This window comes from Coptis chinensis, chromosome 3, assembly GCF_015680905.1.
Source record: "Coptis chinensis isolate HL-2020 chromosome 3, ASM1568090v1, whole genome shotgun sequence".
Lineage (NCBI taxonomy): Eukaryota > Viridiplantae > Streptophyta > Magnoliopsida > Ranunculales > Ranunculaceae > Coptis > Coptis chinensis.
In genome coordinates, this window is record NC_141458.1 from 2409214 (window position 1) to 2462686 (window position 53473).

Consider the following 53473-nt stretch of genomic DNA (forward strand, 5'->3'; position numbering starts at 1 on the left):
TAACAAATGAAAAATAAAACAAACCGACTAGCGAATAATCTCAAATGAGTATCAACATTCCATAAAAGTATACAATGAATATCAATTTCTCATTAATAAATGTCAAAAGACCAAACTTAAAAATCCCAATTAAGACAACTAAAAACATATGGTTTGCCGAGAACATCAAAACTAATCATAGACTAACGAATCACACCGATGCTTTCAATTCTTTTCTTCTTGGGTCTACCAGGACCAATCTTTGGACTACACGGATAAACCGCAGGAGAATAAGGCATGCGTCTTAGCATAGAACCATTCGGAACTGGCTTGATAGAATGTGAGTAGCATTGCCTGAACGCGATCACCGTATATCCTTCATCAATGTAGCCATAAAAGGAATCACCCTTACTACCAATACAGGCGATAACATGTATGCAAAGGAAATTATCGATACGCCAATAGTTACAAGTACATGTTCTATTCATCAAATCAATTGAATGAATAACATTGCGAGTGAAAGAAATATCAAAGCATGTATGCAAAGGTGTTAGAATTGGATCTAGATGGACTCGAACCATCACTCTCTCATTTAATGAGTGCTCTTCCATTTTTAGCTTATGGATCCTTTGTAAAACTACGGTTTGTCGGAAAAAAAAAAGAACAACAACAACTCACAGTCCAATGCTCAGAAGAATCACAAATACAAACAATGTCTCGGTATAATACCCCTTTGAAACTTGATGCAGCCTCGAAGGGAGGCAGCATGGTGTTATTCATGTCATTGCACAAAGTGGCATTAGACAAGGTAAAGATATCCTCATAACATCATATGATTTCTCTTCAAACTGTAGCGGCTTATTGTTTGTAGGAGAACCATTGTGTCTTCTATTAATCCAAGATAGCAACAAGCTTCACCCAATACCAAATACATGCATTGCATAGGGATAGTGAGATACCATTTATTCCAATAATCCTCCAAATCAATCCACATAAATCACAATTACTAAAGAAATTGAGATGAATAATTTTCCCACATTGACCTTATTTATCATATTGTTTACAAAGCCCAACCATAACTTTTTCTTCACATCAGAAACAAAAAAGCATTTGAGTGGAGACTGTCTATCAGATGAATTGGTTGACGAAGAATTTTCAGAAAGAAGCTTCACTCTTTCTCTCGAAATCTCTTGTTAACTACTATTGTCTAAAGAAGTAAATTCTTCATCATACACCATTTAAAGCTAATAACGATTCATGAAGCATATTAGCCACTTCCTTAAATCGAAAAGAAGTGTTCTAGAATTGAGTTCCAATGCTATTTCATATATAGGCTTAAGTGCAAGTCTGCATCAATAAGATTAGGTAGTATAACCATCTCTAATTGATCTTGTGTTCCAATAAGAGCTCTTGCATCTTTGACATTTCTATCTAGATCTGTTTCACATCAAAACAAACAAGAAAATTTTCATTTCTTTAAGTATTTGAAGCTTAACAAAGCCAAATGTACACTATACCTTAACAAAACCAAGCTTAAAACTCAAAAATGAAGAACACCAATTCTCATTTACACATTAAATCAAAAGCCCAACATCATAAAAATCTAACCTTTTTCTTGCTAAGCCACTAGTGATTCCTTTCTCCATTACCCAAACATGGATAACAAATTTATGTTATCCAAACATTTTCAATTGACGAAATCACATATCACGATCTCAAACTCAATAAAAGAGTGATTTTTCGAAAACAAGCTACAATAAGAACTAAATAGAGAAGAAAAGGGTAAATTTGGTATTAGAAGAAATTAAAGGAGGTGATCTAATTGGATCAATGACCTTATTCCATAATTTTAAAGTGCGGAAACTTTTAATTCACAACTAAAAAAAAGGGGTGGGCTTTAGCCGTAATTCAAAAAGTCAATGGGTTTTTACCCCAGTTTTATGTTAATTTAATGCAACCTAAAAAATACTTTCAAAGCTCTTGTATTTCGTCTTCTTCAATGCAACCTATTTTAATCACCGCTCGTCTTCTTCACAATTTGTTCTAACAATTGCCTACCACGAATACTGGTTCAGAGATACAGATCAATATTTGAGAGGCTGGCCAGATCAAGAGCTAAAGTGAGTGTTGTAGTCTTAGTAATTGCTCCAGTGTATATCTGTGTTTGAACCTATATTGAAATTCATTTTAGAACTAGTTAACTCACTTGGGTAACTAAGTGGAAGCATGAGAGATTGAGGCAGAACTCTTATTCATTCCCCTTTTTTTTAACAAACCTGAGAAGTAATGTTTATTGTAAGGTCTCCAAGTTAATGTGAAACTTTCATTGCCTCTTCAACATTTGGTAGCTTAGGAGGTACAACTTGGAGACTATTCATAAATTTGGATGTTATGTTTGCCTTATGTTTTAGTTTTTCTTGCCAAAAGTCAAGGATTGAGTAAAGCAACTATTAGATATTTCAGTAATTTAGGAAGTAGCATTTACCTTCTAAAAAATACCTTTATGCTTGCTAGATGGACAATGAATAATGAAAGTCTATAAAAAAGTTGATAAAAAGATGCAATATTTATTATGGTCACATGGATTATATGTGCACCCCCTGAGATATCCAGTATGTTAGTAGAGAACCAACTAACATGGACACGTTTGGAAATTTTTGAAGTAGTATTTTTACCTTACGTTGATATCGTCTTTGGAAAGTTATATTTTCTGTAAGCTTAGAGTTTGGATATTTTTGAAACAGAATTTTAATTTTTTGCTCGACCTCATTGCTTTCGTTGTTGCACAAGTAAAACAATGTTGCATGTGCAATTTGGTGCTCATGCAGACGCTCCCCGGCCTTGTCACACCTTAGAACCTAGTTACGTTCTGAGGAACAACTTATAGTGTGAATATGCATATGCCTTTTTACAGCCCTTTTAACTATATTATAGTGAACTAGTAAAGTGCTTTATCTACTTGAAAAATTGATACTTATAGTTCTATACTCTTATTGCCTTCTCTTTGTTGTTTTTTTTTACTGAGTTTCCTTAGTTCTGACTACTTTCCTATTTAGGTTTGCTGTGAAGCTATTGTACATGTGCCAATGTGGATTTTACGTTTACAACATTGCCAATTTACTTATTATTCATTTATTTGGGTATTTTGTAGAAATGCCTCGAACAAAAAATATGAAGAATGTAGCAAAAAGTGTTTTCACGGGTGCTAAGAAGTTGTTAGGTGGGAGGAGTAGTAGTTCGGGTGGCGGTAACCCGCCTGAGAAAAAGAGAGGAAGGGGAACAACCACCTTGGCATCAGTCCGTAGAGGGGATCAGAAAGCGGATGATCCCAGTAATGTAGTTGTAAGTGGTGTAGACTTAGGAAATCAAAAGAGAAAAAAGGGGACAGTTCCGAGTGATGTAGATGTAGATGTAGATTTAGATGTAGATTTAGATGTAGATGTAGATAACATAAATATGGATCGTGGGAAGAGTGTAGTTGTAAGTCATGGTGATGGTGAAGAAGATGATAGTGAAGAAGATGATGAAGAGGATGTTGATGATGCCGAAGAGGAGAATGACGAGGAGGAGGAGGATGACGAGGAAGTCCCTGTACATGTACCTCCAGTGAATATTGTAAGAAAGTCCAACAATGACTTGGAGTTCCAGAGAGGTGTTTATGGAGGTGGCCCTTGTGTGCCACATCTGTTGTATGACTATGCGGTGCATGTGGCTAACGATGTTTAGGAGGGGCAGGTAATATTATCATATAGTGTCTATTAGTATTTAAATTTTTTATTACGAAACCTTGTGCATACATTAATACTGAGTTTTTGTTGTTTTAGGCGGAGCGAGGGGTGTTGATCGAAGTGCCATTGGCACCTAAACAAGTTGGTATAATGGGATATCGTCAGAGAGTGTTCAGACTGTTCTAATTTTCACGTGGAGCTTCAAAGGACCAGCTTATGTGCTCTGGTTTTAGGTGTATACAGGCATCAGGATCCTGTGTTGGTCTCTGCGTTTGTGGAGAGGTGGCATCCAGAGACCAACATGTTTCATATGCCGTGAGGCGAGATGACAATCACGTTGGACGATGTTTCCCAACTCTTAGGAGTTCCGATCAGAAGCAAAGCAGTGACCAGGGATACTGATTTGACCCTGGAACAGACAAAAAGAATCCTCCACAAAGGTCTTGGCATACCCATGGACAAGATAGATGCGGAGATGAAAGCCAATAAGTTCACTTCCAAAGTTAGGATGGAGTTCTTGATGAAGCAGTTTGTTGGGAAGGTAACGGATGAAGATTTACGTGATGAAAATGGGGTTGTTGTGAAGAAGGCGTCAACCTAAAAAGAGTTGTAGTGTGCTGTGAGAGCTTATATGTTATTTTTCTTTGGATGTACCGCATTCACCGACACGTCTAGAACTGCAGTTCCCATTTGTTATCTGAGACTACTTTCAAAATTTACCGAGATCAGAGACTACGCGTGGGGTGCAGCCTTACTGGCTTACTTGTACAGGGGTTTTGGGACTGCCACAAGTGCCAAGGCAGGCTATTTCACTCTCCTAAAGGTATTAGTTTTTTTGTTTTTCTTTTCAATGTCAATTTTATCTATCTATTACAATGTTAACTGGGTGTCTATATTAATCTAGCCATGGATTTATGAGTACTTCCCGGTGTTCAGGCCATTCCCAAACTTGGACTATCAGTTGAGCATGTCGCGTGCTCATAGGTACTCAGTTACTCAGTCTTTTTATGCTAGCACAACAGTTGCATTGAAGCATACCCGAGCGGTGATTGATAATATGACTTATACTGATGTAAGCATTTTTGTTTGTAAATAGTTTTATTTATTAATTGATATTATTAGTATGTGGTTAATGATTAATTTCCTCGATCATATGCTATTTGACAGGTTGAATGGTATCCTTATGCTGAAGTCCGAGCTACACGCCCGGTGGATGAAATAGCATTTTTCGAAGGATTTATATGTTTTCTTGATGATGTCGAGCAATACAATGTTTCGAGGGTTGTGCGTCAGTTGGGTCATATGCAGTTTGTACCCTCAGATCCCCCAAGATCAAAGACCTCAATGCGAACTACTTCCGGACGCGGGTACGATGTGAAATTTAATATTGCGTCTTCCTACTGGAGTAAATGGCAGAATCACTTGATACAACTTGAATATCGAGGACCCATTCCGTCTTATCCATGAGAGTGCGTTAGTAGATACATGAGTTGGTACGAAAACAATAGTCATATTCGAATGATAAACCGTGATCATCCTAATCACTACTCCTTACAGAGTCTTCCATATCATAATCTGGTAAGTTAATACATTACAATGTTAGTTTTTGTTTTGTTTTGGTATTGTATAAATGTATATCTAATGTAGTTTTTTGTTTTAATTTTGACAGCACCCTATCGTCGATGAAATTTCTCGCTTGCTCGATAAAGGCCTGCAATTGGGTGGGACTGCGATTCTAGACGATGCACAGAACGAGTTCATGGAGGCATACAATTTGACCCGGTGCAAATTCATTGGCAGGCGATATCGTGAAGGAGCATAGGTGAAGAAGCAACCTATTCTTGAGCATTGATCTCAACTCTTGGAGTTCTATTAGTATAAGGTTGTTTAGGTTGCTTTTGTTGTAAAGAGTGGCGTTGTGATATCTGTACCCAACTTTATAAATACTTGATTTTGTCATATGTTATTTCAAAATATTATTTGATGTTATGTGATTCTCCATTTTATGTGTTTGGTTTTGAATTTGGAAGTGTTAGAATTGTTGGAATATGGAAGTTGAATTTGGAAGTGTTAGAATTGTTGGAATATGGAAGTTAAGAAAAAAAGAAATTGAGGTTCACCAAATTTCAGTCCCGAACGACTTGGCCACACCGATCAAGAGGCCAAAAAATAGAACTTCATATTTTTTTTCAAAGTTCAAATCCCAAACGACATAACCACACCGTTTGGGACTTGTGGCCAAGTCGTTTGGGACTTAGTCCAAACGACATGGCCATGTCGTTTGGGATTTGAACTTGGAAAAAAATATGAAGTTCTGTTTTTTGGCCTCTTGACCGGTGTGGGCACACCGTTTGGACTAAGTCCCAAACGACTTGGCCACACGGTTTGGGACTTAGTCCAAACGGTGTGCCCACACCGATCAAGACATTGTTTTAACAGAAGAGTCTCCATAACATGAATGCTACCCTGTACGCTACCAAGACATTGTTTCTCTTCATCTATGTTGGTACAGGGTTATGAGGCCATGGTGAGTCAAGTAAACATGCATAATAATCCCAATCAACCTCAAACAAGCCATACATCGAGTAGCCTTGGACAACTTTTGGTCATGTAGCCTCGAATGGGGCTATTTTAGAGGCATTAGAAGGGCAAGCCAAGCTACGTACACATAGTAGATATTAGCAACACTTTTTGCACTCAATTTTTATACTTTTTGCACTCATGAAGTGCTTCGAAGAGTGCCTAAGATTTTATACTTACTATTTTGAGATGTTGGAGGGAAGTTTTGTTCCCACTAGTAACGAGAGGTTGATGTTGGAGAGGGAGTGTTCAAGGAGCATAATTAGTGTATTAGCTTGTGATGGGGATAGTGGTGGTGAGGAGTCAGAGAGAAGGGAAAGAGGAACCCAATGGTCCGAGAAGCTAAAGGTGTCCTTTACACCATTCCTGTATAGTGATGATGTTGTTGATGATGTAAAAGCACTCTTGAAGAGGTATAGATCAAGATGGTCGCTATAGCCAGCTCAAGGGGAAGATGTCACACCGTTTGGACTAAGTTCCAAACGACTTGGCCACACCGTTTGGACTACGTCCCAAACAGTGTGGTCATGTCGTTTGGGACTTAGTCCAAACGGTGTGGCCACACCGGTCAAGAGGCCAAAAAATAGAACTTCATATTTTTTCCAAGTTCAAATCCCAAACGACATGGCCACACCATTTGGACTAAGTCCCAAACGACTTGGCCACACCGTTTAAGACTTAGTCCCAAACGGTGTGGCTAAGTCGTTTGGGACTTAGTCTAAACGATGTGGCCACACCGGTCAAGAGGCCAAAAAACAAAAACAGAACTTCATATTTTTTCCAAGTTCAAATCCCAAACGACATGGCCACACCATTTGGACTAAGTCCCAAACGACTTGGCCACACCGGTCAAGAGGCCAAATTAAAAACAGAACTTTGTATTTTTTCCAAGTTCAAATCCCAAAAGACATGGCCACACCATTGAACATCCAAACCATCCAAATCAAACAAACATTCATCCATACATCAAATTCGACCAAAGAATACCATCAAATTTAAGAAAAATGTATCAAAAACCAAATTATAATTCCAACCACATGAGCATTAATTACATAGACTTATTCCTAATCAACATCTATTATTGGTATTTCGGACCCATCATTAGTGTGCTCGTCTTCCAATACTAAATTAGGAATGTTCAATGCTGTAAATTGCGCTTGTCTTGCTTGTAATGCAGTATCCCAACTATCTGCAATTAAGTGTCAAGCTCTACGCCATCTTCGTATCGGTTTTGGAACCGGACAATCATCAACAAGTTCAACATGGACAAAATGACATCCCTGTAAGTAAGCGGTACCCAACACTTTTTTTACTCTCTCAGGATTTGCTTGGGTTCTCAGTGGCAAGATAAGATGGCAATACGTACTTTCTAAATATACGTACTTCCTAAATGTATGAGGACGACATTAAATCTCGAAGCAAATAAATATCCAACAAAGGGCATGGCCATCCACTTATTATAGGGTGCCCAACCACATGCATGAGAAATTGTAGGTTTCACAAAACTAACCTCACAGTGAGTGTACAATGTACATTATAGGGGGAGGTTATCATTAAGTTCTTGTAACAACTCATTTCTCATCCACGGCCACTCTTCCTGACTTCTTCCCAGTGCAATGCACATTGCTCTATACCCGCAATTGCCATCACCCGCAGGGTCATCCACTTTAACAATATATTTGTGCAGTTCTTCTGGAATATCCAAACCGTAATGTTTCGGCTCCCTCAGGATGCCAATGACTAACTTTTAAGGTGATTTTTAGAAAAGTTATTCTGTGGTGTGGTTGTTTTAGGTGGTAAAGGTGATTTTTGAGAAGAGTTATTCCGTGGTGTGGTTGTTTTAGGTGGTAAAGGTGATTTTTGAGATGAGTTCTTCCGTGGTGTGGTTTTTTTTTTGTGGCAAAGGTGGTTTCGGAGAAGACTTCTTTGCAGGTGGGTTTGGAGTAGCGTATTTCGATGGTGTGGGTGTTTTATGAGAAGGCTTGGAATTTGGCGTACATTCCGATTGTTGCGACGAGACCCACTCTTCATGCTCACGTTGGGAATGTTTAAAACCAGATGAATCTCACTTTGAAGAGTTCTCATCCTCAGTTGGAAGCTTTCTCTTGCAGCTACCCTTAGGCCGACCTTTGGTTTTCGCCTCCTCATAAGGTGGTTCTAGCCATGTACTTTCTAGCACAGCAATCTCCATAAGTTTCCTAACCATAACCTTCTGCTCTTCTTCAGAAGCCATTTCATACATTTTCATAAACATATCCATCGAAGGTCTACAATCGGGACCAACACCCACCGACACACTTGGAAAAGCAGACAGAGTTTTCCAAAAGGGATCGATAGCACTCAAAGATATGGAACATTCTTGCTTTTGAAGTTCAATGATTTCGTGAGCACATGGCAATCCATGATCGGTGCGCAAAAATAACACCCACAAAATGAACTTCGAGTCCTTAGCGGCCACGGCTTACACGGGTATCTAGTTCTTCATAAAGCAAGTCCAAACATTTTCTTGAGACCAGGTTTCTGAGTTCACGAAATAAAGGAATCCGGTGGTGGTGCTGGGTTACAATCAGACTCTTCTCAAACGTACCTCTAATCTCAAACATCTGAATCTCTAAAATCGGGTGGATCAAGTAAAACATACTTAGAAAATCATGTCTGTTTGTGTTCCCTAGAACACGTTTCACCTGAGCATGAGACATTTCGACTCTATTGGTCGTTGTACTCCCAAAGTGAATGTGTTGATCTGTCCAACAACATACGAATCGATCCTTGTAAGGCAACCAAATCTCTCGTAGATAACTAACAAAATTGGAGTACTCAACCCTATAGTGTGTTTCCAAAGCAGCAATTCTACGGTTGAAGATATCCTCAGTCTTCGATTTCACTACAGTGTTCCACAAGAACTGGCCTTTATCTACAAGTTGTGTGGTGGAAAAAAAATCATTGCATTTCTGAAGGACACACATAGAGATATGTCATCTACAGAGATGCTTGTGCGCGTCAGGAAACACAATATCAGCGGCACTCATTAAGGCCAAGTCCCTGTCAGACACGATCACAGATGACCTTTCTTCACCCAGCAAGCCGTTAAACTGACGCAAAGCCCACTCATAGTCTATCGTTGTTTCGGACTGAAGCAACACTTGACAGACCATGAAAGACTTCCAGGTTGAAGTTACCCCCACAAACTGTACAAAAGGCCACCAATACTTATTGGTTTTGTAGGCGGCGTCTATGATAAAAACTTTTGGAAAAGTCCTAGCCATTTTAACACCGTCCGGATGGGCCCATAACAATCCCGTTATCTCATCCGTATTAGTATCCTCTCTCACCTCCTCGAAATAATGGTTTTCTGCTAACAACTCACGCAATCTCTGCATTTGCGAGCGATCGTTCATATCCAATGTTCTCACCTTGTACCTGGCATTGTAGACTTGACATATGCTAGATAGGTTATCAGGAAACCTATGTTTGATAGACTTCAAAACTTCTTTAGGCTTAACTCCATTTTGAGTCATTTCTGACAAAAACTCGAATTGTGGAACGGTCAGTCGAGTAGCAATGCATGTCCTTCAAGGGTCTTCGCCAATGGATGGTTGTGAACACCATTAAGAACGGCAATTTTCCAACTATCGACAGTGCCGCGTTGGAAAAAATATCTTAACTTAAATGGACATCCACATTTCTTGGTTCCCGTATTTCTCTTATTAGCCTTCTCTACCTTTTTGTGTGAACGATACACGCCCGAACTCTCGCAAGCTAAATCCAGCCTTGATACTCGGTTCCCGTTAGCATTCTGCGACTTCCCAATTACCACAACCACATTACATTGTTTTCTCCGAATAGTTGCCCAACCAATTACGTCATTACGTGTATAAAATACCTAAAAATATGAAAGAAAACAACAATCAATAAACTAATATAATTTAATTTAGAAAATAAAAACAAGTGAAAACAATGCCTACTATGTACCTCTTCTGTAGTAAATATTTCTATTGTATCCATTGAAAGCGGTTGAACATCATCCACGTCATTCAAGTTTCCAGAGTTCTCAAAACACACTGAAGGATCCTAAATGAAGAACAGTTGTTAATTGATGTATTATGGACCCCGTAAAGACATAGCCACACTGTTTGGCTTAAGTACCAAATGCCACAAACACACCGTTTACCACTGTTTGTGTTTTTCTATGATCAAATCCTAAAACGACATGGCCACACCGTTTGGAATAAGTCCCAAACGGTGTGGGCACACCGATAAAGAGGCCAAAAAATAGAACTCTATGTTTTTCCAAGTTCAAATCCCAAACGACTTGGCCACACCATTTGGGACTTAGTCCAAACGGTGTGGCCACACCGGTCAAGAGGCCAAAAAATAGAACTTCATATTTTTTCAAAGTTCAAATCCCAAACGACATGGCCACACCGTTTGTTCTAAGTCCCAAACGGTGTGGCCAAGTCGTTTGTGACTTAGTCCAAACGGTGTGACCACACCGGTAAGTTTTTTTTTTCTAAGTCCAAATCCCAAACAATATGTCCACATCGTTTTGGACTCAGTCCAAACGGTGTGACCAAACCGTTTGGTGTGCAATACGAACGACCTAGCCGGGTCGTTTAACCCTCGGGTGTTCGAATTTTCTCTTTTAGTCCTATATATCACTGTACACATGCATAATTACTACATGCATAATTACGTTTAATTTAGATTTACCTTATTCTTATTAAATGCATCATCATCCATTCCTCTATTTTCTTCACTTTGAACTTGTTCTACATTTTCTTCTTGAATGGAGTTATTTGGAACTTGTTCTACATTTTCTTCTTGAATGGGATCACTTGGAACTTGTTCTACATTTTCTTCTTGAATGGGGTCACTTTGAACTTGTTCTACATTTTCTTCTTGAATGGGGTCATGATGCATTACATTTTCTTCTTCATCTTCATATTCCAAAATGGGGTTGGGCTCTTCCATTAGTGTTTAGTGTTAATGTTAGGATATAGTTTTCTTTAAAGTTTAAGGGTTTAAAGTTTTTGATGGTAGAAGAGAAGAGAATAGAAGAGAAGGGCTGAAAAGGTTGCAACAAGTCAAATTCACGTTGGTTTGGGAGGTGCCCAACACAAAACAACTTTTGGGGCCAATGGCACATTTGTAATAATTGTTTTTGTTTTTGGGGTCTGCCCAACACAATATGGGGTCCGGTAGTAATGAATACCGAGATTTATGCTTACAAAACGATCCAAATTACCAGATACCCTCGAAAATATGGAAGGCCGGTATGGAAGATTCAAACCAATGGGTCCAACCTCAGGTAAAGGCTCCTAAGTCCCAAGTCCAAAGCTAGTCCAATGCCCATACCTGGCCCATAACTTAACTATGCTTTAAAAAAATTGGTATTGCTCGAACCTAGTTGGTGCAATCAAGATTGAAATGTCTAAGTGTGACTACATAGACACAACTCATGTTTACAGAGAGTGCAATAGGGCTGCAGACTACCTAGCTTCCCTAGAAAATGTAAGTGATGTAAACTATTTTGTACCTCCTCTAGCTCAACAGCTACAGATAATTGTTGAGGAGGACAAAGCTGATAAAGTATATTTAAGATTTTAATGAAAGGAATGGGGATCCTAAACCCCAAACCCAGTTCAAAAAAACAAACAAACTATGCTTTAAAAGGCTGAAATTTAAGGCCAGGGTTGATCTGCATATACTTGAAAGCCACAGCGGCAAATCCCAAATATGGAGGAAAACCGTCCACCCCTACTGAAAAGAGGAGAGCTAGGGTTAAAGGTCCTAAGCTAATCCATTTTTTTCCTAAGCTAACACTACACCATTTTTTCTGATCTGGAACCGATTTAATCTGTTCCTGAACAGATTTGGAATAGATTCTACGCTTTCCTGTTTGTTGCGTTCATAAAATGATTGAACACATTTGGTGCGTTCCTGTTTAAAATCTTGGAACGAACTGCACTTGTTACAAACCTCTCCCGGGACACACCACAGCTGTTTCAAATTTAAAGGGTGGTACACTCTTTAAGCGTTCCAAATGAAAATTTTGGAACACTTTTTATGCGTTCCAGATGGAGTATTGGAACTATAAAAAAAAATAGTGTTGCTGGGTGCCTGGGTGGGTTTTAGAAACGTTCCAAATTGCACTCAATGCCAAACCATGATACTTGTGTTACTCGGACAAATGTTTTAAAAAAACCCAACATTAACACAAAGCATAACCTTACCAAAAGAGAAAAATTGAAAGAAAACACATAAATCCTGACCATATTGAATTATTTATCCAAAGTAATTACAAACAAAACACATGTACAAAAGATAATTTGGTTTATTTTAGGGGCACTCTGTAAAGAGAGCATGTCTACCAATATGAAAGGTTTGCCAACCACGCTCTAGCCTTCTATGTCGCTTTGGTGTAGGTATGAACATTCATTATGCACCTGAAATCGAATATTTACAAATCCCTTTAAGTTAATACTCTATTAAGTAAAATTTTAATTCAATATTAAGTCAAATACTCAATAAAGTTAATAGATACTTATATCATTAAGCAAATCATCTTGTTATGGCCTAGAAAATCTGATACAATTTATTTTATCACTATCTACAGACTATACAAACATAACACGATAAGCGTTCATTGAAAAAAAATAAAAAATAACACGATAAGCAAATATAGTTCATACCTTGCTATTGCCAACAGCTTTGATAGCACGTACCAAGTTGAGTTGGTCTTGAACTACCAACCACCTCGAACTAATGAACTTTAAGTGCCTATTTCATGAGATATTGACTGTCAATAGACCCATATATTATGTCCGACAAATTAGTTCAGTTGAAAGCAAACGATATAAACAACCTCACCATAACAATATCAAACTTCAACCTTGTGAATCTGTTGAGCAAACTTCTTGTTGGTGAGGTTCACCTGATTTTTGGAACCATTCACCTAACAAATCGGAAGAATTGAATATCTTTGGAAGAGACCATAGCTTATAAAGATCGTTCTGTGAAAATTACAGTATCATACACAACAGACTCTCCTATTGGACATATAACTATTAGGTGTTAATATATCTTACACCCAGCAAGAAGTTTCTTGGCGAGGATTTGGTGTGAAATATCCACCTGTTCAAAAAATCATATGTTCTTTGGTTCTATAAGTATTTAAATAATTAGAGTTATGAAGATGTTCTGAAGCCTAGAAATATATTCCTTTAACACGCAGGAACGAAAAATGGTGTTCCAAGTAGGCACTAAACAAGCATTGACAGAGTTAAGAGAATGTGAAACAAACAATAATAACATAATACCAGTGGAAAACTTTCCTGGACTGGCCAGAAGAACGGAATCCCCCACGAACATTTTTTGGGTCCTAAAAACACATTTTCCATTCATATCAAAATATAACACAGACAATAACACCACTCCCCTATGAAAGATGATAAGATGATAAAAAAAAAAAAACTTGGTTTGGTTTGAACTAAAACCTATACTAAAACCAAAACTTATTCTATATCAAATTTACCCTAAAAATTTGAAACAACAATACTTACTTGTTTAGTTCAAGTTCCATCGCATCAATATCACTCAATACCAGAATAATCCAGTACCTAAAAGTCACAAAAAAAATTAATCGTCAATTAAGAAAAAACATTAAGTAGAAACTGCATTTATCATTCAAAAACCTCTAGGATCATCACATTTAACACTACGAATAAAAAAATTCATAAATCACTTCAAAAATTGAAACAAACAACCACCAATTTCATGTAAAATTACATAAAGTTACTTATACGATGCACAATTCGATACAAATTTAGGTGAATTTGCTAACCTGGATCTCAAAATCAATTAGGGTTTGCGAACTTACCAAGAAAGAGCATTTGTAGATAATCTCTTTTAAATCGCCTGTTCAATTTTTATTACGGTTCTAAATATTTGGAGAAAGTCAAAAAGTGAGCTGAATTCAGAATGAGAGGCATACCTTTTTCTCTTCACTCTTTTCTCTTGTGAACTATCTTATATAGTTGGGATAGTTGGGTAGATTGACATAAATAACCTTATGAAAGATAAGTTGGAACAGATTTGTAACAGTGTATGATGTAACAGGTGATGATTAATGAACCATACCAACACGGATCTTCCCATGCCCATTTCTACACATCAAACATGGGCACAAAAACAAGCTTTCTGGTTCGCTCTTATAGTTTGTAAACCTAATAAACAATTTTACTCTTTTTATATACTCATCACTGCCCCTAGGTTTGGACATCTATGATTTGTCAAGCAGGTCGAGTTGACATTTTGAAAATGAAACTTGAAATTAGAAAGCACAAAATAATCGAACAGACTAATTTGTAACCATAACCTATTTTTGCACCACCTAAATTCAAGCATTGTTGCCTCTTTTTTTTTTTTTTTTTCTCTCTCTCTCATTCTATATAATGAAGCACAAAGTATTCAAATATCAAATCAAGCAAATAAGGATATTGAATATGGAAATATGGAACTTTGCAAAAATCATTCAAATATCAGGTCAACCAAAAAATGGTTGACATGCTAATAACTAAATAGTTCAATTAACATCACATTAATTAACAACAAAAACATTTTTAAGTAACAAATTCAAAATATAGAGCAATCGTATAGAAAAATTGTTAAAACAAATTTCATCGAAACACTAAAGTTATCAATGAAGCGAACTTGAATGAATCAAACAATTTTGATTTATGAATTGAAGAAACAATTAATTCATGATTTGAGTTAATTTGATTCGAAATTAATCAAATTAATAAAGAGTGAGATCGCTTGAAATATTAAGAGTGAGATTGATAGAAATATTACCTGATTGACCAAGTTAAGACTTAAGAGTGAGATCGAGAAATGAGGATGTGTTCAGGAGAAAAGTTGGAGCGATTTGAAACCCTAGTTTTAGTATAAAAAAACAGAAAATGAAATGAAAAGTTGAAGCTGAACTATTGTGTTTTGAAGTGTTCCCACTAATTGTAAGTATTAACTTTTTAAGCGTTCATTTCAGCACCAGATTGATAGTTCGCCGAGTTGGTTAATTATTGGCTCCTTTAGGGCTGCCATCGAGATGGATCTAGTGGTCGAGTGCAAAAGCTATAGAAAGAAATAACTGTATTGTTGGGTCATGGGTGTATTAGTAGTAAGTCCTTATCTATTTACTTTCTTTCCTTTCCACAAAATTTTCAGGGGTTAGCTAAGGACACAAAACCTTTTCCATTTCAATAATTTTGTTTCCATATGGAAAAGCCCATTTCCTTTCCATGGGTAAACAAACACCTTATAAACTATGGAAAAGGTGGACCACTCTTATTTTCTTTTCCTTTCCATAGTGTTTCCATCATAACAAACACACCCTAAGTGTTCCCTTCCAGGAACACATTTTATCAGGGGTGGACCCAGGAGATCAGGGCTAGATCAGGCTTCAGCCCGGTGTTCTTTTGCTAAAAAAGAAAAAAAATAGTATTGGTAGAACCGTTCTCACCCTATAGCTGACCAAAAGAAAGTGACCGTACATGCTTACATACATTACTTTCAAATAAAAGTAAAAATAAGCCAAAACAGAAAGTGAGTGTGAGGGAGTAATATCCACATCCAATGGATATCAAACACGTGTCGAGCACAATAGATTTAACAACCAACCTCATATCCTCGTCCTTAGAGCTCGTTTCATAGTGACTCAACTTAGGCCAGCGTCCCATGCAACTCGCACCCAGAGCGATATCACCACCAACCGATCTCATTTACTCATCCCGTCAGTTCGCTTCAAAGTGACTCGAGTAGAGTAAACGACCTCGCCTAGAAGCAATCTCCTCAGTGCTCACTCTCCCTATCTCAAAATAGCTAGTAACGTATGTCTTTATGATTTCCATCAAGACAGAAGTTTCAGGTATGCATCACAGTAAATTCCCTTAACTCACCGTCATGGCTCGCAAGTGATCTGAAGACCTGGATCTGACCTGACGCGGGAGAGTAAGAGGCATGGGCACCTTACCTATATAAAGAGGATGAGGAACTATATCTAACCTGATTCAAGTCTTCCCCCAGCAGAGAGAACTTGATACGTAGGCAGTTCGTCCATACAAACTCGGTTAATTCAATCCATCAAACTCTTTCTCCCCAAAGATTGCCTACGTTAGTAAGGTTAACAAAATCTAACCTTTACATTGAGTAAAACAGAGACTGTATCTGACCTCTTTCTTCCATCGTCTATAATCTATACAGTAAGTATACACAGAGTTTTCCATATTCAAAAAGATGGGTTTACAAAGATTTTTTTGGCTTTGCTGCTATCATCTCTTTCTTTATTTGTCACTGAAGCTGTTGTTTTGGGTCTGAAAAGCCCAAGGTGCGCACGCCCCCTTAGTGCATGCCCCTTCCCTGTGAAAAGAAGATAGTTTCTTTTCTATCTGTTAGCTTGCATCGGTACTGGAGGTTGGAAAATAAGGGGCGGGGTCGCGCTTTGGGCCCAACATAGATGGGTCTAATTACTTTCACAGCATAATCGAGACTGAGATTTCACACTGAAATCTTGGATAAGTATAAAATAGAAGTGAGGTTTTCTATTCTACTCAACCTAACCAATACTAGAACAAAGACAAAGATTGTAAGAGTGTATTCTAAGTGAGTGTTTGAGTGTTCATTCTTTGTGAGTGGATTGAAAGCTCCTGTAATATGTTACTTTGTGCATCTAGTAAAGCTTGGAACTTGTTGGTGGACGTAGGCACATTGCCGAACCATGTTATATCCGTGTCTTATGGTTTGTTCTTTTTTACATTAGTCTCTTTATTTTTTATGTTTGTTAGTTGATATTGAGAAGTGTTGGGATAGTACTTTGAGGGTGTTGAAGTCTTGTCTTGAAAGAAGGATCAATCCTTGTGTAGGGTTGATCTATTTGGAGTGGATAATATTATTTTTGATTTAATTATTCACAACAATTGGTATCAGAGTGAGGTATACGACCTAGGATTTTGAGTTTTTGTGAAGAACCATAATGCTCAAAATTTGTGTAGACAAGGTGTTTGATAAAATTTCCAAAGTGAAATTTTTTTGGGTTATTGTGTGTGATTTGAAAATGGCTCCCAAGATGTCATATGCTAGGTTTGAAGTAGAAAAATTTAATGGGAATAATAACTTTGAGATTTGACAAGTCCAAGTAAAGAATATCTTCATCCAACAAGGTTTGCACAAGGATTTAAAGGGGATTAAATCAAAAGCGGTGAATATAAGTGATGGTGATTCGGAAGAGTTCGATTTACAAGCTTATTCATCAATCCGATTGTATCTTGCTAATGAGGTCATGTATAATGTGATGGGAGAAAGTACCGCCGTCGGTATTTGGCTCAAGTTAGAGTCGATGTATATGACCAAGAGCATGACAAACAAGATGTACCTTAAGAAGCGTCTTTATCGGTACATGATAGTGGATGGTTCAACGATATAAGAGCACATTAGTGAGTTCCGTCAATGCCTCGTGGATTATTTGAATGTTGGCATGAAGATGGATGATGAGAATCAAGCGGCATGTTTAATATTCTCTTTGCCTGAGAGCTGAAGATGTTGATCTTGATGAAGTTCAAAGTGTGTTTCTTTCTTATGAGTTGATGAAGAAGACACGATCGAATTGAGAATAGCATTAATGTAGGACAAGGGCTAGTGGTAAGAGGAAGGTCGTATGAAAAGGCATCTACAAGCAATGAGAGGTACGTCTAGGTCCAAGTCAAAGAAACCGTTGAAACATGTGAAGTGTTGCAATTGCGAAGAAAATGAACATTACGCAAGTAATTGTCCTCACCCGAAGAAAGATAATAAGAAAAATGGTAAGAAAAAAGGTAAGGCTAATGTTGAGGCAAGTTTTGCTTCAGGATCTGAAGTGGAAGATGTAAGTCTTTGTGTGTCCACATCGAAAGGCTATATGGCGGATCGGTAGATCCTTGATTCCGGGTGTTCCTACCATATGTGCCCGAATAGAAAATGGTTTGCTTCCTATGAGAGCCTCGATGGCGGTTCCGTTTTGATAGGTAATGACCATGTGTGCAAGACGGTTGGGATTGAAACTATACGTGTCAAGATGCATGATGGTGTTGTGAGAACTCTAAATGATGTGAGACATGTTCCTGAGCTAAAAAAGAACCTTATTTCTCTTACCTTGGATTCCAAAGGCCACAAGTTTGTGGGAAAAGGTGGAGTCCTAAAGATTGCTAATGGCTCTTTAGTTGTTATGAAGGGCCAAAGACATGGAACCTTGTATACTTTGATGGGTAGTACGGTGACTGGCAATCATGTAGCAGTTGGTACATGTAATGATGATTCTGAGTGCACTAAGATGTGGCATATGCATTTATGGCATATGAGTGAATGGGGTTTGTCTGAGTTGTGCAAGCAAGGGTTCTTGAAAGACTTGAAGAAGCCAAGTATGGGGTTCTGTGAGCATTGTGTCTATGGAAAGCAGTGCAGAGTCAAGTTCAGTTCAAGCAAGTACACGACAACAGGCATATATCCTTGATTATGTGCATACGGATGTTTGGGGACCCTCCAGAGTAGCTTCAAAAAGAGGTAACCGTTATTATGTCTCATTCATTGATGATCATAGTCGCTATGTGTGGGTGTATATGATAAAAACGAAAGATAAAGTGTTTGAGATATTTAAGAAATTGAAGGCAAAGGTTGAGAATCGCACAGATAGGAAGGTGAAAACTTTAAGGTCTGACAATGGTACTGAGAACACCTATGGGCCTTTCCAAGAGTTTTGTGCGCAATAGGGTATGTATTGTTAGACACTGGATAGTCAGGGGCACGCCTCCGTAGAATGGGATGGCAGAGAGGATGAATAGAATCTTACTTGAAAGAGCAAGATGTTTGTTGTCTAATGCTAATCTAGGCAAAGAGTATTGGGCAGATGCAGTGTCCATGGTATGTTACCTGTATAATAGGTCACAAGTTCCAACTATAGATTGCAAAACGCCTTATGAGGTGTGGTTAGGTAACACTACACCAAAACAGGATATTAGTAACGCTCTAGTTTTTTGCTTAGTAATGGTTTTAAAGTGTAACTAGGTTTCTAACGTTTTATAAGCGTTACAATTATATATAAAGTGTTATGTTAATTTTGCCAAATATGAGAATTAATTTGTTACGTTTTTAAATGGTTTGTTTGGACCAAAAAACGTAAATAAATCGTGAATATTAAATATAATATTAAAATAATAGCTAAATTAGAATTTAAGATTTCTAAATAAAAATTTTCGATATTTCTAAATAAAAATTTTCGGTGAGAGGAAAGAATTTTCGGTGAGAGGGAAAGACCAAAATTATCGCGCTCTTCTCCCCTATTTAAGATTACTAATGAACAACTTTATATTGTATGCTCTTTTCATCGCCTCTCTCATTCAACAAGTTCATCGTTCAACAAGTTTTGGGTGTCAGCACCGGTCGCCGCTGCTGCCGCTATTAGGTAACTTACTTCCTTCGCCTTCTTCTTCTATGATTTTCTATATTTCATCATCTCATATCTCTTTTTCAATTTTTCACACTACTACTAGGTGATATCACAACTGAAATTAACTTGGGTGTTGGTTGGCTACAGTTATAACCAAAGGTGCGATTTTTATTACTTGTGTTATTCATTAAAAAATTCAATTTTTGTGGTTTGATTTTGCTCTTCTATATTATATGTAATTAGTAATTACTTATTTTAGTTATGTTATGATTTATATTTTTCCTAGTTTGTGGATTGTTAGATTAATATTCATGTTAGCAAACACACACACGGTCTGTATAATGAATACCACCAGTCCTGTTGATGACAAATTTCTGAATAAAAGGGAATCATCTGTTAGTGTCCTCCCCTTCACCGGTTGAATGATTCTAACACTGGGTCAATATCTCAGCTCTGTCTTGAGTGATTAACAAGGTATGCTCGAACCGAAATGAATGAGACTCCCATATGATGTAACAACCGTCCAGTTATCATCTCACATAACAGGATTAAAGCTACCCATTGTCAAAGCATTGGTTTGTGGATTGTTAGATTGTTAGCGATTAAGGGAGCTAGAGGGAGGGTAATACAGCTCACCCTGGATTTTAGCAGAAAAATCAGTGTTATTTTTAAAGAGTACTAACTTATTTACTTTGTTTGGAGTACTCCTTTCCATATATTCAGCCCCGAAAAAGCAGTGATTTGAAAAACAAACCCAGTTTCACCCCTCCATAACTTCCCTCACTTATAGATAAGATAATTTTCATTTTCAGCAAAAAATTTAATGGCGTATATTGTGTTTGAGGGAGTAATTTGGTAGTGAATTAAAAATGAACCCAAATACTTCTCTAATCTAATCTAATTCTATTTCTTTAATTCAAACTCCCTAAACTCAATCAAACTTTACATTGAAATCCAGAAAACCAGTAGGCATGTTTTAGAAATATTTTTTTCAATCAATCTCTCTCTTTTCTATGGAGTGACAACTGAATAAAAGAAAGAAAAAGATTGGATTGTGGAAATATTAATGAGAGGGGAGAATCAACAAACAAAGTGGTGGGATATATAAGTATTTTCGTTTTATTTTGGTGGAACTCTCATTAACATCTCTGTATTTATTATTTCCATCTTATTCATCTCTCTCAAATTTTTTGAAATAATGGCGATAACTTGATTAAAAAGAGGTTGCCTTCGAAATTGAGAAATGTGACCTTTGGATCTTTGGAAATTGAGAAATTTAACTAATGGTTGGATCTTTCTGTGGTCATAGACACACCTTTAATTTCGGGGTTAATTGAGTTTATCATAAGAAGAGATCGAAATGCAAAATTAGAAAGAACTTTCAAACAAAATAATTTCTTTGAAAAACAGAAAACAAAGATACGATGGAGAGACAGCAGAACGATGAGCTCTCTAATTTTTTGGCATTTTTTCATATTATTTTTGTATTCTTGTTCGTCTAATAGATGTGGTCTCTACGTAGATCGAACTAGCTAATCGTGATGCACACCATCCGACTCTAAACTGAGATAACTAGTAGCTGTGTGTCTATGAATTGTGTTTCTACTTTCCTACAAGCTATCTGTCTACGAAGTTGTAGCATTCATTGGCTCACCCTGGAACAAAATCCTGGCTCCGCCACTGATTGTTAGTAGTATCTAACTCCCTTTTTTTTTTTAGTTTGATAGCGTGGATAGGGTTTTCTAGAGTTCATGCTGGAATGGGTTGAAATATTTAAACAAAGAATAACCCATGTCTTGTTTCTGGTAACTGTGGGTTTTAATAGATAAAATCTGAACTGGCACACAAAGTATCTCTTTTTGAAATTCAGACTCATATTTGAAGCAAGTTCAAAATTTTCAAACTTGTATCGAAGTGATTTGACAGTCCGCATCCTATTGGCTGAGCCTTTGGAATAAAATCTACAATGAACTACATCAGTTTGTATATATGTGCAAACCGATAGCATATATTTATATTTTTTTAAGACTGAATTTTAGGCAATTATCTTGAGTAGAGTGTACGCGTGTTGGGGGGAATGAGAAGTCTTTTATTTTGCCTTGCATTTTGTGCTTATATGTTATAATGCCTTCAAAGTAAAGCGTTTGAAATCAGTCCACACTTAATCCTTCCAGTGCCAAGTAGTTCGTATCTAATTGTGTTTACCAATTGAAGTACATCTGATCATGTTTAGCAATTTAATGGTTAAAATGTAGGCACCGTTTAGCTTGTTTACCGAGATAGTTCAATATTTATAGAACGTTATGCATCAAATTTTCATAAACAGATAGTGCTAAAAGCCAGGCTAGTAGGAAATGACATTGACCCTATCACTTGTTCCTTGTGTTTACTTGATGTGCTACTTGCAGAATGTCTCAACCGATTCCAAAAGATTGGATGAATGAAAATGACAGACTTGGGAGTATGTATAGGCAGGGGGTTTCCGATTTTATTCTATTCGCTAGTGGCAAAGACGAAACGTCGAGCACGTGTTCTTGCCCATGTAACAAATGTCGAAATAGGAAAAGGTTTGCGTATGATATAGTTAGAAAACATTTGATTCATAACGGTATAGAATCAACATATCGCGGTATGAGTTTTACATGGTGAGAACCCATATAAGGATCGAATGGTAAACCGAGTTGAAGAAGAAAATAGTGAGGAAGGACTAGGGATAGGGAATTTTGTTAATGTTGCTTATGGCATGCATGAAGAATTAGTGGGTGATTTGAGTGGAGACGATGGAAGTCAAGCCGAAGATGTTGAACCACCTATTGTTCTAGAACCTGATTTGGGTAAGAGGTACAATGAATATAAGAAAAAAGCAGAAGAAAAATTATACCCCTCATGTGAGGCTCCTGTCACAACCCTTTCAAAGAATTGGGACCTCCATAACTTGAAGAAGCAAAGATAATTGGTCGGGAAATAGTGTGACCGCACTTTTGTCTATGTTGAAAACGTGGTTGCCAGATGGAAACACTTTGCCTTCTAAGTATCCTGCAATGAAGGCAATGTTGAAAGATCTGGGAATGAAAGCTGAGTGCATAGATGCATGTGAAAATAATTGTATGCTATTATAAGATCAAGCTGATTTGACAAGTGTGTCCTCAATGTGAAACGCCTAGGTACAAAGTAAAAAGGAGGGGAAATCGGAAAGAAAGGAACAAAAGTGGCGAGAAAAGTATTGAGACATTTCCCTTTGATTCCTAGACTTAAAAGGTTGTACACTATATCATGGATAGCACGTGAAATGACGTGGCACAGTAGAGCAACACCTTCTTGGAATTATATGAGGCATCCAATCGACTCGCTTCAGTGGAAGACATGTAAAGATGATTGGCCAGATTTTGCTAAGGAAGGGCGTAATGTTTGGCTTGGAATTGCAACTGATGGATTCAATCCACGTGGTGTTCAATCCACTGGTTATAGTTGTTGGCCTGTTTTCGTGGTGCCTTATAATCTGCCACCGTCTTTGTGCATGAAATCTGAGTTCCATATGATGTCGTTGTTAATACTTGGGCCGAAGGCATCGAGTCAAAACATCGATGTATTCCTTAGACCACTAGTTGATGAGTTACAACATTTATGGAAAGAAGGGGTGGCGACTTATGACATGCACAAACAGGAGCATTTTACTTTGAGGGCTATGTTGATGTGGGGCATTCATGATTTACCAGCGTATGGCAATTTATCAGGCTGTGTAACACATGGTTACAAAGCCTGTCCTATTTGTGGTGATGAAACTCCGTCTATGCATCTTCGGAACGCAAGGAAGATTGTTTATACAAATTACCGGATTTTTCTTAAATCTGATCACCCATTTAGGCAAGGTAAGTACTTAGGAGTTAAGACAAAAGAGTTAAACCCTCCTCCGCCAAGGTTAAAGGGAGAAGTAATTGAGAAAATGTTAAGTCGTGTCCATTATGTACCTGGGAAAGTATTAAAAGGTACCAAACGGAGTATAGATGATGTGGATGTGGTTGCTATTGGAGATGATGAAGATTATGAAGTTACTGAAGCATGGTATAAGAGGTCTATTCTCTTTGAACTGGAATATTGGCCGAAGCATAAAATTCGACATGTTATTGATGTGATGCACGATGAGAAGAACGTGGCAGAACACATAATAAATGTGATTCTTGACAAGAAAGACAAAACAAAGGATACAGTTCAGGCACGAGAGGATTTGAAGAAAATGGGGATTCATAGTGGTCAATAGATGCAAACAGACCCAATCACAGGGAGATCTGTTAAACCAAAGGCCCCATTTGTCTTGAATAAAGATGAGAAGCTTGAGTTCTGCACAATTTTGAAGAATTTGAAGCTTCCTACAGGTTTTTCATCGAACTTAAAAAACATTGTCACATTGAGTCCTCCTGGTTTGCTTACAATGAAATCACATGACTATCACGTGATTATGTGTTACTTGCTTCCAGTTTTGCTTCAGCACGCTTTTCCAAAACACCGCAATTTGCGTAGAGCTATTCATCAGATTAGCTTATTTTTTTAATCTTCTATGTTCGAAAGTCTTAATCCGAAAGGAAATCCAAGATGCCAAATACATGGTTGCAGAGGCATTGTGTGTATTGGAAAAGTATTTTCCAACCGCTTTCTTTGATATCAGCATCCATCTCTTGGTGCATTTGGCTGATGAAGGGCTAATTTGTGGACCTGTGTATCCTAGGTGGATGTTTCCATTTGAACGGTATGTAAAATGCATTTACTTTTATTTCTTATTTAGTGGCAATTATTATCGACGACACTACAAAGTACAATTTTGGTTTTGTTTATTTTAATAGGGCAATGAAGGAGTGTAAAAATATTCCGAGCAATAAACGTTATGTTGAAGGCTCCATTCTTGAGTCCTATATTGTTTCGAAGTCATTAGGTATGCTATGGAGTACATGCCAAATTCTCGGATGGAAATCACAAAGCTACTCCCGAGAGGCGTTTCTAGATGAAGATGGAGAGTATAGTGATGAGGGGCCTATACTTGAGGGTAAAATTGTGATCCTAGGCAAGGAACAATGGATACAAATCCGTGGGTGGGTTCTTTTTCGACTTTCGACATCGAAAAGCTTGATGAACATTACAGGTTTGATTGTTTTTGATAGATTTGACTCAAACATTTACTAGTCTAAAAAAGTCGTAATAAATAGTCGTGGTCAAACTGTATAAACAAATTGTAGTGAATATCGTGCCTTGCAAGCAACTGCACGTGCTAGAAGAAAAGGGGTAGCAAAGACAGAAGTGGAGATACAGACTGAGTTTATTGTGTGGTTATATGACAAGGTATTGTTTTATATATAATTTAGTTTAGTAGGATATTACAATTAGTATTTTAATTTTATCTTTCTAATTGTCGTTTTTTTTACTTCACAGTTGTTGGTTGCAAAAGACACAGATTGTGACTTATGGCGATTTGTCCAAGGACCATTGTTCAAAGCTAAAACATATAAAAAGTACCGTGTTAATGGTTTTGTGTTCTCTACTAGGTCGCATGACGAAACAGTTTCCACACAAGATAGTGGTGTTTGCATTAAAGCAATCACTACGTTTACGTCGAGTAGGAAAGACAAAAATCTCATTGATGCATCGACTAAGTGGTATGGGGTTATCGAACAGATAATAGAGTTGGACTATACGACCTTCCAGCATGTTGTCTTTTACTGCAATTGGGTGAGGGTGGAGGACAAGACCAATGGTTGTAAACTTTGTCCAGATTCTAATTTGGTGATGGTTAATCTCAATAGGCTAAAGAGTGTTGATCAATACTTTGATGAGCCGGGTGATTCTTGCTTCGAGGCTAGTCGGTGTTTTACTCGAAGGATTTGAGAAATCCTAACTGGTGGGTAGTCATAAATTCGCCTAGGCGATTGACAAGTCGAGTTGATGAACTAGATGCACCAACTGACTTCCAATCTATTCTTGAGGACCAACCTAATTTGCAGCCGTTGATGAAAAGTCTAACCTGATTGTAATAGTTGCACTATCATATTGTGAGATTTTTAGTTGCATGCGAACTTCTCATTTTCTACTTTTAGATATATAAACTCTTTCTATTTTGAAGTTTGTCTGTGCAGTTGGGTGAAAGGTGTGTTTGAGTTGTTTTTTATCTTTTTTTTTAATCAAGAATAGTCTCTATAAATGTATACTTTTGAACTTTGTCATTTTTTTGTGATATCCTAATTTTACCTATTTGTTCTAACATTTTTTGGTCATATAGTAGGCTATTTAATAATAGCACTAGGTCAATCTCAATCTATTGCTTCCCAGCCATCGAGTTCAGTCCCACTTCCATCTCATAATTCAACTTCAGACTCTCACACATCTCAGCCTTCGGGAAACTCACCAACGATTACCAAGTTACCTATAGAGTTCGATGAGGATGGCGTCGTTGTGGGTCCTAACCATGCCAAATGGAATACCCAGGTTGGTATTTATGTTCGATCTCATATTCCAATTCATTACAAGGATTGGAGGAAAATAGATGGAAGCTTCAAGGATAATGTCTGGAATAAATTAATGGTAAGATTTACATGTACTTTAATTTCGATGATAGCATCCATTATTCTTGAATATTAATATGTTTTTCAAATTCTATATCTACATGTTGTCCAGCCCTATGTATGGAAATTTACTTAATATGAAATAAACAAAAGTCACTTTGTTCATGTAGGAAGAATTTGAGCCTAATGTTCTCCAAGCAATGGCACGCCGAGAAATTGAAAAGGACTTTCCCCAAAAGTTCAGATCAGCAAAGTATGCCCTGCGGAAAGAAATTTTGCGTAAGTGCGAGAGCGTGGAAGAAGATATTGCAGCATGCCCAGATGGTAAGGACCCAAATCATTGGGCTGTGTTTGTTAGAAATGAGAGTACCGCTGAAGTGAGAGCTAGAAACGCAAAGAATGCAGAGAATGCCAAAAAGAATATATATCGACATACTAATGGCGGACACATATGCCCATAAACCGGATAAAATGGTAGGTGTCTATTCTTGCACTAACGATTTCTTATCACGCTATGCTAACAACTATTAAGGATTTTTTTGTAGGATAAAGAAGATCCTAGCGAAAAACATGGACGGGTAGATAGTTGGAAAAAAGGACATGAGCGTCGTGATGGAACTATATTAGCGAGTGCTCGGACCCATTATGTAAGTTTTAATAACATTGAAGCTTGAACTTACCTGTGTGTTAGTATTATATATAGACTATGTTGCATATTGTATTACTCATATCGGTGGTTAATATTGTAGGAACAAGTGGAGGCTTCTCATAAAAGAAGAAAAGAAGCAAGCTCGGGTGGTGAGGGCAAAGTAATGGAAGTAGACTTCGATAATGATGAGTTGTCCAAGTCTTTGGGCCGACAAAGGGAGTAGAACTTCGTGGAATCAGCTCCAACAAGTCTAAGAAGCAATTGCAACGCATGTGTATTGCCAAGGCATTATTGCAGCAAGCAAACTCTTCATCCATTCGAGTTGAAGGGGGAAATGAATGAGATGAAGTCTTCTTTAGTTAATGTCATGGGCGTGTTAAAGGTGAGTTTGCAGTTTGCACTTGTGCTTTATTGCATACAATATCATTATGTATAACTAATTGTTACTATAAATTGTGTCAGGATGTACTGATAAGAGCCCAAAACTGTAGTTTTAACCCTGTAACAGTCATACTTTTAGACCAATTATGTGAGTAATAATTAAGAGTTAATACTGATTACGTGTTTTTATGCGTTTCAGGCGTCAAAGTCCATTATGTGCAGAAATGTGCCACTTTAGCGAGATAAAGGAGCAAAGGTCAGTTGCTAAGGAGTTCTGTGATTAAAGGCCAAGATTCAAGAAGACAAAGTCTTTCTAAAGCCCGGTCAAAAGCTGAAAAGTCGACACGGGCAGAAACAGCACTCAAAGTCAGTAGAACTTCCGAAGGCCGTATCTTTGGACTCAGACCTCGGAATTGGGCCTACCTTATGTCAAAACGACCGTCTCGAAAAGAGCTTTCTAATGGTCTAAGTTTTAACCCAATCAGAGGAGCATAAGTGGACAAAAAGTCTGTTGAAGCCAACTGCAGCTGAATAGGCCTTTTTGGACTGAAAGAATTGGGTTTTGGGCCTGATTTTCTGGCCCAAAACATGGATCCAAGCCCATGCACGATTTTTGGATCTGAACATATAAAAACCAAAGCTTAGCTCTTTGTTAATGGTAGCTAGTTAGACCTAAAACAATAGATAATTCTAGATCTAGTTTTTATTAAATAAAATTAAGTTTAGTTTAAATTCAATTCTTGTTTTAGATTAAGTCTTTGAATCATTGTTCTTGATTGATTAGATAAATAAAATAGTTATTTTGTCAATTTCGATTTTTGTCATTTCAATTTATTGATCTAGTTTTAATTCTTGTTGATTATCATTTCGTAGTTTAAGTAGATTGAAACATTGTTAGTTATTTTAGTTAAGTTAGAATTTTAATATAATGTGTAGTTATAATTCAATGGGAAATGATGGTTTGATGACTCAAGGCTAAAACCTCCATTAGAGGGGTTGATGAAGCTTTGATGAAAACTTAGTTGTATAGTGTAGAAGCGTTGTAGAATATATTCCACTCTAGAAGGTCGTGATTCGTCATGAGAATGGGTGGACGACCTCACATGCTAGTTAGTATTTGGTAGAAATGCCATGAACACTAGGGATTAGAACTCGAAATTCTTGCCGTAAGAATGTAAGAATCGAGATACAAGAATCTATGCTAGGTTATTAAGTTGGATTCGAGGTGGAATCAATTCCCCTCTAATTCTTATTCTAGATTCATATTCAGTATTCAGTATCATTTCGTTATTCGTAACTTGTTAATTTTCGTTCACCTCGTAGTATAGAACCCCCTTCGTAAACCTCTCATTAGACTTAAGACCGATTAGTTAACTATGAAAGCATTCCATGCTAGAGAACTAGGAGTGGAACGAATTTGTTACTCCACTCTATTTCGATAGAATTGAGAGTAGAAAACTTGATAAATATAGAATCGTAATAAGTGTTAGTTTACTTGCGTTTTGAGTTTCATCGTTCATTTCGTAGGTAAATTATCTTTTTATCATTTATCATGTACTTAAGGCTGTCAAAAGCAATGGAACACCGACTGATCAACCACCGTACGGCCAAACAACACCAGAAACTGAAGTCGGTTCCAGTTCTATTCGTCACTCGACTCAACAAAACTTGATGAATATGTTTGCAAATTTGAATCCTCCTTCTGGGACGCTTGGTTCTTCACCAAATGTATCTTTATTAGATAGGGATGGTGTAGTGGTTGCTAAGGGGTATGTCATGACAGAGACAGCTGGAGATTGCAATGGCAGAAAAGTTCTCGCAGTGAAAAAAAAAAGGTCTACATAGAGGAAGTCTTAGTTGGTGATGCTCTTGTTTACGATGGGCCCCAAGATGGAGTTAGATTTTTGGATGGCTTTAGTGCGGAGGGTCCTTTAATTTGGCTCGAGTCAAGGATGCGAGTTTTTAATAAGTTATTTGGGATATGCAAACTTTCCGAACTTGGAATTTTTCAAGATGGTTTGGTTACTTTATGTTTTGAATGTCGTTTGTTTTTATTTAATATGGATGTCATAGTGACTTGACAAACTTATGGTCTTTTTGGTATGGATGAGTATTGACTTTAATATGTTAAATACTATATCTATTTATTAAATTTGATTGCAGTATATGTATGCTTGTTTGCTTAGCGGGTTGAAGAAAGTACTAACCCATTTTAACTCCGCTTTGTGCAAATCAATATAATTGGTTTTAATCGCCGGCCCCAAGCCCGATAAAAAGGAGGAGGGAGGATGGTGGAGCCTTGGATCATTTCTACGCTATAAAGAGAAGAAGGAAGAAGTGGAGCCAGAGGGCGAGGCTGATCCGAACGAGATCAAAGGATTGTATTTATGCGATCGAATTTTTGGTTTATTTTCCAATTCATGTTTATGCTTATTTTTATCATTTTTCCTACTCAATTCTCGAGAGTTTAAGCTTTGTTTGACAGATTTCTTTGAAGGCAGATGAAAAAGACGTGTTTCAATTCTTTTCAAGGGCTGGCAAGGTTAGTAGGGGTGCTCTTTTTTAGCATATTGTTTCGGCAATAAACTGCTTCAACACAACGAGAGCAATGGTGACGAACGCATTAAGAAACAGAGGATTTTGATGTTGGGGGAGATGAAACCGAACCAAATAATGGTCACGCCACGCACCCAAGATCTATTCTCTAGGGATCAAGTTTCCACGTAGTTCCTTATGAAAAATGGTTTGGTATTTATATCGATAGAGTAGAGAGTCCTTGTAGCTCAAGTAATCTTGTATCTTGAGTAATTATGATAGAGCATAACCGCTAACCGATAACTATCTCTTTGATAAGAAATGAATCCGACATAAATCAATGTACATTAGTGGCAAGCCATGTGGCTAAGGTTCAAATTTTAGACACATGAGTTAATGGGCCCAATACATTTATCTATGGTATTGCAAATTGGGCTTTAGCCCCGGTGATTAAAACGAATAAAATAGAGGCCCCTACTAATGGACGTTTGCCACGTAGGTGGGGGTCGAAACACCGCCCCCTCTTTGTCATGCGAACAAAGTTCACATGGCAAAGAAGAGAAGAAAAATCATGGAAAACTTGAAATAATAAAAGAGTAAGCGGAGTGTATAACAAAGTGTCGTGTGAACGTAAACGATAGGAAAATGGATAATCGAGAAAAATTCGTGAATTATCAGGAATGAAATAATGTCAAACTAATGCAATGTAGTTAAATAAAAGATGGTAGAAGGGAGAAGTGAAATGGGGGCACAGAAAAAAGTTCAAACGAAATTGATGGCCGAAATTGTATCGCATTACGTAATAATAACTTGGTGAATTCACTATTCGCATTTGGATATGGCTTGGGTTATTTGGATGGGCCTTGTTAGTTGTGATATTGGGCCCAACTAAAGAAAAGAAGACACAAAAGGAATTAAAAAGGGCAATGGGCCTCTGGGCTACCCAAGATGAAGGCATAAGTCCTAGCTATGATCTACCACTCCTCAAAGTATACTAGAACCGGACCACTGGATCAAAAGTCAAAACAATAGTTTCCTTCTCCCTCTCCAACTGCTCACGAACAGGAGAAACCGACTTCATTCTTTCCGATTCGATCGCCCAATCAGCGAAATGCTCGCGAATACCAGTCCAATTACAGCTAAGAGACGTGAGCAATATATCTTTGGTGGTTTTTAATCTCGATCGAATACCGAATAGGATATTGATCGGCTAGCAAACTGATGAGGTTATATTTGGGGATGAATTTGACAGAGGGCAGTCGAAGTAACTAACAGTGATGCTTTCTAACTTGGGTTGTTTGATCTGTAAGTTCGAATTGGTAAGAATAATGATTTTGTGGAGAGAAAAAAATTCATAATAGCATGCTTTCACAGAGCGATGCAGGAGTGGAAACCATGTCTTATACTTCGTCATAAACTGATACATCGGGGTTCATCGCAAGAATTTCCGTTAGTATCTCTTTTTTCACAAGGGGATTCAAAGAGATTAACCAAAACAACCATGTCAAGGCTGCTGATGTAGTATGTCGCTACAATGAAGCTTATAACCATATCTATAACGAAAGCGTCGTCTGAATGCCCAGAACGCAATAACCTCGATAGAAGATTAGCAGTTTCTATAGAAGAATTCTCATTTAGTTCTTGCTTCTATTCGCTTATAGTGATTTCTGCAAACTCTCGAACTTGTAAAATTGCTTATTTTAGTTTCTTTTCGTGTAACCAGTCGTTTCCGTCGTTGTGATTGGTCCCAACAAAGAAACCGTCTCACTGATGAGGAGGGGAACCACTTGACCTTAGGAGAGGGCCGTCTATATGGAAGTCTATCTTAAGCAAAAAGGCTGGAGCTGGTCAAGGAGAAGTCGCGCTTCCGAGCGTGTTTCGAATCAACACACAATACAAGATTGCCTCGCCCAGCCAGTTAAATAGATGTAGATGTGTTTCCGACTTTCACTAGCTCTATAGACTGACTCGCCTACTCCCTACGCCCTACAACCCGAAAGACGGAACAAAGAGTTCTCTCTGCGGCTTAAGGCTCTGTCCTCTGTTCATAAGTTCAGTAGCCAAAGCTACAAGAAAGAGGGAATTATTCAAAGCGTGCCCCTGAGTACCGACACCCGTACTAATTGCCCTTGCGATGAGACCACTACTCGCTTTGGTCTTTCCACCAGCTCCTGTGGCTTCAACCTACCCTAGCACTGAGACCACCCTGTTTCAAATGGATGTGACCCCCCGAAGGGCTGTTTTGTTTGAGTTGTATCCGTGCGCAGAAAAATCCTTGTTCCTCTTCTTCGAACCCTGGCTGATTCGATAGCGTATAAGGAAGAAGATGAATTAGGGGATTGAGATGAGATTGTTATGGATTATCAAAAAGACTTCCAGTGCAACCTTTGCAATCCTCACGAAGGTAGAGCGAACTTTCATAGTCTGAAGTCAAAGAGGTTGATGTCAGCCATGATTATTGAGGTTGATGTCAGTGTAGAAGTTTGGAATATGAAGCAATTCAATGTCAAAATGCATAGCAAGTGCTCAAATTCTCATACCACACGTGCTTTCTAAACACGTGCAAAAACACCATCACTTAATATCAGACTACGTGCAAAAACACGAAACGCGGTGGAGGAAACGCTGTGGTGGCGAGAGATGGCGCCCTTTTTGAAAACTGTTGGAACAAACATGATACGGTGCAAGCGCCAGCAAAAGAAGTGCACTGTACCTGCGTCGAACTCAAAAACTGTACACACGATACGGTGCAGCTCCAGGAAGGTAAGGACACCGTACCTGTGTTGCTTTCATCTGACCCGGTTTTTGTTTTTGTTTTTTTTTTTGTTTTTGTAGGTAGAACTACCGTACGATACGGGCGAAAAATACCCGAGAAGAAAACTCGATGACGATCACAGACTTGGTGAGGTGGAAAGAAGGTGACAGATATAATGACTACACGAGGCCACGGCACAATCTAGCTCAGGATCGAGCAGCTTCAAATTGGATCGGCTAGGATATTAAGCTTAAATTATTGAGTTTCGATAAAACTTAAATTTAGCCTGTCGAAGAAGACGAAGAAAGCGGAGAAAAGTGCGGAGAATATGACAAAGCGGTGTCGGAAACAGATATGTTAGTATGTTTTTTATCAGTTAGCGTAAAATTTTGGTTAAGTCTGAAAGACTGACGAAAAATTTATTCTTGTTGTCGCAGGAAGAAACAGTGGTACGACGGGAGAAAGAATATTTCTGAAAATACCGTGAAGAAAAGTTCCGCTCCGCATGATCTCAATGCCTTGTAAAAAATAAATAAGGTGAAGATAATTTTCAATCCGCTCAAAAAGTTCGGCTTAATGCCTTAAAAAAATAATGAAACTGTCAAAAAATTTCACTTGGTAAATTTCTCGTAGAAAGATCGGCACAATGCCATAGAAAAAATAATGACGCTGACGAAAATATTCGCTCGGATAAGTTTCCGTAGAAAGATCGGCACAAGGCCTTAGAAAAAATAATGAAGCTGGAGAAAGTTTTCGCGAAAAAATGTGACGTAATGCGAATTCTCACCGCACGGAGAAACGGCAGTATTATGAGCAAATTATATTCATAAAGAGTCGATGGAGAAAAGTGTAGCACAGAAAGACGTCAATTAATGTCGTAGAAGAATTAAAGAAGCTGACATAAGTTTCGTTGAGAAAGAGCGGCACAATGCCTTAGAAAAAGAATGATCTGCGGAAAATAGTTAACCGAAGCTAAAGCGGCGCGAATGCATATTTCGATAGCGAAAATAGTTAACCGAAAGCGGAAAATAAAAAAGAACCGGATTGTAAAGGAAAGAATGATAGAGAATGTCGGGTGACTATTCAAAACCAATGGCTAAAGAAAAAGTGTCATTCACCGTGGATGAACTCGAAAAATACTTTTTAAGCGGTGCCAATGATTATTGACAAAGATGAAACAGTATGTTAGTATTTTTTATAAGTTGTCGTAAAATTTTGGTTAAGTCCGAAAGATCGACGAAAAATTTGTATTTTTCGCGCAGTTGAAATGGTGGAATTACGAGCAAAATATAGTTACAAAGAGTCGATGGAGAAAAGTTTCGCGTGAAAAGATGTCAAAATAATGTCGTAAAAGAAATTAAATAATGCAAATGGTCGGAAAGTTTAACTTCGGAAAGTTGTACTCGAAAAGATCGGCACAAGGCCTTAGAAAAAATAAGGAAGATGAAGAAAGGTTTTGCTTTCGGGGTGATCGCTACCGCAAATGCCGTAGAAGAAATAAAGAAGTCGGAGAAAATTTTCGCCGAAAAAATTGATGAAAAATGCCTCTCAGAAATATCGGCCCAATGCCTTAGAAGCCGATGGAAAGTTTCGTTGAGAAAGAGCGGCGCAATGCCTTAGAAAAAATAATAAATGCGGAAGATAATTAATCGAAAGTGCTAAGCGAAGCGAATGCAGATTTCGAAGAAGAAAATGAAGATTTAATTGAGCGACCGTAAGATAATTGACAGAGACAATTGATTAGGTAATTGTGTGAATGTAATACCATAGAGCTAAAACTTCTTTTGATGAAAAATAAATAAAAATAAAGTATGCGTTTGCTATTGAATGTTGTTGTTGTGATAGATAACATACCTGTGGAAAACTGACAATGTTGTAGATTTATGCAATTGAAATGAAATAGAACGAGACGCCCCCATGTAGAGAAAAACACCCCCAATGCGTACTTAACTTTGCAAAATTAGGCTAAACGAGCATAAAATCGTTCAAACTTAGGCTGACGAAGCTAAACGTGGTAACCTCGTCAGATTTTGTCGGAACGATAGTAATGGACTAAGCGAGCGTAAAAGCGTTCAAACTTAGACTGACAAAGTTAAATGCGATAACTTCGTCAGATTTTGTCATAGCGATATTAACGAACTAAGCGAGCGTAATAATGTTCAAACTTAGACTAGCGAAGTTAAACGTAGTAACTTCGTCAGATTTTGTCATAACGATAGTAATGAGTAAGCGAGGGTAAAAAGCGTTCAAACTTAGACTGACAAAGCTAAATGTGGTAACTTCGTCAGATTTTTTCGTAATGATAGTAATGAATTAAGCGAGTGTAAAAACGTTCAAACGTAAACTGACGAAGCTAAATGTGGTAACTTCACGATTTTTTCGTAATGATAGTAATGAACTAAGCGAAATGTAAAACGTTTAAACTTAAACTGACGAAAAGATGACTGCAAAAGTGATGTGTCAAACCCATCGCTTCTAACGGCGGCGGAGAGATAAGCCAATGAATCGCATGACGTAAGTCATTTCGGTCTTTGAGTAATAGAGATGCTATCAAATTGTCGAAAGCAAGACTATGTATCAAACTAAGATAAGCCGTCCATACGCCATCTCTTGCTTCAAAAAGACCCACCAAACTGATTTGCAACAAGGCGAATTCGTGTATAACCGAGCTTTCGCTACCCCCGATTAATCAAAGTTGTTCTCAAGGCACAAATGGCAGCCTCATACTCGGGCCGTTATTTGAAGCGGCTAAACTAAGTCGCCGCATTTCCCAATCTTTTCTCCGCCGGGTTTAACAAAAAAATGCATCAAATTCCAAACCCAGATTACTATGGGAGCCATCTCAGTAAACAATCCATAAGTCAATGGGATTAGGAATTGCGTTTTCATGTTGGTCTTCGTCGCCCCCAGTTATTGGCCGCAAAATGTCTTCCATAGATTTTTCTTGGCGCAAGAAATCATGAATAGGAGAATCATTAATCGGAAAATCAACTATCAAAGAAGCCAAAGCATGTCCTTTTTCAGTAGTATGACTGTCAAAGACAATGCTGTATGCACTAAGATAACTTTCCCATTCGGCTAATCAACTTGATTATGATAAAAAAGACGGTTCTACCATCATCAATGAAAAGAATAGCACTAACAGCTTGAGTTGTAGCTGCCAGGTATATGCCACTAGGTTGACCCGTTGAAGGACTTGTCAATATAGGAGGACTGACCAAGTATTTCTCGATCTAGTTGTTGCAATGCCATCTCACAATCAACGTTCCAAGTTGTCGCCCCCTTTAAAGTCTGGAAGAAGGGATGACAACGATCGGAATAGTTAGAAATAAATCTATGAAGAGCGGCAAGCCGACCAGTAAGTCGTTGAATTTCCTTCTTCTTCTTTTTTTGGTGATGGCATATCAATAACGGCGGCCAGATCCGATCAGATTAGCCTCAATACCTCTACGAGTCATGAGGAATCCCAGAAATTTTCCAGAAGAGAGGCCAAAAAATATTTGGCGGATTGAAGTTTCATGTTATACTTGTTAAGTCTATCAAAACAAGTTGAAGAACGTAAAGATGATCACCGGATGTTTTCGATTTAACGACTATATCATCAATATAAGCTTTCATTATTTTTCCCACCGATCGGAAAAAAATTGTATTGACAAGCTTTTGGTAGGTTGCACCGCGCATTTTTCGCACCAAAAGGCATAATAGTGTAGCAAAAATGCCTTGGTCGGTGATGAAGGCGGTGAACTCTTGGTCATCCACATTCAAAGATATCCGGTAGTACCCTCAAAAAGCATCCATGAAAGATAGGCGTTGGAAGCCGAAGGGCGCTCACCGCCGAAATTCGCGGCAACGGATGCGGATGAATCGGACAAGCTCCGTTAAAGGTTCGGATGACCTTTATGATGAGTGGGAAGTTACATCAAAGGGACTTCGTGCTAAGTGGGGTGAAATCCATTTTATCCGGAAGATTTAAAATGCATTGAGGCGCCCGGCCGAGCTTATGTGGAAAATGACACCGCCATTACCTCTTACAAGAGTTAGAGATTTTAAGCGATACACACGCGCTCGGTCCGACCGAGATTGTCTTTTTCTTTGCGTGTAACCAACCTATCTAGGTCGGTAGTTTGTCTGGGATTGTGGTCTTCCCTCTAGTTGCTTCTGTAACACCTTCCTTCCCTGTCTGGCCGGACCTATCTAGGATGACAATTTTCCTCAAATTTGCGAGGTCGATCCAGTCTGGGATGAAGGTTTTCCTTATACTTTCTTCCGCGACACCTTCTTTCCCTGCCTGGTCGGACCTATCTAGGATGGCGATTTTCCTCAAATTTGCGAGGTCGGCCTTCCCTGTTAGGTCGGTCCAGTCTGGGATAAAGGTTTTCCTTATACTTTCTTCCGCGGACGCTTCTTTTCGGAGGCATTTGTACCACCGTTTCGCGGTAGTGGCGGCGGCGTTCGCGCCTTCCTAACATACATAATAAATATACGTAACTTTTTGTCACGTTGTTGCTTGATGTTCAAAAGTGAGTCGACATCCTTTGGCGTCTTGCAATTGTGGTAGAAACGATTAACAAACTGATTTTCTAGTTCATTGAATTGGTGAATTGATCTTGAAGGCAACTCACTAAACCAGCGTAATGCTTCTCCCTTTAGAGTCGATGGAAAAAGCTTACATATGAGCGGATCATCTCCACCCCATAACACCAACTTATTTTTGAACGATAGAACATGCAAGCCAGGATCTCCTTCCGACTCATCATAAAGTTCAAAATCGGGTTGTTTGAAGTTGGGATGGTGGTAAGCTTCTTGAATGTCGAATCCGAAAACTTATCCATCGACGCCATCATTGATCAATTTTTCATTCTTACATCCCTTGACTCTCTATCGTTAAGTTCTTTTGCAATCAACTCTTCCAATTTGTTGTTTCATTAGAGTTAAAGTATTGACTCGAACAACCGGGCGCCCCCGGTCGTGCCCCCATGTGGAGAATGATACCTTCCATTATCTCTTATTGGAGTTAGAGATCTTTGGCGATACGCACGATCACTCCGACCGGTGATTGTCTTTGTCTATCCCCTCGTAACCCGCGCTGATAGGCGGTAGTCACCCTTGGCCGGGTGGTCGGAATAATTATACCACTTCTCCATGTTTTGTAGCTTTGTTCGGGATGTCCGCCTTCCCACCATGTCGGACATATCTCGAGGAGGGCGGTCTTCCCCGAAATTGCTTCTCGAGGTAAATCTTCCCTTTGAGATCGGACATGTCTAGGATAGTAGTTATCCCCGCCAATCCGATTCTCCCCATAAGTATGGGTAATAGGGTCATTACTCCTAGAGCGCGTAATCGGGTTGATTGTGCTTGAGAAATAGCACGCTGCTTAGGGCGGCCGAAGTGGATCGTCAAGACGGTCCCATACACTGGAATGGCTGCGTCCTTCGCCATGGTCGCCTTGATGTTGTTGAATTTGCAACATCGCCCAATCGCCTTTGCCTCTTTGCCGCCTTCCTTCTCAAATTCCTATTTAAATTTTTGACTCGGCGTCATAACTCGCTACCAACCGTATTAGGGGTGAATTGGCCGTTACTTATCATCCTTTTTCGCTAGTTGGCGTGAGAGTAATGTCCACGCTCATATCCATGTCAACCGAAGGATCGACATGGACAGACGGGCGGACCGCATGGAGGATTACCGACTTGTCGATTTTCTTGTTGCAAGGTTGTTAAGGGTGGCGGCACTTGTACCGCTTTTTCGGGAGGCGGAGGGCGAGGCGGTGATTCTTGCTTCTTCTCATACCGATCGGATGTTGAGAATTGATCCTACTACTAGGAGCAACTTGATTGTTCAACGGTTCATGCATCGGCCGATTTGAATTTCGAGGGTTGTGATTCTTGTTAGTAGGAGGAATATGTTGACTATTTGGTCTACTTCTCGTGCTTACCATCTTGATTGTTTCACGTGATAATGAATTCTTTTTCCCCACACAGACGCCAATTATGTTTCGCAATAAACCGCTTCAACACAACGAGCAATGGTGACGAACGCATTAAGAAACAGAGGATTTTGATGTTGGGGGAGATGAAACTGAACCAAATAATGGCTGCCTACGTACCCAAGATCTATTCTCTAGGGATCAAGTTTCCACGTAGTTCCTTATGAAAAATGGTTTGGTATTTATATCGATAGAGTAGAGAGTCCTTGTAGCTCAAGTAATCTTGTATCTTGAGTAATTATGATAGAGCATAACCGCGTCACCGATAACTATCTCTTTGATAAGAAATGAATCTGGACATAAATCAATGTACATTAGTGGCAAGCCATGTGGCTAAGGTTCAGCCTTAGACACATGAGTTAATGGGCCTGTACATTTATCTATGGTATTGCAAATTGGGCTTTAGCCCTGTTGATTAAACGAATAAAATAGAGGCCCCTACTAATGGACGTTTGCCACGTAGGTGGGGGTCGAAACACATATCATATTACCTCTTAATATAGTGGATCGTAAATATTTTTAGAGTGTTCATTTGAGATCATTTCCTATTTACTGGATTACGAATTGAATAGTTTGTCCTATATTGGTTAAGTGAATATTCGAATAGAGAGCATGATTTAATGGCAGCAATCTCTATGGCAACAAATTGAGTGGAGGTATCCCACCTGGTTTTGAAAGACTTGAGAGCATGACGCCCTTGTGAGTCCCTGTTATTCAACAATTTTTTCAGTAGTTCGAGAATGTTATCCTTTTAACACCGTTGCACCCTTTTTTATGTATTGGTCGTATGTCTCACCATCCTACAAATGCCATCCTACCTGATTCTTGGCTTATTAATCGTGTCCCTGTTATCCCGAAATGCCACATACATTAATACATAAATACTAGTCACTTTGTTTTTTACCCAAAGAAGGATACGCCATATTTAGTCTTTATGTATTCTTGGCTTAAATAGGTCATGATATTGACATTGAAACAAGAGTATATTTGTTCAATTTCATTTCTTCGAATGGTTATAGGATTTATGTAGCCAAACTATTACCTAAAGTGCATTTCAGTAGAAATTTGTGATTGTTATCGGACTTTCTTGGATGAATTAATAGACACTTTGTCATTGCCAACTGTTGAGATGTTACTTAAAGGTTTAGAGACTGACTTTCGAACAATTACACCCGAGTTTGAAAAGAAGCTCAAATAAGTAGAGGATACATGCCAAAGCACAAGTAATTTGCTTTAGGATACATGTCAAAGTTGAAATTATAAATTTCAGGTTCAGAATGCACCTTTGCACTGTTGGTTTATATCAGAGTAGCTTGGCTTGCTTTTTTTCAGAGTTCAATGTCAGAAAAAATAGACTCTTTGTCGGAGACCGACGACAGGACTATGAAAGGATGTTATTTAGAAAGAAACGAGTTAGAAGCCCATTTATACTTAGACTTTTCCAATTTTACCTTCGTTGACGGAACTAATAAGCTCAATCACTTCCTTAAAGATAAGTCAGGTATGTCGAAGTCCTCTCTTCCTGCCGCTAGGAATAGAGTCAGGACTGAACCTTATCTACCTTATCCGCTTTTCTCGAAGCTTATCTCATACGACAAAGCCGGGGATAAAACCCAACTTTTCTCTACATTTTAAATGAGAGGCTGGGCTTCTTTGTGTAATGTGTAACTAGATGTCAACCCACAATTTTTCTTGACGCCATAAGATCTATAATAAAGGAATTTGACAAAATGGCCTATAGAAACAGACTTTGGACTTCTTTGTTTGTGAAGAGCAAATCAAGTTATAGCTAATGCCTTGTATGTTTATCCACTAGAATTCTTAGCAAGAACAGATTGATCGTTACATTCCTACAGAGTTTGGAAATCGAGAAGTGTTATGGAGATGTAAGGAACCTCCAGTTTTTCCTATTTTATTACATTAACATACATGTGTAATGTTTCTGAACCAATCTAACCATGCTATTATATTGTAGAGACCTGTCGGAAAATCAACTCTATGGTCAAATTCCTCAGGAACTCGGTCAACTACAGAATTTGTTTTCACTGTGAGTTATACTTCTGATGTTTAATATTAGAGAATAAATCCCGAATTCAGCCTCTCGGGGGAAGAACTTGAGGTTTTAGACTTTTACGACATTGGCTCTGTGACAAATGTGTGTTCAGTGCACCTTTTGACAGATCCCTAGCTGATGCAATCGCACTGGTCATCCTTCTCATGATCTTAGTGGCAAAGATCGCGCATCGCACAATCCACCTCCATTTTCCTCAAGGAGCTCGACAAACCAAAAGCCCCCACTCCATATCTACTCGAATAGTTGTTGTGGCCCAAATGGCTTGTTTACTCTCCGTCACCTAAATATGTTGTCCAATGTTTAGTGCGCACCAAGATGATTAAGAGTCTTAATTAGCTAATTGTCCCGAGCTTGTACTGTGGTCCTGCTTTTGATGAATAGCAATAATGGCAGCTTGTAGGTTGACCACTTGGGTAAACAGTGGGAGCATTTAGTTCTCTCTAAACAGTGGGATCACTTTAAAAACGATTTGAAAATTAGAAAATATGAAACCGCTTTAAAAGTGATGTTAAATGTAGAAAAAAGTAAGTCACTGAATAAGTGATGTCCTGTGGTTCCAGTTTTTTTATTTTTTCACCAAAATTAGCTTATTACCTCTTACTTGTGTTCGGTCTTGGATGAAAAACTTGAAAACCCAGTTTATTGGTCAAGATTATCTTCAGGTTCAAAGTAACAATATTGATAGCATAATGGCATTTGGATTTGGAGATCTAACCATGGATACTACCGCAGATCGTCGATAATCAAAACCAGTTGTGGAATGAAAACCATTTGGATATGATGGGACTTGATGCACCCGACCTTTGCCGGGTCTAGAGGAAAATCTACGGGTTTTTTCACATCAGAATCAAGCCACACCTCAATTTCAAATGTAATTGAAAAAACATTATTTGTTCCCGACTCTTCGATCTCCGAGGTGTGACGCACTCTCAACTTCCAAAAACCCATAAACAGTTTAAATATGTGGATAATTAAAAACTAATAAAAATTTTAACTTAAACAAAAGTCATCTTCATTACAAATATTAACAAATGAAAATACAAAAACATTGTCTAGACTGAAAATCTATATCACCTCAAAGGAAAACAAAGCCTATCTTGAAATGCGACGCTAACGCAAACCACGAGCAGCAACCAATCTTCTTCAACACTAAACCTGTCAAGACTTATCAACTGTGTTTATTTAATGAACACACCCGATAAGCAAACATGCAAATCGGGTCAGCATTATAAAAATGCTGGTGTGAGTAGCCCTAAAATACAATATATACTTATACCAAATATATACACAATCCATACAACATTTAGTTCCTCCACCGAGGCGCCTTAACTTTCAACGACTAATACAACATCTTTAAGTATAATAATTAAGGCGGTGTTCCTCCAATCGAGGCTTTTAACTTCCCACTAACCACACAAACAACTATATCATTATAATAAATAAGGCATGTAGTTCCTCCATCGAGGCGCCTTAGGTTCTAACTAAACAAATAACCAACATATTACCATAATTATATTATTTAAGGTTTTCTTTGCGTGTCACTAAAATCACGTCGTATCTATGTCTTACCTAGTTTCCCTGGCTACCACAATCGTTACCCAACGCCGAACATGTACATCCACATGCCTCCCCTTACATAATGTACCACTCCGTGTGTAACTACCTCTCGAAAGCGGGATGCGCGACACCGGTAACCCTCACACGAAAGCCATTATGTAAGTAATGCCACTATTCGGCATAAAATATCGCGCGTCTCGTTCTATTTTGCGAACGGAATAATCAAGCCACCATTCGACTACGATTGCCCAACACATGGGTCAATCAACATCTTATATATACACCCTACACAAGGGCCAATCATATCACATACGCCCACACAGGGCAAATCACATGAGTTGTGGTAGCTAGGTTCTAGGATTTTCGTTACGTAATTTATTCAGGTGTCATACATTTATGACTCATAATCATTCCACTATATCACATGCAGGTTAATTACCTTATTGCACTAAGCCACCATATTTAGAAAATATCTCAATTATATCTCATAACCACTTTCATTCTTTCACGTGCCAATATATTATTGCTCTACGCCACACTCTCGTGGGAAATATTCACAATTACTCTACTAGCATCTCACAGATAAAGTAATGGAGTGTTTATACATTTATTTCTCCAAAACTATTGCATTTAATATATATATCCCAACATATCATATAATGTCACAATGGCTTCAAACGTAACGCATACATTTTTACCGCGTTTTAGGAATTATTATATCTCCTAAAGTTTCTATCTCATCACGTGTCAAAAATACACAACATCAATGTCAAATCTTTCTTAGATAATGACTAACCAAATTTATATAAGCTTCCACATCATTTTAGCATTTGATTTGTCCATACAATTTACAACATAAAATGTAGCACAATTAAACAGTCCACAGTCCACAATCAAAGCCCAATACATATATGTTTTACACACTACTCACGTCAAATCTTAATTAGATAATGACAAACAACGTTATATAATCTTCGACAATATTTTATTATTATATTTGTCCATATTCTTAAATATGAGAAAAACTGGAAAAAGTCAACATTCCACAGTCAACGGTCAACGGTCAAAGTCAAAGTCAACATGTCATGGTCAAAGTCAACACATCATGGTCGAAGTCAAATTGTCATTGTCAAAGTCAAACTGTCGTTTCCATGTTCGACAGGTTCAGGGTCATAGCCATGGTTCATGGCTAAGGTCAATGGGCATGGCTCATGGGCTCATGGCTAAGGTAATGGTTCGGACCCAACTGGCCAAGCCCAAACCTTAGAACCCGAAAGTTTAAAACCAACTTATTTATTCCACCTGACCCAAATGGGGACATAAGGACCAGCCCACATAAATTAGAAACCGGCCCAAAGAAAACTAATTGGAAAAGGCCCATACAAAACAAATGAAACTGGCCCATAGAACTTAATCTAGAACTGGCCCAAACAAAACTTAATTAAACTGGTCCAAAATACAAAACAAATAGAAAAGGGCCCAAACAAAACACTCTAAACTAGCTAAGGCCCCAACCACTTAAACTAGAATCCGGCCCAAACCAAAACAACCTAAAATCGGGCCCAAAACAACCAAAGCCCAAGCCCAACCCGACCAACAGGTCTTCTTCTTCTCCAACTCCCTCACCAGCAGCAGCTCTTCTCCACCGCTTCCAGCCACCAGCCACCACTCACCGGCACTCCACCCCAAACCAAACCAACTCGGTTTTGTACCCCTCGAAAAACCCCATCTTTTGCTACCCTCAAACTCGAAGTTCCCTCACCTCAACCAAATAAGACCACGGCGTCGGCCACCGCTAAGTTCCAATCGCCATTTCAACCCAGCGGTTTTGGTCCCGGAGGAAACCCCCACCACTTTAATACAACCAAAACTTTACTACCTAACTCTCAAAAATTCAGCTCCCAACATCAACCGACCGCCATTGTCAAGCCTTCAAGCTCCCAACAGCCCTATGATAACCACCAACCATCAACCCACCAACATCACAACCTAAAACCCCATGTCTAGTTTCAACCAAAACAAGTACAAAGCATAAACCGACGATTTTTCTCTTGCCGCCATTAACACTTTTACAGAGCACCAAAGATAGCTTGAATGACCACACTCCTCTCCACCAATACAAACCCACGACAACAAAAAAAACGATTCAAACAACCAAAAACACAAACCCACAATAACAAAAACGAGTTCGAACAACCCAAAAAAAGGGCGATTTCCATTATTTTAGTTTTTAGCCGCCATTAACGACCTCCGGAGTTCGAGCACTCCAACAGTTCCAACGAATCCTACTCCTAAAGTTTTAGTAATTCAACACCTAACGTTTAAGAGTTAATCATTTAACTGGATGAGAAATAAAACAGATAAAACAAACATATATAACTTCTATTTATTTTTCGATGGAAACAAAAATGTAACTACTCACAATAATGAACAGCTCGACGAAATTCCTCCGAGTCCGAGTCATCGCGCTTCACGCTCTAGCAAACGAGTTTCTAGTTCTGCCTCCATTTTTATTATTTTTTTTATTCTCCCAGAACCCTATTCTCCAGAACAATACGAATATATACTTGGGTTTGAAATCCAAGCCCAATACAGACTCGGGCCCAGAAATCAGGCCCGCGTATCCCAAATCCAATCCAACGAATTTTTAAATAAATAATTTAATTAATAAATTAATAACTAAATACGTATTTTAAATACGGGCGTTACAGTAACTTCAATGAACATAGTTTTTCTGCTCTCACTAACATGGGTATGAACATTTCCCCTTATTATGAGATGGTGGATCACCAATTTGAAGCGAGTCCGTCGGTGACTGATCGTAAAAGTTTGCATGGATTTTAAACTTTCCCACAGAGTCGCGAGTTACACAAAGCACTTGGTCCATCTCTCCAGCAAAGTTGTAATGATTATCTGTGGATCCCAAATGGCTCAGGTGATGATGTGCGTAGCAGCTTAATTTGCAATACAGATTTTACTGGAAGTAGGGAGCCATCAGCTGGGGTATCTAATGGATTTATTTTGAAAAAAGGAGATGCAGATAATCTATTGGATGCAATGGTTTCATATATGCAGATAATCTATTGGAAAGGTGTATACTTGTTTTATAGTAGTATATCCTCTGTTCTTTGCTGTGGTTTTACCGACTTTTCTGCCTTTTGCTTTCAAGTAATTCACATTTTTTCTTCTGTGATGAAACAGTGTAGCATTGATTCTTTGTTGGATCAAACCATAAAGCACATGATGTTTCTAAGAAGTGTTACTAACCGAAATGGTGAAGTTAAAGCGGTGTGTATATACGGATGTAAGTTGTTGTCCGCCTAAAGAAGCATTCTTCTTTTTTCCCACCTAGGTGGCATGTAATTTATTAACTACGATCAACTCCAAATCTGAAAACAACAATCTCTGCAGGCTGTTGACAAAAAAAACTTGGAGTTATTTGAAGATCAGGGCAAGGAAAATGGTGCAAGCTGGGCTATTGAAATGGGGAGTCAATTGGAAGTTTGTCCAATTGTCGTCAAGGACCTTGAGCAGCCAGGGCACATGCTTATAGAGGTCTGTATTATGTGCTATCTCTTTCAGCCATGAGTGCATTTCTGTAAAGACCAAAATTATCGCGCTCTTTTCACTTAATTTATTTCATGGGAGAACAACTTTCTGAATCTCTTGGCATTTGCCAAGATCATGAAGAAATATGACAAGGTGAGAGTGGACTTTAATATCACATTGGTCTCTTCCCATTGACACAGAATTATACATCTGAGACAGGAACTAATCCTTTGTTCGCGGATCACTTCAAGAAATGCTTCAAGGTCATATTTAAAAATGGTTGATAATTCCTATCTCGGTAGCTCGATGAGGTAAGCTCTTTCTTATTTCAATATTTCCTTGTGCATATAATGAGAGAAAAAAACTTCTCTACCCTTATGAACTAACCTTTTAATCAAGAACTTATCGACCTAAATTAAAACTATATGAAGAAGCGGTTATTCTTGATATGAGGTTGCCCTGTTAGTCCGTTCACCATGTAGTCCGTTAGATGCTTTCCATTGCATTCTTGATTTTTAAGGTTACGTTTGTGCTTTCTTTTAGATCAATAAGCTCTTGGAGAGGGTGGAGGCTACCTTTATCAAACACTTTGCAAATGCAAACCGTAGTAAAGGCATAAATATTTTAAGGCCAAAAGCAAAGAGAGAAAGGCATAGAGTAACATATTCTCTGGGTATGATTATAGCAAGCGGAATCAAATACTTGGATCCTATTAGATATGATATAGGACAACTAGTTTTTATTTATTTATTTATATTTTTTCTTCTCTTAGATACTTGCTATCAAAGTGGATAAACCGAATCGTTCTTGTTATACACCGTGTTTCTTTTTTCGGTCAGCATAAAAGACTCTCTTGTTGGCGCTAGTACTAATCATACATGCACGTGGAATCATGGGAACAAAGGGTAGTACTCAATATATGGAAAACCTGCTTCCCTTTATAGGTGACCCTTGATCTAATATTCTTATAAATTCCAATATGTCACACGTGCTCTCTTGAAAAATCGTAAGTCGTTTTCCTTGTCTCTTGTTAATCTTGAAATGTAAACTTCCTACGCTTTATTTGGATTAGTTGTATAACACATGTTCATGTATGCTGTCAACATATTCTTTTTGGAGGCGTTATCGTGTCAATTATCCATTTATATTTGGTTTCAAGCAAGGAACGAGTTAGGATACATAGAAGTCTTCCTCACAAGACAGCTCTGGCGACACTTGCTCTCGCGAATTGTCTTTGGCCAAACTTGGACATGGAGATGGACCCCAAAACCAAAGATTACGAGGCTTTACAGAGTTAATGCCTTTAGGATTAGTTACCGTAAGATTTGAAGCTAGACTTGTGCAGTTTATATAGTCGCTTTACAAGTTATATCTTGGCGATATGTGTTACTTAATTAATCGGTGACTTTCCCCTGCAAGCGCGGCTTGTACTTTTCATAACAATCGCCCATTTAACTTTATATACCGCTCCAAGTCGTTTCTTCCTACTCCAATCGCCTATTCCATAGTATCCGTGCTCCTCTCTATAAGGTAAATATTGAACTAAACTTTAAATCAACAATTTCTACAACTCTCTGAACGTAGAAAGGATAATGAACATTACATTTTCATTTTTCCTTGATTTAGGTTACATTACCATACTTTTTCTTGGTGACCCGATTACTAGCCAGGTTAGGTTCAACAGATGACATTAAATTTTAAGTGTGTAATTCATTTCTTTAATATATTTTTAAAGACATAACCGATCTGTTTATTCTTCGCTCGTGTCTAGGCCATTAGGAGTCTCGAAGTTCTATATCTGCTATTATTATGGTGGGGAGATTTCAAACATAGGCAAATACTTGCAAGGATTCCGTGTGTACGCCACATTTAACTTCATCATAGCTACAATCCCATACTTGGTGGCGCTTTTTCAGGTTACTATGTGTTTCATTGCTTCAAATTAACTTCATAATCATGAGTTAGCATTAACTATGGTTTTCCTCTCAGGTAGTGCCTTCGGGCGCTTGTATGAGGAGAAAAAGACGAAATACGAGGTTACAACAGGTTTGAAATACTTTACAACTATTGTAGCCGTCTGCATGAGAACAACTTACAATGGGCAAAATACACTCACTTGGAAAGTAATGGCATTCACCTCCTCAGCTATTGCAGCAAGAATGTGAGTACTTACTTGGGACATAGTTATTGGACTGGGGCCTCCTACAACGGCATTCTAAGAATCGATGGTTAAGAGACAAGCTCCTTGTCTCCCGAAAAAATGTATACTATGGTGCCATGGTAGGTTTTACAAATATGATTGCAATGCTTGTTTCTTTGATGTGTGGACTACAATTTAATGCTTCATAACAACATTATGAAATTGCGGGTTTTGAATGTCCTGGCCGAGGTTTGCCTCGGATGCGACGGTATCTTTGAACTTCCAGTTATCTTCCCTTCATCCACAAGCCTTAATTACAATTGTTGCCAGCCTTGAGATCATTAAATCGTGGCATTTGGAATTTCTTCGTGTGACAATTTAGAAATTCAGTCAACTCAACTTCATTTCATCACTTGCAATATATATTCTCATTTTGTATTCGAATTCTATGTCTTCATTTGTACTTTATGAGAAGCTCAAAATTTTAACTGACCAGGCTGGAGAATGAGCATTCAAGTTTGTACCACTTCCATTTAACTACGATGAGAACGAAGACAAAGATGAGTGAGCTTCTACCCAAACAACTGCTTTTATTGAACAGTCTAGTAATGTCCTTGCAACAACTCATTAGAAATATATTTACTGTTTTCTGCTTTGTTTTTGTTTGTAGTAGGTGCCTCTTCTACATTAGACTTGCAACCTTTTTTGGCTAATATACCTATAGATCGGTTACCTTGTTAAAAAAAAACTATTTGTAAAAAGTCAGAAGGCAACTGATTGAAACCTCACAGTCAATGTGGTTGTATCAAGGCATTATCAATAAATATGCAGCCTATATGACAAAGAAAGAGATATGCACTGGACTTACTTTTCTTCACGGCGATGTATCAACTAAAGAAATACTGTGTTCTTCTCTAACTTGGGTATCTTATACACAACAATGTGATCATCATCTTTTATGGTGGATAACAACATTACAGGGTCCTCTAGAAACCGAGTAACCAAGTGGCCTCGTGATCATCATCTTTTATGGTGGATAACAACATTACAGGGTCCTCTAACTTGCCTTCATGACACATTGGCTCTGTGACTTTAACTGGAGACCTTCTTTCACTTGTGAAGAACAACAATTTAACTGGAAACGTTCTTTCACTTGTCAACTGCTTCAGTCTAAATGTTCTGTAAGTTATCTTTTTGTCTGGGAACTCTATCAAATTTATTATTAGGTTGATTATAGGTGAAAATTGCAGTCCTCATAGTATCTTATTTGCATCTAAGCATCTAAAATTATAAAATCAAAGAATTAAAAACCAAAGGGCTTGTCATGATAAATTGATTTTACAAGTGTGGTCAGAATTGTCATGAACCAGATCTAATCTTTATCTGGTCGGTAATTGCATTCTTTTTGTATTTATAATTTCACCGAACATTGAATATTGTCTTTTGATGTTAAACTATTGTGAATATAAAATTTGAAGGAATCTCCATTGAAAATTGTTTTTTTGTTTTTCTTCTTTGACGTTTTTAAAAATACTTGCAATGTGTAGCCTAACATGTCTTAAATCTTACAGAGGATCCTACACATGTAGAAAACAAAAATCTTGCTACTTGAGGAACTGATGTGCCTGATGATGTGGTCCTTAACCAGAAAAAAAACTTGCTGAATCACTTAAGAAGGTTTGTGTGCTCGTTGTTATTCCTTTTCCTATTATATGCTTATTGCGTGTCCAGTTGGCTATATATATACATGTTTTTTGCTTGAAACTCAAATTTTACCTTAAGAAGCTCTTGATCTCGACTTAAAACACATTTGCAGAGAAAGACATGGTTTTGCAGAGATTATGCCTCAAGCTTGAAACAACCACCATAAAATATAAAGACGTGGTTTTCCAAGAGATTATGCCTCAGGCTTTTCCAAGCATAGCAGTGTTCATTGCACTGTAAGTTTCCAAGTGATATACGTTTCAGACTTTCCAAGTGCTTAATATATAGATATTGCTTTGTACTCTTAGTGCCATGCGTGCAAGGTCAAAAGTATATATATTTTGCATTTAGAAAGGTGTCCACAAATTGTAGGAACTATACATAATTTAGATTGTGAAGTCTTGTTGAGTTATGAGCTAACATTTTACTGCTGAAGCGTATACTACTGACATGCCACAAAAAAGCCACTGCAGACCACTAACAGCCCACACACAAGCCACATAGGCCAAGTTCTTACCCTTTTTTGCATTTAGAAATTAAAAGGATGTTTATGCATTAAGTATGAAAGCGCTCGTTTCTTTCCAACTAAGTGAATTTAATATTATGTTGGTATTTATCAAGTATTTGTTCAATCGTATTGCAGGCTAACCCGGATTATAAAAGTATGTCATCATTGTAGGCCTGGGGAGGTGCCTCTCTCTCTCTCTCTCTCCAGGCTTCTTTTATTTTTGTGGTTCCTTTTATGACTTTATTTAATTTGCTTGCAGGTCCCGCTTGGTATTGATTTACACACATGCAATCTTTGGTGCATTTGGCTAGTCGCCCGATGGAATTGGAAACACCGATGTCGGTTTTGTTATGGGTCTTTGGAAAACTCCTTAAGGTATGTTAAGTGATTTCTTTGTAGCTTATTGATATTCCAATCCCATCCAAATCAAGCTATGTATGAAAGCATAAAACCGTTTAAACCTAAGTAAGATGGACATTTCATATTCTTGAAACCCCCCTAAAAAAAAATCCCCGCTCTCCGCTCATGCCCCCAATCGCAATGCAAGATACTAGTGTATATAGTGACCTTTTGATTCGATGATTAGTTATTTAACTTAACTGGCATTGGTCGAGATGGTTAAGTAGCTGGTTCTACGAATCAATATATATTTGAGTAGTTAGGTTTACGACTGAGGTCTGAGGTTTTAATATATGATATGAGAGTATATTATTTGATTTTCAAGTTATGACGGGATTTATGTCTATGAAATGTTGAAAATACAAAGGAGATTTTGCCGAAATTTTTATGTCTTTCGTCAAGGTGTCTGACAAGGTTATAGGGTTTTGGGGCGTTACATAAACTTTCAATACTATGCTTCTATTGCTACTAGTCTATTACCATACTCTCTTTTCTGAATTTTGTAGTTTGAGTATAAGGAGCTACTACTTAAGAATAAGATATAATGATATAAGTATATATCCATACATATTTGTTTTCTACTGCCTGACTCCTTTTTATTTATTTCTATTGGTGTATATGATGAAAATGACTTTTCTGATGATACCATCCCAAAGTCATCCCCTGATGCTTGCAACTATTGAAAGTGGGAGTTCTGTACAAATGACGTGAGAGCTTGAGTTTAGGGACAAGTCCCATTGATTTGGAAAACAATGTATATTTCATTCGTGACAAGTCTTATTTATGAAAAGACGTTTTGGTGATATTATTTTAATAAAAGATTATGTGATTAGATGTACTTGTGAGATTTTTTGTTTATGTTATGGACGATTGTAGAATACCCAATAAGTGGGGACATCTTTATGCAGGTTAGTAGTCTCCCAAAAAGAGTGGTTTTGGGGGAAATTATTTTTTTTACATATGAAATAGTTTTGTAACGGTGGAAAACCGTAACTAAGCTTTGTAATAAGTAACACTTACAAAGCAACAAAACCGTTACCAAAATGTTACAAATTCTATAAATCGTTACATAAATAAACGCGTTACTAACTTTCTAAAACCGCTTCTTGTTGTTGGAAAAGAGTAACACACAAAAAGCGTTACTAATACTATAAAACCATTATCATGTTGTTAAAAACGAAGTAACGGTCAAAAAGCGCTATTTAACTCTATAAAAGCGTTACTAATGTTAGAAAAGAGTAACACAATTAAGCAAATAAAACCGTTAGCAAATATTTTTAGTTACATAAAAAACCGTTACAATAAATAATTATGTAACGGTTTTAAACCGTTACAAATATTAATAACGCATTAGAAACGCCAAAACTGTGACGCAAAAAAACCGTTACAAATATTTTTTAGTAACGGTTTCTGACCGTTAGGAATGTCCTGTTTTGGTATAGTGTAACCCAGCTGATTATAGTATTTTGCTAGTGTTTGGATCAACTGCTTACTACCATGTGAAGGAAAGCAAGCTAGATCCTAGAGCTAAGAAGGCAATATTCTTGGGCTTCGCAAATGGGGTAAAGGGATACAGATTGTGGTGTCTAGAAGACCACAAGTTCCTAGTCAGCAGAGATGTTACCTTTGATGAGACTTCCGTGTTATCTTCAATGAGTTTTGGAAAGTCAAGGCGAATGGTGAGTCTATAGAAGTTCAAGCTATTGAGCTTGAGTTGTCTGATACAGCAGATGACTGGTTGGTTCATGATAAGGTACCAGATCATGGAACCACGTAGCAACAGAAAAAAGAGCATGAGCATCCGCAACTTATAGTGGTTGACCCTAGGCCAAAGAGATAAGTTAAAGAAGTGCACAAGTATGGGCACGATAAGCCGGTGAAACGTTATGGTCAAGTGGATTTAGTGGCATATGGACTGAATATTGAAGATGATGAGCCAGATAGCTTCAAGGAAACTATTAGAGATGCTCATTACAGAGATTGGTTGGTTGTTATACAGGAAAAGATGGAATCTCTTGATAAAAATCACACATGAGACGACCTTGTTTTATTGCCAAAGGGCAAGAGGACTATCGACAGTAAATGGGTGTTCAGAAAGAAAGAGGTGTTTTCTGATTCTGATAGTATTGGGTACAAGACAAGAGTGGTAGGGTTTCTCATAAAAGGAAAGAGTCGACTACAATGAGGTATTTTCCCCGGTGGTCAAACATACTTGGAGTTATTGAGGTATTTTCGGGTATTATTGAGTTTAGTTGCTCACTTCGACTTGGAGTTAGAGCAACTTAATGTGAAAACTGCTTTCTTGATCGAATGAAGACTTGGAGGAAGAGATCTATATGAGACAACCTAAAAGTTTTGTTGTTGCTAAGAAAGAAGATCATGTGTGCAAGTTGAATCGGTCATTGTATGGTTTAAACCAATCACCAAGGCAATGGTACAAGCACTTTGACACGTTCATGATACAACATGAGTATACCCGAAGTAAGTATGACTGTTGTGTTTACTTTCGTAGGCTTCGTGGTAATGACTTCAGCTATCTCTTGTTTTATGTGGATGACATGCTTATTGCTTCCAAAAGCATGGTGGAGATAGACAAGCTGAAATCTCAACTTAGTTTTGAGTTTGAGATGAAGGACTTGGGTGGAGCCAAGAAGATATTAGGCATGGAGATTGACAGAGATAGGAAGAAGAGACGGCTAGTTGTATCTTAGAAGAAATACCTTCATAAAGCAATTTCTCGATTTGGTATGGAGAATGCAAAGTCAGTTTCTACTCCTTTGACTGGGCATTTTAGGCTTTCAGCTAAGTTCTCTCCTAGTTCGGTAGAGGAACAAAAACATATGGTTCATGTTCCTTATGCTAGTGCAGTGGGCAGTTTGATGTATGTTATGGTGTGCATACGCCCGAATATTTCATAGGCAGTCAAT

The 53473-nt window shown here is 38.0% G+C and overlaps 2 protein-coding genes, 3 long non-coding RNA genes and 1 pseudogene across 8 annotated transcripts; 4 read left to right on the top strand and 2 right to left on the bottom strand.

Annotated features, from left to right (window-relative positions):
• The first annotated feature begins 4874 nt into the window (after positions 1 to 4874).
• LOC147507217 (uncharacterized) lies at positions 4875 to 5666 on the top strand. The gene is made up of 2 exons (XR_015216160.1): positions 4875 to 5285; positions 5377 to 5666. It is a non-coding gene; the product is annotated as an uncharacterized LOC147507217 (long non-coding RNA).
• Positions 5667 to 8734: 3068 nt separating this feature from the next.
• Positions 8735 to 11651, bottom strand: LOC147507218 (uncharacterized). The gene is made up of 6 exons (XM_086600051.1): positions 11643 to 11651; positions 10009 to 10170; positions 9569 to 9817; positions 9271 to 9418; positions 9092 to 9201; positions 8735 to 8971 (listed from the first exon to the last, which is right to left on the bottom strand). Exons 1-6 carry the CDS (start codon positions 11649 to 11651, stop codon positions 8735 to 8737), a joined length of 915 nt encoding a protein of 304 aa, XP_086456177.1.
• Positions 11652 to 12533: 882 nt separating this feature from the next.
• Positions 12534 to 15290, bottom strand: LOC147507219 (uncharacterized). 4 transcript variants are annotated; one of them, XR_015216164.1, is made up of 6 exons: positions 15141 to 15286; positions 13850 to 13906; positions 13607 to 13668; positions 13158 to 13242; positions 12980 to 13067; positions 12534 to 12733 (listed from the first exon to the last, which is right to left on the bottom strand). It is a non-coding gene; the product is annotated as an uncharacterized LOC147507219 (long non-coding RNA). The 4 variants fall into 4 exon arrangements; XR_015216162.1 differs by lacking the exon at positions 15141 to 15286 and adding an exon at positions 14167 to 14505; XR_015216163.1 differs by having other exon boundaries at positions 13158 to 13668; positions 15141 to 15290.
• Positions 15291 to 19750: 4460 nt separating this feature from the next.
• On the top strand, positions 19751 to 26734 carry LOC147507220 (uncharacterized). The gene is made up of 4 exons (XR_015216165.1): positions 19751 to 19776; positions 19865 to 19920; positions 26030 to 26328; positions 26480 to 26734. It is a non-coding gene; the product is annotated as an uncharacterized LOC147507220 (long non-coding RNA).
• LOC147507221 (uncharacterized) lies at positions 22968 to 24464 on the top strand. The gene has a single exon (XM_086599032.1). It carries the CDS (start codon positions 23051 to 23053, stop codon positions 24017 to 24019), a length of 969 nt encoding a protein of 322 aa, XP_086455158.1. The 5' UTR covers positions 22968 to 23050; the 3' UTR covers positions 24020 to 24464.
• Positions 26735 to 32514: 5780 nt separating the features above from the next.
• Positions 32515 to 48503, top strand: LOC147507222 (phosphate transporter PHO1 homolog 3-like; annotated as a pseudogene).
• The last annotated feature ends 4970 nt before the right edge of the window (positions 48504 to 53473 follow it).

Bases quoted from the DNA above. Each gene is read 5' to 3' on its own strand.
- LOC147507218 (XM_086600051.1), bottom strand. The intron at 9,818-10,008 runs GTAGAGAAGGCT...CCACAATTCGAG, and splicing joins TGTATCGTTCACACAAAAAG to TTTTTGTCAGAAATGACTCA. The intron at 9,202-9,270 runs GTAGATGACATA...CACAACTTGTAG, and splicing joins TGACGCGCACAAGCATCTCT to ATAAAGGCCAGTTCTTGTGG.
- LOC147507221 (XM_086599032.1), top strand. From the start codon at position 23,051: ATGACGTGGCACAGTAGAGCAACACCTTCTTGGAATTATATGAGGCAT.